We start from the raw sequence: 71789 nt of genomic DNA, 5'->3' as shown, positions 1-71789 counted from the left end.
GTTTCACTGGATGTGTCATCTGGTGAGGGATCATTTCAGTGCAGAAATGCTTTAATTTAAAGATCAAATCAGATACCACTGGGAATCCAGTGCTCAAGAGAGAGGCCATTTTCCACTCAGATCTAGTCATGTTGCATTGGGGTGAAGAAAATAACAACTATCTTGTACAAGATCAGGAGTGTCAGGAAAGCATTGGAACTTTAGATGAAAGAGACCATGTTTTATTCTCAATGACGTGCTTCTAATTGACATCACATTTCACTTTTGGATAATGTCTCTGTCTTTTTTCCTGTGTGTCAGATTTCAATACAATACATCAGATCCAGACGGCATATCCTGAAAGCTGTAGAGCTTTCAGTGGACAGAATGATCTTTCTTATCCTTGGTCACACTTCTAGAGATTTAGAAGGTTCTCAACCAGAAGAAAAGCCACAGACACTCCTTTACTAAAGAGCTGATGGGGGCTGGCAAACATCTGACAGTCAAGTAAGTAAGAGCTGCATATTTCAACTTGTAAAGAAAATTAACTTTAAAAAAAAAAGAAGTGGGAAAAGTATCTTCTAGGCAGCTTATTTTCTGTGTGCAACCCAAACCGCTGTTTGCAGGTGTAGTCAAAGAGGATGGGTCTCATGCATGGATCATGAAAGACTTCATAAATACATGTTGAGTTCCATAAAAGGCTAATTTACTGAACTAATTAGGATGATATTCTGAATCTCAACGTATCACTACCAGTTTAATAGGAATATTCCCAGAAATGACTGTGTTATCTTTACATTCCTCATTACCTAAGTTTCCTATTCCATCCACACTGTTAGAAACAAAAAATGTGCCAATGTATAGATGTTTTCTACATACAGAGAGTCAGGGAACCAAAGAGATCAAGATAAGGGGAAGTTTCCAATCTTAGCTTCACTGGTAAATTAATGAAATGTCTTGAATGCTCTGGATTTGAAAAAGATTTTCAAACAAACAAAATTTTTTAATACCTGTTAAGAACCAACCTAAATCCCACTTTCTAAAATGGGGAGGGGGGGAGGTGAACTGGCCTTCCAATATACAAGAGCAAAAGAGGAGGAGATAAGAAGACCTATTTATTCTGGGCATGGTCTTAAAGAAGGAGATCACCACACAGCCTCATGGCAAACATTCGAAAAAAAGACGACTGCTAAGAGTTTGAGAGGAATTAGTGGAGTGGCAAGTATGTCCTTCTTACTGAAGACTATAGCTAGTTACATGAGCGTATTAGTAAATTGAACCAGATGCTGAGTAAATTTTAATGGGCTTTTATAGATGTAATTCTAATTGTCATATAGTCTTTAGTATTTTAATTCTTAGGTATGTAAGGTCTTCATTCACTACATAAAAAAAATTATCTGTAATTCCCTACACAACAGCATAGTGGTCTTATGACAAGAATCAATAGTTTGATCAAGAAATTATTTTCTATCTATTCAGGAGAAATAAAAACACATAGCCAAATGCTTACATAAAATTCTGTGTCAGCATAGTAATCAAAAAAGTAAAAACACACCCATCTTTTCCAGCAATAAAAGAACTGAGCTACTGACAAATGCTACACTAACAATAAGGAAATACAAAGATGTTTTTCTAAATGAAGTGAGTCAGGTACAAAAGAGCACATGTTGTATTATTCCATTTATATGAAAGGCCCAGAAAAAAATTTTAATCTCTAGAGGTAATAAAGCAGACGAGTGCTTCATGGAGCTGAAGACCTGGAGAGGGGAATGATGGTGATGAAGCAAGCGACCTTTCTGGGGTAGGGTGGTGAAACCGCTCTGTAACACAGTCCTGCTGAGAGGCTCACAGTGTGTAAAGTTACCTAAGGCTCACAGAACTGCACTCTTAACAGAGGTGAGTGTCACGATATATATACAGGAGCTCCAAGGAGCTTTTAATACAAATGATTTACCAAGCCAAAAACAAACATAAACCACCTGTGAAATATGTAACGTATTTTACTAAAATCCAAAGACATTATCAACAACAACTGATTGGGCTTTTTTTCTTCTTCTGGAAACAAACTTAGGGCTAGACAAGAACAAATACTCCTTAACTGTCTCCCCCGCCCCAAATCTCTGGTCCTCAGATGATGGACAAGGGCTGTCCTCAGCTTTCCCCATTTTTACACAAAATCATTGGTTCTTGGGACCCACTCAGGAAAAGCAACTCAAGACGGCTCACGAACAGAAGAGCCTCACAGAGAGACGTGCCAGCAGGGTTGATTTGGGGTGAAGTAGAGATAGGCGACTATGAGAGCGCCTTTCCTGGAAGAACAGTCTCGACAGAAGCCGACTGTCTGCTCTCCTCACTCTTTCTGAGCGGGGGAATAAAAGTGGCCACATCTTCTGGCCATTAGACATGGTATCCAAGGTAAGTGTCTAAGTATTATTATTATTTTCTTTTTTGCTTCCCATCTCGAAGGTCTGAGTCCAGCCCTTTTCAATATCTGTGAAATACGATTGAATTTCCCTGTCTCCTCATCGATCCTGCATCCTTTCTCAGCAATGCCATCATACAGTCACGTGTCAAGCCCCTGCTAGGTTCTTAGTAGATGAAGACCGAGACAGCAAGGACTTCCTCTGTCCTCCCCCATCTAGGGACTGTCCCACAAGGTTTCAACAAGCAAGTCACTAACTATGGTTCCCTGCGTCGGCTGAGCCATCTGCGGCAACGCTGTATCTGCCTGGGCTCTGACACCTGCCTCAGGCCCCATCTTTCAGGCATGCAGACGTGAGCTATGTCACTCCTGGCTGCCCCAAGCTCTACAAAATGGCTTTCTTTTAAAAGGTTTGTTAAAGGAGAAAGGAAAAGGCCTTTGCAAGCAGGATGTTCAGTGTCTGCACCGCTTTTCCCAGTGGGATAAGGCAGGCCACCGTCCAGCATGCGCCAGTCAGTGGGACTGCTCAAGGCTAGCAGAAGTGGCAATCAGTTGGATCACAGAGACAGGAGTCTTCTTCTTCACATTCCTTTGTAGCACTGTCTGAGCTATAGAGTTCCTGACTCAGGGATATGCAAGAAATGAGAAGAAAACAGATAAAAGACTTCACGGCCTTCTCTGGCTTGTCTTCAGCTAGAAGGGAGGGGAGATTGAGCCCAGGAGAAATGGGGGACAGTACAAAAGCCTTCAGCTCCATTAACCGTGGTCACAGCCTCTAGGCCCAGCTGGCCTGTACAGAGATCTCAGCTGTCCTGGGAGACTGGAAACACAGATGTTCACAAACCACAACATGCCAAGAACTTTAAGGAATCAAGCTTCTTCTGCTCAGAGAAAGCCTCGGCTGGGTGACTGGGTAATTGCTGCCCTCGCAGTAGGCCGGGCCACTTCTGTCTTCCAGAGGCCCCTCTCAGCCCCCCCTTGCTCGCACCACACTTCAGGACTTCTCCTATCCTGGGTACAGTTGTTCCATTTCACCTCACAAAACCATTGCCACCTCAAGGCCACCAGCCTCTTCTCCGCACACTTCCAGAGAAAAATTCATCCCAGCAAGCACTGCCTTCATGCTTCATCATCCCGTTACTCATGGCTTCCACAGGTTCCAGCAATAGCCATGAGGCCATTCCAAGTTTCCGGAGCAATGTGTATGCTAAGCATTGGAACCCTCTGTCCAGGCCTGTATCTCTGGGTGTGTCCACGGACTCTTTTGTTTGTTTGTGGCAATACTGAGGTTTGAATTCAGAGCCTCACACTTACTCCATGCTTCCAGGCTCCTTTCTGATTTGTTATTTCTGAGGTAGGGTCTCATGCCTGAGCTGCAATCCTACTTAGAGTTCCCCAGGTGGCTGTGGACAGCAGGAATCCATCACTACACCCAGCCATTGGGTGAGAGGGAGTTCCATAAACAACTTTTCTCCCCATGCTTGTTCATAATCCCTCAATTTCTACCTCCCAAGTAGCTAGGGTTACAGCCTTGAACCACGTTGCCCGAGTGTGTGCATGATCTTACTGAAGGCTTGATTTGGAAGCACAGTCATCAGTGGGACAGTGCCGGAAAGATTCTTAGTAGGGAAGCCCCAAAGGCATGTTCGGTAATCTCTGAGGCATTACTGGCCCTCACAACTTGGGAAGGGAGGTTGGGGGTGTGGGGGGAGACTCCCTGTGTTCTTTCATGGGGGCCAGGGAAGCTGATCTCCGTCCTGCGATGCGTGGGTGTGTGTGCGCGCGCACACAGACACACACACACACCACAGAACCATCCAGCTCCAAATGCTGCCAATGGTAAGACTGAGATAGTGTAGAGAGGCCCAGTAAACATCATTTCCATCGTGGCCATCTCATTTCTAAAGCATGTCCTGCGCTCCTATGAGCCTGGTGGCAGTGCTTCCCTCCAAACAGTTAACAGAAAAGAACAAGAGCATGGGGCTGGCCACATTCTGAGCCTGTCCTGCCCATCTGCATCGCATGTCAGCAGACCATCACCCGAGTTTTCTGGCATCAGGTACAATACAGTGAGGCGAGAACAGCACTGGCTTGTTTTCCCCAGCTCCCCAAACACAGGCAAGCTGTTCCTGTGCATAGATCACCAGTGGTTCACCTCACAAGGACACAAAAGCGCAAAGTCACAAAAAGAGTCATCGTGTTCATTTTCTATTCATGATTGTAACTAATGAGCCCCAGTCCAGACGCTCCACAAGTGTACTCCAGCCGTGGCGACATTACAGATGGCTCCTCTACTCATCCCCAGGGAGGTGCCGTGAGCCTGCTCTCACCCCAGCAGATGTGAGCCACAGGGCTGACCCTGGATGGCCAGAGCAGACACAAGTTCAGGTCCCCCCCCCCCGATCTTGCAGTTGTCATTTTTGTGAGCTGTTTTTTTTTTCTTGCTTTTTGCTTTGTTTTTTGAGTTTTTATGTGTGTGAAAGTGTGTGGTATGCATGGGGGGAGGCAGTTTTTAGACATTGTTTTAAAATGGTTGTAATACTAGAGTGAATTAGAAAAGGAAAAGAGGAGAAAGAGACCAAGAGAGAAAGACATAGAGACATGGAGAGAGAGACAGACATGAACACAGAGATAGATTTTTTTAAATCATCTGTGCCACGGATGTGGAGATCATTGCTTCAGCTGTGTCCTTCACTCTTTCCGAAGTCCTTTCTGACTCAGTCCCGCGTTTCTCTGAATCAACCTGTCACTCTGTCAGTAAAATTCACCATCAAACATAAGCTTTGCCAACTGCTGCCCTTATGCCCATTGGACTTAAACCAGCTACTCTTCCCAATGTTTTATACTCTGAACTAAATTGTGTGTGAAAATTACCTTTTATTGACTTCGGTGAAAGCCTTCTACACAAACAACAGAGGGCTGATTTCAACTGACCACTGCCAAAACAACCTTCTGCCCATCTGTTGGGTGCATATATCACTAAGACTTTATTAGCCTCAGAGACAGAGAACTCATTTTACAGTCTGAGCTACAAACCTACAGACGTCCTTGGAAAACAACTCTACTAGTCTGGGTAACCTCTGTGCCTGAACTAATGCTTCAGAAAAACCAAGTTGACACTGACATTCAAAGATGAAATGTCCCTCAAATGATCCCACTATAAGGTAAATCTCTGCTTCACAGTTATCTGTGCTTCAACAGAAACATATACATGTGTCCCTCCTCACCCCCCAAAAGGAATGGAGACTTTCTAAAAGAAGAGTAAGAAGTTGTTATTTGTTGATTCTGACATGATAAGAAAAAAAAAATGTTTGCCAAAGGACACAACGTTTCAATTAGATGGGAAGAGTAAGTACAAGAGACTTACTGAACATAATTGTGGCTATAAGTAATTGAGTTCATAAAGCATTGTACACTTGACAAAGGCTAATAGAACACATTTCCAGAATTCTCCCTACCAAATAAATAAGTGATAAGGATGCAAGGTTATATGTATGTTTGATGGCTTGATTCAACATCTAGCAAAACACAGTATAAATCATAAGTACATATGTAATGTTTACTTGCCAGTTCAAAATAAATGTAGAGAATTTTTCCTCAGAAATGTGAGGAAAACACATTTTCTTAAAGAAACTGCTATGAAGTAAAGACATGACATCATGAACCACCATCAGAAGAAACCCAGAACATTCTTCGAAATGGAAAAGAAGCTTTACTGCTAGGAGCCCAGGGAGAAGTAATAACTCCCACCAGAAGAAGAGAACAACACCATGGAAGTCTAATACGGCTTTTTGCAGTTCTGCTCACAATTACGCATCAAACGGTTTACCCCTGTGGGAGAGTTCCTAAACACCTGCTGAGATGCTGTGCTCGAGAGACGATCACATGCTGGGTTATCTTCTGTTGTGGTTTATTTTTATTTTTAAAAAAACTCACAATTTAAGAGAAAAAAAAACCCTCACTTTTGTTGAATTTTATTCTTTCCAAGAAGGGCAATGTCATGGGTGAACATTTGTCCGGGGTTTTCAGCAAGCCCAGCAATCATAGAGAATGGTTTCTGGGTTCGTTTACAGCCACTGTCCTATGGGCTGGAATTCATAAAATGAAGGCAGCAGAAGGCACACCTAAATGTGATTAGTTGTTGGACTTTTCCTGTGTTACCACTCTGAGTGCTTGTCAGATGCTGCAGGACCATCAAGGCTGAGAGGGTGATCTATGGCCCATCCCCAGAGGCCCTTGCTTCTGACTAAGCAGGCCGTGGCAGCAGTCAGTAGCCTCTACGGGGTGCATCCGGGTGGCATTGCATATGGTTGGTTATCACCACCCATGGCAAGAAAGCCATTCCAGAGGCCATTGAGAGCTTGGGTTTTGCTGTTCTCACTCCAAAGTGGCTGTCTCATGCTCAGTCTTCTGCCCCCACATGAGAATAATGATGCATTGTTCTCTTGAACACTGCTTTTTTGACTATCCATTCCTACCTTCTGACTAGCATCAGTCCAAAATTCTGGACCACCACATTCTAAAATGCAGACTCCTCAGGTCTGCGTTACTGCTCCTGGCAGCTGTCAAAATAATCCCCACATATCTCACCTTTAACAGGCTTGCCTCCAAGTCAAATCGGTGCTGGGAGAAGCTGTGGCGCTGCAGTATTAGGTCATTAATTGTGAAATGAGCTCGACGGTTCTTGCTTTGGGAGACCAAAACCGTGAGGAAAAAGGAAATTGAAGAGTCAAGAATTCCAGAGTCATCTTTGAAATCTCAAACAAGATGTCAATCCAGCGATTTAATTCTCAGACTTCCTGGGAAGGATTTTATTACCTACAAGTGTGTCTATATTACATCTAGTCTCTCAACATTTGCATTCCAGCATTAAAGTATTTCACTCCTAATGGGTCCTGTGCCAAGTCCTCCTATCTATCATGCTGATCACATTTCTGAGCACTCAAATGTCAACCATTTCAAAGAAATTTGGGAGAATCTAATGCCAACTTATTTCCCTCTAGTGTCAATCAGAGTGGTCTTCATAGGGCTGGTCTATAAAATCACCTCACAATAATGTAGTAGGAAGAAATATCAGGGTCTTAACAACCAAGATTTACAATCTGGAAGCAGAAGACAATGTAAACCTGATGGCTAGGACCATCCAATAAGGGCATCAGGTGATGGCTAGGACCGTCCAATGAAGGTGCTGAGTGATGGCTAGGACTGTCCAATGAGGGCATCTGGTGATGACTAGGACTGTCCAATAATGGTATCAGGTGATGGCTAGGACTGTCCAATGAGAGCGTCAGGTGATGGCTAGGATTGTCCAATGAGGGTGTGGAGTGATGGATAGGATTGTCCAATGAGGGTGTCAGGTGATGGCTAGGACTGTCCAATGAAGGTGTTGAGTGATGGCTAGGATTGTCCAATGAGGGTGTTGAGTGATGGCTAGGACTGTCCCAGTGACGGCGTCAGGTGATGACTAGGACTGTCCATCAGGAGGAGTGCCTGTGTGTCCAGGAACCACCCTTCTACACAAATTTTAGGAATAAGTTGAAATTCAACTGCAGCCACACGAAGTCAAACACAGACCTTTTACAAAGATTCCTATCAGATAAACAGCAAACAGGTTGTCAGAAAATATCAGCCACTGAATTGATCTTATGTTTTTCCACATGACAGTTTATATGATTAACATTTGTTTATTAAAACCTGCCCTTTCCTCAAAAGGTTCCAGGAGTTTTGTGCTCTAATATAGCATTTTAAGACTAAAGCATAATTGCCCTTTACCTTTCAAACTAGAATAAAACAAATATTTCTCATAATTTGAATTAAATATGGAAATGTGTGTCTTCCTACAATGTATTTCCGCGGATGTGAAGATGTATCAATGAAAATATATCTGATTTATTTAAAAACTCAAAACATCTGAGAATTCTTCCCTAAAATACATCATCTAATACACAGACCAAAAGTAAAATAGTAAGATGGACTGTGAGAATTAACTGTGAGATAACTAAAGGTACAGAACCAGGCAGATTTACTTGGTACCATTCCAGTTTACCTCCCCACTCTCTGTCCTGATTAATTGCCCTCAGCACGGAGCTAGGGCCTGGTTGTGCTGTTTTCTTAATTCCTGTTGATGGAGTGTTGGTGGAGGGGTAGAGACCCCACTGCCTTGTGACTGGACCATTCTTCATGTGCTAATCAATCATAACTTGTCCATTTTAATTACCTCCCAAATTCCAAATGGAGATAGCACTTGCAGTTTCCAAATATTTGCATGATTAAAGATGTTTTCTTTGTCTCAATAAGGAACCTGAAATTGATGACTCAGGTAGTAAGATTTATGGGATGAAGTGGTTCTGTTTATCTCCCAGCTTTCAAAATTACTGGTCTGTGGTTCAGTAACAAACAATTTCCCCACCAGAGATATGCAGACTCTTTCCCATTAATGATGATGATGATGATAAAATATACAAATGCACAAATGTACATCACACACACACACACACACACACACACACACACACACACATAGATGTCAGAGAAAAGCCAGCCAAGAAAATGTTTACTAGCCTCCCTCTCCATGTACATAAAAATGTAGTTTATCTGAATATTAAGTATAATTACACAAACTTAATGGGCCATACGTGTGTGCACCTGTGTAACATTTTCAGGTGGTTTTTGGCATCCTAGGAGCAAAACGAGAGTAGGTCATGAATGAGTTATATTCATCAAATTATGGAGAATTCTGGCTTCCTCAAAAACCAGACAAGGCAGTTAAGAGGTGACAAGGAGAAAAGGCTGAAGCAATTAGTCACCTTGCCTAGGTGCAAACAAAACTGCAAGCCAACTCTTTCCTGAAATCTCCTTTCAGGAAAATTACCTTCTCTATCACATAAAACTCAATTGCATTTTTAATACCAAAAGCAATGCCACCAGGGTAGTAAGGTGCCAAAATAGAGGGAGTAATGTTGAATCTATTGTATTCACATATGGAAAAAATGTCAAAAGGAACACTCCTCCTTGTACAAATTATATATGCTAATTAAATAAAACCTTTCCATTTCCGCTAAGAAAAAAATACCACCATGATCTATGAATTGGTAGGCTCGGGTAAGGATGTTGAGAAGAAAAGTAATCTTCCTCGCTCTTTTCTGAGGTTTTAGTTGGCATAAATCTTGTAAAAAACAGGCCTTTCTCGGTATGTATTCCTATGTACACCTGAGAGATATCCCAGAAAAAATGCATAAAATTCAAGATTAAAATTCTAAAAGGTGGTTTAAATATCATCTACTGAAACAGAGGAAAAGGGGAGGGGTCTCCATGAGCAGATGAGCAGGAAAAGCACTTCCAACAAGGAATGGATAAGGGTTTTGTGCAGATTTAAATCAGTACCTTCTCTGTTCATAAGAGTTACTAATAATTTAAAGTGATCCTTGTGTTCTTGGTACAGAGAGAAGACACCTTACTTTCTCTTACAAAAGGGTGACGAGAGCCACTCTGTGTCTTCTGCTTTTTAAAATAGCTCAAAATAGTCATTATTCCGAAGAGCTGGGTTTTGGGAGAACGTAATTCTGGTTCTCCGAAGTCATATTTTGAGCACTGCCATAGAATAGTGATGCAGGATTTATGAGGGGATGGTTTTATGTATAGTCTTTTCTATACACTCTCCAATGGACATGAAGACGAGCACAAAGCACTTAAACCTCTCTGAGTAATTGGAACTATTTCCTGTGTTTGGGAAAATAAAAGATTCCTCCATGTGTCCCTTCCCTCATCATCAACCAGTCCTTTAGGAGTGAGGGAAGCCTCTCTGGGTAAAGTCCTTTTGAGCTAATCTCAACCCATCTGTTCAGGTAGCCCTTGAGTTGAATGCGGGACCTACAGGGATCACCATCCAATCCACTTGGTAATCCCTTACTCTAAACCAAGGGAGAAAGATGACTAGGAAATTCCTCCTTTAACATTTGTGCCTAGACTTTCACCAATCTGGCGCAGCAGGACTTTGAAGAGCAGAAGTGGAGCCAAGCTTGAGTCACATGTCATCAGTGAACTTAACACCAAAATCACAATTCATTCTTCTGTCTTGAACCAAATAGGCCAGAAATCCTTAGAATCAAACTTTCACATTAATGTGATACCATTCCCAAACTCAGTAAGGAGCTTTCCAAACTGTGCTCCCCACTCGACTCCCCCAAAGAGAAGCTTCTGCAGGAACACATTCCATGGCCAAACATACTGGAAGAGTCAGAATAGTAAGTGCTCTAATTTTAGCTGGACTTGACCATCCCAGGCCTCTTAACTGAGAGAAGCGTTTGGGAAACACTGTATGCCAGGCTCCCTTTTTGATGATTTACAGCACATATTAAGGATTGGACAGCTCTATGCTATGAAATCAGCTTGTTTATTTTAGTTCTGAGCAAACATATTTGACCTCAGTATCCTTTCCTACTTTTCGTCATAGAACATGCTTGGGGAGATAGTGTTCAAGAGACTGAGCTGGCTCACAGGATGAATTATAACACCATGGGCCAGTTCACATACTCCATCTCACTGTTCCACGAGACCCAGACAGGCAAAGGAGTGCCTACTCATTATTAATCACCAACACGGGGCATGAAAAAGAATGTAAGCACAAACACGAGATGGGAAATGAACATTTCAGAACCTATGGTAAAAGAATCACCCTTCACTTAGGCTCATGAAACACTCATTAAACCTCCTGGTAAGCCCCCCGCTGGTAATGGCATCCTTCCTTGGTAGATATTTATCATTCTTGTTAGACTTCCAGACCTGAACTTCCCTGAGTTTGGAGAATACTCAGGCTAAGAAGCAGAGAATCTTCTCCCAATCCAAGTTAAAAGTCAGGCTCTTTCTTTCTCAGCCACTGCACTGACAAATGTGTTGATCAGTGGTCTTGGCTTGGGAGCTGATGACAGTGCTGACTGCTCCTGCTTATGCAGAAACTGCATAAAGAACCTCACTAAGTATTTGTGTGGGCACTTACACCACACTGCTAGGGGTTTTATGCAACCTGAACTAGGCCAACAAGTACCACAGCATCCTGACCTCAAGAACAGGTTCAAGATGAACCAGCCCATGCTCCATTTCAGTCCATTGAGATGCCATCTAAAGATTTGTTTAATTTGGGGGAAGAATAAATTATCTTTCCAAATGGATACAAAACTTTACCTGTCTGCAGCTATCCTGTTATTAAATGGCGGAGTTAGCCACAAATAGAGAGGCCCAGCCTTAACACACATTATTAACTAAACCAGTGTGGCCAGCACCATGGCTGAACCTCCAGGTACATAAATGGCAATGTCCTCCTTTCATTTGGCTAGTTTAGTTTTAGAAACAAACAAGAGAATGTAGTACAATCCATGGAAGTGAAGTAGAATATCCAAATCGGATTGGTGAATTGCCAGCAGTGAAGCTAGGAAGACATTACCAAGCATTAAACCCAAAGGCAAGGCCAGAGTGGAGGGGGAAAAAAAACAGATCAATGAGCAAGGAGATGAGCATCTGGAGGAACTGTGTGCAGTTCTGCTGTGTACAAGCAGAACTGGGCTGGAATAATTTACAGTAAATCCATGAATAATGAGCGAGGGATAGAGTTTACCATGTAGGTGGGGTCCAGAGCACAGGGTAGCATGGGGATGATGTCCAAAGAGATGCCCTGTGTGGGCACACTTCGTCATTAATTCTGAATACAGAAGAAGATCCAAGGAAGTACGACCCCCTCCGGGAAGCCGACTGTTCCAAGCACACAGACAAGGGGGTGGGGTGGTTTTATGACTCCAGGTGAGTTTATAAATTTTCTTTGATGTGACTTTTCATATAGTTATAAAACCAAAAGGGAATTCTGGAAGGTGCTTTTGCCACTGATCCAAGAAAATAATAAAATTTGACCTTCTTAAGAAAGCAACATCTGTCTTACTATTAATCTCCCTATAACATGCATTTATTAAACAATGCCAAAATAACTTGGAGTTTTCATGAAAATATCAGATTGTCATTATTCCTTTGTCCTTTCTACCCAACAAAGAATCCTGTGCCTTCTATGAAACAAATTAAAATGAATAAGACACAGTTTGATCTCTCAAGGAGCTTATAATCCTAGTGATAGAAAAATATTCACAAATATTCAACCAGGATACAAAAATAAATAAATAAAAATATGCAGAGATAAAAGCAAGCATTCTAAGAGGCTGAAGAGAATAATTAATACTTGAAAAGGAGATGGGCTTGTCAAAGTCAATGTATTTCCTACATTTTCAGCTTTTTAGTTAGTTAACCAAATGCACATGAACCATTCATAGCATTTTACTAAGGAAGTTATATAATTGGGATTTAAATATGAATGAAGCCATGAGAAACAAGGACAGGAACCACACTGAAAGACATTCTGTACAACAACTGACTGTACTCTTTAAAATTGTCAGTATTATTAAAGATAAAGGTCAGAGTTTTAGTGCAAATTAACAAAGACTTAAAGAGACAGGGGCGATTCTGTGCAGTTTTTGATTAGATTCTAAAATCCTTCACAGACATTGAGATGCACTCTACTGTAACCTCGAAAGACAGACATTCTGTGCTGCCCCCTTAGTCAGGGTCATTGCAGCTGGTGGACTTTTCCTGGCCTCCCTCCTGTCAGATGAGATGGAATTCATGCCAGAGCTAAAAGATCCTGTTGAGCCCCGGCTCCTGCCTCCGGTGATGTGGCACAGCCAGTGCTGCAACTCCAGGAGAACGCTGCCTGGCAGTGTAATGCCAACACCGACCATCTCTGCAATGTGCTCCACTTGGCCCAGGTCAGTGCTGTGGAATCCCAGCAGACCTAACTGAAGGTCACCTTGAACACATTGCGTGGATGTGGGTCCAGCCCCCCTTGGGTCAGCCTCATCAGAGTGGCCAGCAGCCAACATACTCACGAAAACTTCGTTAAAGGTATAGAGAGTGGCAGGGGTAGCCGAGTCTATTAACCATGAATTCCTCCCATCTGCCTGTTTCTCCGAGCTACTGTTGCAAGGGTATTTGAAGAGAGATGATAAGACGATTGCCTCCATCTACCGCACAAGAAAGATCTGTTTGAAGCAGGGCCCAGGTGGCCCATGCCTGAAATCCCAACTACTTGGGAGGCCTGACAACAAGAACAGCAAAACCAACATATAAAGCTAGAAACTGTAGGAAGGAAGAAGAGCACTGGAAACGTGCTTAGAGGAACTTAGGGGAGGAACCGTTATTACATGGGTATATATGTGTGTCAAAACTCATCATACCATGTATGTAAATCTAGAGAACTTGCGAGCAGTTCTCAATTCAAAACGGGAAAGATAGACTTTACTTAAAACCCATTTTCCTGTAGACTGTTCAAGGCCTCACATCAAAACCCAGTAAATATAACGTGAGACTATGTGCTGTTTCCACAGGTGTTGAAAGAGATATGCTCTAAGACTTTACACAGCTACTGACATAGCAGTGCCAGGAAGCCAATTAATCAAGATCAGATAGGGCCTGTTCACAGAGTGGAGAAGGGAGGAAGGACACCCTGGATTATAAAGGCTGGCGGCGCCCCTGACTCAGCCGGCGGACCTGGTCAAGACAATGCGGCTGTTACTTATTCTGTTGAGTGTGGCCTTGGTGTCTGCTTACTCTTCGGTTGAGCAGTTGGAAGGGTATGTAATAAGCCCCCTGAAGAGCAAGGTTTAATAGCCCCTCCCACATGTATATTGTGCAACTTAATTTTCTATTCTTGTATCTTACTGTTTAGCAATAAAGTTTTCCGTGTCAGTGTCGAAGATGAAGACCACATCAAGTTAATTCATGACCTGGCCAAAACACATCAGGTAAGGGCAGCTCCTTATAGCCCAGACTTAACTTTGGACTCGCTTTAAAAATCTGGTTGCATGGTGAGTCCACCGAAGGAAGAATGACATGAAACATTATCTACAGCATTTCTGGTGTCAATGAATGAAAAAATCTTGGGCAGCATGTAAGGCCACATGGCTTTTTCTCTGATGGGCTCACAGTGCCATAAGCCCTCTGTAAATTCATGTTATAGATCCATGCAAACTTTAAAGAGCTGGCAGTATAACAACTGGGCAACTTGAGCTGTTCCAGAAGGTCAGACACCCTCTCATGGACAGTCACCTCCCTGCTAAGGCCAGGGAGAAAAATGATCAACGCGGATATCACTGAAAAACTGGGCTTTAGTCCAACTTCAGATTCATTTCCACATCCCATGTATCATCTGTTCCCTTTGATTTTCTTTCATTCCAAATCAAACAGCTTGAGTTTTTTATGACCTTGATTCTGGTCCCTTTAATGACGTGACTTGAAGGAGCAAAAGAAGATGCAAAAAAAAAAAAAAAGGCATGATTTCCATACTTTGCTTCAAGAAAGTGAGATGTGCAGGCTACTCCTTACAAAAAGTATTACCTACAGGGTGAGAACTGACATTTTAAATCATATATGTAATGTGTGGCAGGGTTCTGCCACCAGCTGTAAGCAGTCGCACTTAGACCAGCAAGATTTCTCCATGAGTGTATAAACTAAAATAGTCCCCTCATTCCTAAATGGCTGTCTGTCGAGCTAGCTTTCAGATTTTACCTTTGAAGGTATAGAGGAAGGGGCAAAAAGGTTGAGAGTTCAGTTTTCATAGAATCAGCCACCAATTTCTGCCTTCCACTTAAATCTAGGAATTCCTTCTAGAAAGCAGTGTACCAAGGACCCCATTTGCTCACTTGTAGACAGCCATTTGCCTTCAAAGTCCTCCTGTAGGCTTTCTTCACGAAGCTGAGCTGATGCCTTCTCTAGCAATGGACCCATGCTCAAACATTGTGTTGCCTCTGAGGTTGATCTCCTCCCGTTCTTTCCGTCATTTCTCCTAGCACTCTTTGATGGACTCTTGATCATTCTGGTCACCTCTGGATATAGCTCTGTCTTTCTGTCTATATTTCCTTCTTAAGATGTAGCTAGCAGAACTGACAGCGGGTCTCCGGGCAAGCTCTGATTAATCCATGCCACGGGGCCCTCAGTAGCCTGCATTTGTAAAGCAGACGTTTATTAATGGGGCCTGAGGTTCTTTTCAGCCTCTTGAGCCGTCATGGCACCCCTGACTTCCAGCAATGCTGTTAGGTTACTCCTCTTCCCACCCTCAAGCGGGTCGTCCTCCTTTCATGCTCACCCGATTGATTTTTTTTGTTTTCCCGAATGCAGGCTTTTTACACGTGTGCTGTTAAAAATTTATCCAGACACCCTGTTTTGAGTGTGATGAGAATTCTGCAGGAATTCGCATCCAGGGGAAAGAACTCTGCCCTAAACTTAGAATCACCTAGCAGTCTGAGAAGTGAAACTTTCACCTTTGTCACTGAAAAGCCTTAAGTTAGGGGTCTGGCTGGGAAAGAGACCTCCTCTGCGCTTCTCCTGATCAACACACATATGCCAAGAGACTCCAATAAACCAGATCCCATGTGAAGTGCTGGGTGGGTCGCTAAACCCCTCTCCTTAGGACTCACCTAAGTTAGCAGGGTGCCACTTTCTGGCTTGTAAAGATGACCATGGATGTGGGCTTCCTCAAATACATCGCTGAGATCAAGATTCAGTGTTCTGCCAGGTTAGCAGCCTCTTCCGAAGCTGGGTTAACTGGGCCTGACTTATTCTTGCTTAACCAGGCTGGCTCCCAAAGCCCACAGCTTCCCTCCCTGGGCAGCACAGCCCACCTGCTTCCACTGTGCTCTGCAGTTTCTCTGCAGAATCCATGCCAGGCCGCAGCCCTGCTTCTGGGCTCACCTGTTTTCCTATTGATGGACTCCCAGACTAACCCTTCCCACTCCCTATTGGGCCCTCCGAGCTCTGCTTCTTCCAATGCTGCTGAGAAAGTACTTCAATCGCATCTGTAGGGTTCTGTTATAAATCATCTGAACTCAGCATTCCCCAGCAGCTAAGAGCAGAGAATCTGCTATTCTGGCCTTGGGTGCCTCTAGGTCTCCACTTCCTCCTGTATAAAAAAAAATGCTAATACTATGCCTTACAAGGTTGTTGTGATTAAGACAAGAGATACGTGATATAAGTAAAGGACTCAGAATGTAAATAGGAATAGCTATATGTGTTTTTCAGTGTTACTATATGTAGATCTGGGATTTTTTTGTTTTTTGGTCAGTCATGGGGCTTGAATTCAAGATCTAGAGACTATCCCTAAGCTTTTTTTGCTCAATGCTAGTGCTCTACCACCTTGAACCATAGCTCTACTTCCTGTTCTCTAGTGGTTAATTGGAGATACGAGTCTCATAGACTTTCTTACCAGGGCTGGCTTCAAACTGTGATCCTCCTATCTCAGCCTCCTGAGTAGCTAGGATTACAGGTGTGAGCCACCAGTGCCCAGCTGGATCTGGGATTTTTTTAATACAGTTTATGTTCCATTGTTGTCACCCATTGTCCCACCTACATTTGGCCTCCAGGTTCTTTAAACAAAACATTTCTGCTTAAATATCATGTTGACAATCCTTTGCTTATCTTGATGGCAATTTCATCTTTCAGGAGGAGAAATAGGGAAAAAAAGGAATAGCAGAGAGTTAAATAGAACCACATTCCCTTCTTCAGACGCAGACAACAGGCTCTACCTCCCAGCAGAAGGGTACATGGTTTTTTCCCCCTAGATTTAAAAAGAGCTTCTTACTCCCTGCAGAAAGCTAGTGCACACCGTATATTATTGGATACAGCCTTCCTGATAAGCTGGCTGCAAGGCCATCTTTGTGTTCATCCTTGGCTGTGCGTCCTTCCTTCCAGCTTTTGAGCGTGCCCTTTTGAACACGGGTACACCGGGGAGTTTTGTGGCCCCGTTGTCCTCTGACAGACTCTCCTCATCCCTCTCCTCATTTTCTCTTCTTGTAACCCAGGCGGTACTGTTTTTCTTACTGGAGATACCCATCATAAGACACACTCCCGTCCCCGTGCACGTCTTGTGGGTTTCCAGGGTTCCGGGTGTGATTTCTCGTGATGCCTGCCTTCCCAGCCAAGCTCTTCCCTGCTGTGCGGACTTAGCCCTAGAATTTCTCCCTAAGACTTAAGAGCAGTAGAAAATCATCCCAGCCCCCCTCAGGCAACTTGGACAACAGGCACTTAGGCATTCAGAGGTTACTTTCTCCTCCTGTGTGTTGATCTGCATGCCCTTCTCTTTGCAGCATTGGCTAGCCTGAATCTGTCGCCGCCTCTGCTTTCTCTGTCTGTATCATGACATGCCGTTGCACCCCTCCCACCCTCACTCTGCACCCGTCCTTATCCTCTCAACCCCGTCTCACCAGATTACTTTCTGAGCTATCTATCCAACCCCTCCCCCATCCAGCTGCCAATGCCCGCTCCTTCCAATCCCTCCATGAGATCCACACTATACATTCTCTTCTGGAATCCTTCATAGTGACATCCTATGTTCTTCCCTTCTTGGTCCCAGCATTTTTTTAGTAGGTCATGGGGCTTGAACCCCAGCATTTTCAATGGCCTCTACCCATAGCTCCAATACCACTGGACTCTCACAGTGGTCCGGAAGTAACCAGGACATAACATAGGATACTACTGGATCCCCCATGCAGGTGTGTCTGAACTTAGTCATCAGAGCTTACATCCTTAGTGTCTGTTATACTATCTCTTAAGTCTGCCCAATGTCTCTTTTGAGTTCCCAGTGATCCTCAACATCATCACTAGTCGTATCCCCAGCCTGAGGTTAGCTCACACATCTAGAGACGTAATGGATGGAATGACACCCAGTGAGGCCCACCCCAGACTTCCTCTCTGTGCAAGGAAGAAGCGGGGAAGCACACCCCTGCAACACTCACCCCTGCAACACTCACCCCTGCAACACACACCCCTACAGCACTCACCCCTACAACACTCAGTGCATCATTAAAACCTGCACAGAACCAATCTCCAAGACACACTCGTAATTACAGAGCCACTAGAAAAAAAAAGGAAAAGCTTAATTTCTCTCCACTATTTCTTGTCTATAGTTAATTCATTATCATTCATTCCACACATCCATTACCACAAAGACTGTTATCACAAACAAGTAGGAAATCAATAAGTAGAGGAGAACAGTTACAGAATACTACAATGAACGAGTATTGTGGGAGATAATTATATGCTCTTTGTGCTTGCTGATAATCAAGGGTATGTGTGTATTTGTGAACATTTTTATTGACATCTAATTGCTTGGTCCTGACCTTGTTCACTCAAAGGTAGATCTTTTAAAGAGATTTCATGGGTAATTTGATTTTGAAAATACCTTGGTGGAGCAGAGCAATAACGTGTGCTCAGGTGGTGGTAATTCACACCCTGAATTGTGGAAGTCTGATATATGATACTTCGGGTTTTATTTAGATTGACTTCTGGAAGCCAGATTCAGCCACACAAGTCAAACCTCACAGCTCAGTTGACTTCCATGTCAAAACCGAAGACTCCGCCACCGTGGAGGACTTCCTGGGGGAGAATGAGCTGCAGTACGAGTAAGTGGAGGTTGTACAGCTGTTGCCATACTCTCCCTGTTACCCAGGCTACTGAATTACCCTGGAAAGGTTAAGAAACAAAAACAAAAATGGAACAAGACCATGTTCTGCATGCAAAGAGACTTGGGACCACACAAAGAAGAACCTGGATTCCAAATCTTAAGACTCCCATCCCTGGTGGCTTTTGCAAGTAGTTACTGCTCTAATGAAGATGGTTTTGGCTCTTGAAGCCTCAGCCCTTCAGCCAGATTCTCAATCTGTTCCTGCCTTATGAGTGATGTGTAGTGGACAGGTCAACCAATGGGCACTGTGGTCAGCCAGGCACAATTTTCCAATCTGATCAGATCTTTGTTCCAGATGATCAGCTAGACCTATTTTGAGCCAGGATGTCTCTAGAACAAAGCTAGAGGCAATCTGAATGGCTTTTCCCCAACCTATCGAGTGGAAAAGAAGGCATGGAGAGAGGAAGCCAAATAATAATAATAATAACAACAACATGGCTCCCCAAAAACCTAGAGTAGAGTTGACTACCTTGATCATCCTATATTTCTTGGCTTGTCCAGGTCCTTCAAGATCAAAGTGTTCTCCTGAGTTGGGGCAGTTGTTGGCCTAACAAACTGATATCAACTGCTTACACAGAGCAAATACTGAGAAGGATAGGCTAGGTAATGACCCCCGCTTTAGGAGAAGACAAATTTAAATAAGAGTTTGCAATAATTGGTGCTAGAAAGGCCAGAGAGCTGGAGATTGAGAGCAACAGAAGGCAACCAGGGGTGGAGGAGGGATGGGCCTACAAAATGAGGCTTCAGATGAGAACTAAAAGATGAGAAGCAGTTCACCAAGAACCAGGACAAGCCACTCTCTAGGCAGAGAACAGACCCTGTGCCCATAGACTTACAGGGAAGAGAGAATACGGTGAGCCAGAGGCATTTTGTGGAAGGAGGAAGAGGGAGGTCTGTAGGACAGAGCCGAGGCCCTCCTCCAGGAGGGGACCCCCGGAGCAGAGGAAGTCTCCAGTTCTCAATATTCAAAGGTCCACTCAGCAACTCCCACCATATGCAGAGGGCTCTATATGCTTGGAGACAATAGGACCTACATCCTTTGTGTACTAGAGATGTTCATGTCTTGAAAACAGACAAAAATAATGCCTGCATCAGGGCAGGTGTCAGGCTTCATACCTGTGAAATGGGTGCCAGCATGACTCGTGGCCTGGCACAGGGCAGCGAGCAAATGCCGAGAGGACAGACAGGCCGGTTCCTGCCCAGCTCCACAACTTACTGGCAGTGGGGCTTAGCCTTTCTGAACTTCCCCCTTCCTTACCCGTAAAACAAAGTCACACACTAGGTCACTCACAAAAAACCAGCCGTGGTGAACATGAAAAACAAACAAGATGTAAATAATTTTCAACTAGTACTGCAACCACTGCAGATGCTGCTGGGGTTACCATTGCACAAAGAGGACGTGACCCCCCCAGGGGGCCCAGCTCCCCATCCTGCCCCTGGGAAGCGCTCAAATGTGACCTGAGAACCGTCTTTCCGGAACAAAAACATAACCTCTTAGATTCCAAAATGGGATTAAGACACATGGCTGTGACATTTTGCTCCTCTCATAACCTAGCAAGTTCTGAAATCCTAGCCTTTAGGAGCCTCAGTGAAAGAAGCTCGAAATGTGTAGCCCAGCAATTCCCCACGGCACAGGCAAGACTTGAGTGTGTTTTGAGAAAATATGAAATCTTTCTGGGAAAGATTTCAGCCTAATCCATGTCCTCATTCTATTCCTGTCTCAAAATGATGACGATTTCCAGGTAGAAAACCCGTTTCTTTTTCACGTGTTTGAGACCGGGCAGGACTCGATGTCTGACACTTTTGCTCATTGGCAGGCGCTCTACCACTCGAGCCAGGCCTCCCACCCCTCACTTCCCTTTCTCAGTGGTAAACTTCCTGGGAGTTGTAGATGAATGCTGTCTCATGCAGAACACAGGGTGTTCCCTGAGGGCTAAGGTCTCGCTAATTTCCCCTTCTCTGTTCACTACAGAGCATGTTTGTAGCATGTAATTTTAAGTAATTTAAAATTTAAGTAATAATAAGACTCCAGAAATCCCAGAGGAGCACTTCAACAATGTCCAAGCTAGGGCTGCAAGCGGTCCCTGTGAGCCCCATTACTGCTTCAGAGGGCAACTAATTTGCATTTTGTCGGTGTCCTGCTGGCAGAGATCCATGGTTGTGACTGAGTACCGATGGAACCACCCCTGCCCAAGTCACACCCAAAGAGCTTTCCAGATTCTTTTGCCATTCTGATTCTTCTCTTGACCAAGACTTGATCATACAGCACTTTTGGTCACTTCCTAAATTATTGTGCCAATAAAAATGGAGGGGTGAGGACACTTTGACTTGTTAGGTTGTACTCTTAGACACAGGCAGGTGGGGATCAGAAAGTGTACATCTTCAGCTCACGGCTGAAGCTAAATGGACGCATACCTGGTGGATAGCCCTCTGTTGAATTCCCTCCTAAATTGCAAAAAAAAAAAAAAAGAAAAGAAAGAAAAAGAAAAAGAAAGAAAGAAAAGATTGCATTTGTCCTAGCTGACCCAGGGAGAGATGATCTTGCTGACTGCCTGGAGCATCTTTTTTTCCCCCCTGCATATTTCAGAGTCACATAAGAAAACATCTTTGGCCAGCAATGAAAGAAGGAATCGAATACTCCATTTCGCAGCATCTCAAAGGGGGATGAAACTGAGCCGTGTCTCCCTTTCCTTGTCAGATGTTGCACTCCTTGCTTTGTTGGGAGTCATGCTTGTCTAATTTGCTTGCAAGTTAAAAAAAAAAAAAGATAAGAAAAAGATACGCTCTAAAAGGAGCACATAAAATTATAAAACATATGTCATATCTCTGTATTTTGTAGCTACAACGCTGTCCTCATTATATTAAGAGGCATTGTTTTAATCTTCTACATAGTAGCTCATTATTTAGTAATAGTATTTTTAATAGCCCTAAAGTAGTGTTTTGTCCTAAAGCTAATAAAAATCAGATCATCATAAGGCAGGAAAGAATCATCTGAGGTCAGTTCCCTGCCTTCCGGGGTCAGTATCACATTTCAAGTTCACCCTGATGTTCTTCCACAAGTTACCACAGGATGCTTTCACTCTTGGCTGTCGTCCGAAATTTAGCTGTTTTATTATTACACTTCTTTCTCCTGGTTCTCGATGAAGCTGCTAAATATTTAACACGGTAATAAATCTCACAGGATGTCTCTTCTTCGTATCAAGCAGTAACAACACAAGCCTTGCAAAGTCATTGCTTTCACCTAAATAACTTGAACTTGAGGGCTGGGTGTAGGTGAAATGGGTAGGCTCTCTGGTGCCTCTTCCCCACAGAGCTGGCTCCTGATAGATGGGAGACGGCCATGGGGCTGGCCTTACACAGAAACACCAACTGAATGTCTGGAGGCTGTGCAGTGTCTGTGAGTAATTAACTTATGACATCTTTCCTCTGTGTACCAAGTGAGGAGCCATATGACCTACATATTTTGCATGCTGGCTGACAGTAGAAATCTTACTAAAGTCAAAGTTTATAGGGTTGAGGGTGAAGCTCCATGGTTGATATTTTTTAAGTTTTTAGTGTCCTTTCTGTTGGTGTTTTATTTGGGGCTTGTTTTGTTTTCACTGTTTCTAGCTTTTAGTTAACTATCGCTACTGAGTTTAAAAGGTAGTAAGTGGTTAAAAAAAATCCATATATCTTGGAAGATACCTATGAAAATGGCCACAATCCATGGATCTGAATCAAGGCTGTGTTTTAGACCTGAAAAGAAATTGAATAGTCTCTGTTCAATTTCCCCCACTCTACAATTATGAAATTATACCCCAGAGAGTAAAGCCAGTTTTCTAAAGCCAACTTGTAGATCTGGGCCAAACAAAGCCTTTGATCCCTTGATTCCTAAAATTCAGGATTATTCCATCTATTCCTTCTACAACTAGATTCCTAATTCCTAACAGTCATGTGTGTTGAAAATAACTAAAGCATGTGCAACCATTGTCCCAAACTACTGAAGACACAATGATGCTCTTCCAAAATGTCTACACCTTACTCCTCCAAGTGACGAGATAGGTTCAATTCCCTCACAAAGAGGAATGGAAGTAATAGAAGGCTTAAGATTCCTAACAAGCTGACATAACATAGAAGACTATCCTAGACTCTTCAGGGAGGCCAAGGAACCACACGAGCCAGAGATAGAGGAAGAAGTCAGAGCAATTAGAGGTGAGAAGGACTCGAGTCCCTTGCTGGCTTTGGAAATGGAGAAACCACAACCCTGAACACAGGAGGGCACCAGGCCCTCCCAGGTGCCTCTGAAAGCTGTGCATCTCTGATGATTTCCAGCCCAGTGAGACTTGTGCTAGACATCTAACCTCCAGAACTGTAAAACAACAAAGCCATGTTGCTTGAAGCCACTGTTGGAGGTATTTTCAGCTGCCACCAAAAATGAATGCACTAATGAGGTATTGTTGGCTCTTCAAAAAAATTATTTTCTCTTTCCGAAGAATGTATGTCCAAGATTTCTCCTTTTTATTCTTTCTGTACCACCATAATACAGTTAAGTCACTGGGGCAGACTTTGCCATTTCCCAGGAAGCAGATGCCATTTAGCACTCGTTTATTGCATTTTTCCATAGACAGACTGGAGCTCAGCCCCAGCCTCACCAAATGGAAGGATGTGGAGGGAGGCCCAGTGGGCAGCCTTGACCAAGCTCAGCACACTGCCCTGGGGGAGGCAGAGGGGGAGCAGACTTTTGATGTGCGGCTGCAGTTCTCCATGTGCCAGATAAAATCATTTCAAGGCTTGACAGTGGATAATAGAAATCGCTCAAGAACGGGCCGCTGTCTGTAATGTTCCCACAGATGTGACCGGGGACATTGATGCTCATAAGATTTTGTCCCTTCCCAGCATACTCTCTGCTCAAAGTAGCAATAGGAAATGAATGAACACACACACACACACACACACACACACACACACCCCTGAAGGCGTGTAACTTTCAACTGAGCCACACACAGGATAGCAGCAGGCAGACCTTGAATATTCTGTCATCCATTTTTACAGCACCTTGTTTCAGAACTATTGTTTGATTTCTAAGCCAGCCAAATAAGAAAGTTCTTTAAAACCAAATACTCTTCTACCTAAATCAACCTTTTGCTTGCTGATACTTCTGGGTAGCTAGTCATTTTTCTCAAAGCCTGGAGACTGGCTGAAGGTGACTCAGCTCCCTGAAATGGAGTCGGTTTCAGGGACATGGGGACTTTCATGCTAAAATAATCACAAAAATTTTGAGGAAGAAAGACTGCAGATGGGCCTAAAATACAAACTAGATGGACCCCCAAAGCCCTGACCCAGAATAATTAAGATACCCAGAAAAACCATTTCTGAGTTTAAGGTCTAAGGACATCCAAATATGTGTCGTTTGGGGGTGAGGGGCCTCCTTGGCGGCGTCCCCCACTGTGAGCCATACCAGAATCCCCCAGATTGCAGGTCTCGGGACCATGCAGAGGACAGCATGGGCAACCGTGAGACCACGCTCCAGCGTGGGCAGTGGTGGCGCTGGGTGTGCTTCCTGGGGACATGCACCTACTGTGTACCGACACCCACTGTGCTCCACGCAGGGTGCTGATCAGCAACCTGAGAAACGCAATGGAGGCTCAGCTGGACGGCCAGGGACGCGCCACGGGACACAGCTACACAAAGTACAACAGCTGGGAAACGGTATGGCATGTGAGGTGGTCAGTGTGGCTCTTGGAATGGCACCAGCAATATCCAATTGACCCCACGACCCATTTCCTTTGTTAGATTGAGGCATGGACCCAGCAAGTGGCAGCTGAGAACCCCGACCTCATCTCTCGCAGCGTCATTGGGACCACCTTTGAAGGAAGAAACATGTACCTCCTCAAGGTAATTATCTCTTACCATGACCCGGGGCTATCCGAAGCTCCAAATCAACAAATTCTCATGCATGAACATCTGCTTTGCAGATACACATATTCCAAAGGTTGTCATAACTCTTTTCCTGCCTATATCCCCCAAATAGATCCCCCTCAGCTGCTTTTATCACATGTGGATTTTTAAAAAAATCATTACTTTGATTTATTCAAAAGGAAAATGCAATAAAATTAGAGAAGTCCTATAAATTTAAGCATTCCTGTGAGCAATGTAAATCATCCGGTCTACCTCGATGAAATCTCTCTCTCCCAGCTGTCGAGGCAAATTCATTTACCAAAGAGGGTCCATAAACTTCACATCTATCCGGCATTACAAAGCAGACCAGTGATTTGTTTCTGTCAGCATCTAATGTCACTTTTGTCATGTAATTCTAATGAGGAGAATAAAGAGATGAGAACTAGGTGGGGAGAAAGGAAAATCCTTGTGAGATTAACAACAATTGTAATTACTTCTAATCATTCCTCCAGTTGTTTTGGTCATGTCACCTAAGAATGGCAGCCAAAAATAACCCTCACGTGGGTACAATTAGGCAGGGTAATCAGGCATCTTCTGAAAATACGAGCTTGTCAAGCTTAATAAAAATAATAAACAGCCCTGTAAGCTCTCTGCAGAAACACAGCAAGCGTCTAGGGGTAAGACCATACCGTGCAGGTTTATGTTTTGACTTAATCTTAGGAGGGACCATTTCCTGTTGCAGAGTCCAGCTCCCAGCAGAGTAGAGGATGCCAACCCTTGAGTGCCAGGTGTTGAACCACACCTTCCCTTTTCCTTTACTCGTGGCAGGTCGGCAAAGCTAAACCCAATAAACCAGCTATCTTCATAGACTGTGGATTCCATGCGAGAGAGTGGATTTCTCCTGCATTTTGTCAGTGGTTTGTAAGAGAGGTCAGTATGCAGAATGGATTTTTGGCAAAGGAAAGGTAGAAAGTATGTTTTTCTTTCAATTGATTTCTAATAACCTGGCTACGATAAGAGAAAATAATACAGGAAGGAATCTGTAATCTCAAGCTCTTGTTCTTAGGAATTAGTTCCAACTTCTGCCAGTGCAGCTTTTAAAACAGGAATTTCTGTTTATTTTTGAATTTCACTCACTGGAACTTCCTTTCCTTTGGTGAACAGGCAGATAGCCGTAGGGTGGTCTGGTCACTTAAAAATAAACCACGTGCTTGATCGTTATCTCTTGATAAACTTCAAAACTCAACTTTCTAAATATCCATGAGTCCAGGCTGATGTAAATAGATGACTTAATAAATAAGCAGAAGGGAAAGAAAAACTTCCTTGCAGAAGTACAGTAAGTATCCATCCAAAAGATTGAGCAAAAATGCAGTCACCTTCAGAGTGCCACAGCAATGACGATTTCAAGCACAGTCAGCATCTACGCAGGCTCCACAGGTCTCCACAGCCCAATATTCCCATGAGTTTCCCCTCCATGAACCACGTGCAGGCCGTGCGCACCTACAGAAGAGAGATCCAGATGACCTCTCTTCTCGACGAGCTGGACTTCTACGTCCTGCCAGTGGTCAACATCGATGGCTACGTCTACACCTGGACCAAGGTACGTGGGCCAGTCCTGAGAGGGGTCAGAGTTCATGCCTGCTATTCCCCACGACACCTGTCCTAACCGTGCAACCCTGCCCCAGAACCGCATGTGGAGGAAGACTCGCTCTGTCCGCCCTGGATCTTCCTGCGCCGGTGTTGACCCCAACAGAAACTTCAATGCTGGATGGTGCGGTGAGTGTCAAGCTGACCATCGAGGGAGCAGGTCCTCAAGAGGCTGAGACCCATGGGATTGCATTTTGAGGCCAGCCAAGCAGAAAAGGTCACCAGATTCAGTGACTAAAAGCAGGACAGAAGTCGTGGCTCACAGGGTAGAACCTCAGCCATGCAAGCAAGCCCAAGGGTGCACAAGGCACTAAGTTCCAGCCCTTCTACCTCCACCGACAAAACATAGAATGGTTGCAGCAATAGAGAATTTCAATATAGAATTATTTTCATGGATACTTATTGACACTTTAATGCTGTGTTGCTTTTGTTGTTTAATACCATCTAGACGTGAGTGAATTCATGTGCAGTTTTTTAATCATCTTAAAAATTGCCATCCTGACCTAGTGAGTAAATGTGTCCATCTCTTCTCATATATTCATAAAGCAGAATGGTTGCAAGAGCTCCTAAGAAAACAACTTTCACAGTATTTAACTTCCTCCTTCAGAAGCATGAAACATCAAAACCTATCCCAGGAGCAGGTCAGTAGGTAATCATTGGCCACAAATAACACCTTTATTTACTATTTATTTACTACAAGAAACTGGAGCCTCTCGAAACCCCTGTGCCGACACTTACTGTGGACCTGCCCCCGAGTCTGAAAATGAGACCAAGGCCCTGGCGGACTTCATCCGCAGCAAGCGCGCCTCCATCAAGGCTTACCTGACCATCCACTCCTACTCTCAGATGCTGCTCTACCCTTACTCCTACGACTACCTGCTGCCTGAGAACAACAAGGAGCTGGTGAGTGGACAGGGCCCTGGGTGGACGGGGCCCTGGGAACACGCCACCGTGGGAGAACGTGCTGGGTTTCTTGTACTAATCTTGAAAAAGAAAAATCTTAAGAACAATTTCTCCAAGTCCCTATAGTGATTGATTGTGTGTGTGTGTGTGTGTGTGTGTGTGTGTGTGTGTGTGTTAGTGGAAGCAAAAAATATAACAATGAACTTACAAGGAACCTGGAGTGAGCTGGAGAGACTGGCTAAGACTTGGATACTGAGAACAGCTTCCCAGGTGTGGTTTATCTGCAAGCCTTCAAAACGGCACTGGTTGTTGCTTTCCCTCTGTCTTCCTGGCAATACAAACTCAAGGGGTTGTTTCCATGCATCTGGGGTATGATCAGTGGATTCGGTCATTTTTGTCTGGTTGTGCAAGTGGAGGAGTAGCATGGCAGAACATGGCAGATATCGTTAAGACGTTGTTGTATCTGGTAGATGCAGGGCTCAGCCTGAGATCCTAACACCGCTCAGCAAATCTACCATAAACCCCAGGCTTTCTACATTTAGGATGTACTTCAAAGATACCTAAGTATCTTTGACTGAAAACACCAGCAGTTTTGTTGGATAATCAAGATACAGTCCCGTGAGTGCTTCCATCTTACAAATTTTATAACGACTCATATTAACAATTATCAACTCATAAACTTTTTTAAGAGCATGGTTGTATCCTTCACATTTTTTAACTTTATGAAACATCTGGCTGCCAGAAGTTGAGTGCAATGATCTAAAAGAGTAAGCGCAAGATTTAAATCATTTGAATTATACCAGAGAGAGAGAGAGAATTCCACCTAGACAATGACATAAACATTTGGCTCACCTAAATGCATGAACTTGAAGACCCAGAAACTTTAAAAACTGGAAATTGTCGTTTTGCACTTTCAGATTCCCTCTTTCAGAGACCAACTAAACATGTAATGCTGTAAATATGTTGTGGGAAAAGGAACAAAACAGATAAACAACCCAGTCTCCTAGAAAACTGATGGCTAATAGTTGGCTAGATTCTTTTTTTTAATTTTTCAAAAAAAACTTCCCACTTTTCCTATCTATATACCCAAAAACAACACAAGCCATCATTTGTCAGAAGCATTAAATGTTCAGTTTTCTAGTAGCGCAATCTGTGAGGGTCCCCAAGTCCTGCTGCACAAAAGTCGGGCGTGGTCCACTCTAACGTCCGTCCCAAGTACCTAACCACCATGGGACAGGAGGTTACAGCCATGTAATGAAGCAATTGCTTCATGGCCACTGGCTGCAAAGAACGATAACCAAATAATCTGGAGTACTTTTGCTGAAGCCTCCAAGTTATTGCCGGAAAGGAATCAAGCCCTGCCTTTGGAATCTGGTAAATCCATTTTGCTAACTCCTAGGGGAACTATATCCAGGAAAAATAACTAAAACCCGAAGTTGGCTTGTGGGTTTCCAGGGCCAAGTGCATGTGTCCTAACTAGAGTGGCCCGGCTTCTGGCTTCTTTGCATTGGAAGCACAGAAAGAATTTCCTAGCTACAACCTCAGGAATTCACATGGCCTTGGGGCATTTCTGGTTCTACTCCTCCTTTTCCAGCTGACTTAGCTAGACTCTGCTAGGAACAGAGTTTCTAGCTCTAGGTTAGAGAAATTAGCTGTAGCTGCTAAAATAATAATAAATACATGTTTTTTTTAATATTTTTGAGCTGCTCCAATTTCCACCAACATGCATGCATTTATGTGCAATGCTCAGGATCTTTCAGGGTTTTGCTCTGTTTGGGTTTTGGTTTCGGTTTGTTTTCTGTTTTTTTCTGCTGGTCCTAAGGCTTGAACTCAGGGCCTAGACACTGTCCCTGAGCCTCTTTGAGCTCAAGGCCAGCGCTCTACCATGGCATAATTTCTGGCTTTTTCTGAGTAATTTATTGGAAATAAGACTCTCACAGACTTTCCTGCCTGGGCTGGCTTTGAACCACAATCCTCAGATCCCAGCCTCCCGAGCAGCTAGGATGACAGGTGTGAGCAATTGGCACCCAGACACTCTGGTATTTTTAAGGTAAGGGTCTTAATTTTTGCCTGGACAGGTCTGAAACCACAGTCCTCCAGATTTTAACCTCCATGTATTAGGCACATGCCACTGCTATGGGTTCAAATGAGGTCTCATGAACACTTTCCCTGGGCTGGCCTTGAATGATGATCCTCCAGAGCTCAGCCTCCCAAGTAGCTAGGAGTACGGTGTGCACCACTGTGCTTGGCTAGGTAGTTTGTGATTACACACAGCTGCATAAATTCGAGAGAAGATGACAGCAGTGTGTGCAGAAGCTATCAAATGACAGCCCAGGAGGTGAGATTTGTCCTGAGTGAGAGACAAAGGCCATGAAGCACCAAAATGGGGTCCAGCGGCGAGAAGGTCAGTCTATTTGGAGTGTTCTGGCTAAGGAAAGGCCCGGCAAGCCTTGACCAGTCAGGTGGCCTTGGAGTGTCTTAGAGGCTCTGATGCCAGCGACATCGTCAGCAGAATTCCCAGTGCCAAGAGGACTCCCAGTTTCATTTGTGTTCCAGAAAAACAGCAGGCAGTTTTTACCACAAGTTCATCCCAAATCTTTCCTGGGTCGACCTCCACTGCCGCTGTGTCCGTGGTTCATTTGAGGCCTGCGTTAAGGTGGCATCCTGCACATCCTGCTGAGGCTGGCGCCCCACTGCGTAAAGCAACGTAGTCTGGCAAGAAGTGACGCAGCAGAGATACTTCAGACACACTGCAGTGCCTCAGCAAAGAAACACCTTTCTTTCCTGTTAAATCCTCTTCCCAGATGAACTTTCAGCCTCCCTATTCCCTCCTTGAGCTCATTTTACTTTCGACTAATTTATTTTGCTCTGTGCCCCGTCTCCCCCCAGAGGACATGTTAGATACACGTGGCTGAGCAGAGGCCAGGAGATGCTGATAAAATACTCTGCACTTACAGGCCAGCCCCCCACGTGTACACACACACACACGCACACACACACACACACACACAGACCAAAGAATACTCCAGCCAAAATGCCGAGAGTGCCGCGGTTGAGAAACTCTGCCCTGAACAAAGATAAGAACACAGTCACATTCCTGGCCCAGTCTCTCACTCACTGGACCTTACACCCGTCTCAAAAATAGAATAAGTGCCAGAGCCTGGCAGATGCACCATACAGCATTCGTGTTCAAGTGTTACTTGGGACAGACACTGCTTCTACCAAAAACAAACAAAAAAGTCTGTGGACTCCAGCCTTGAATTTTTAAGGAGCTGGAAACTGTGTCAGTGGAGCAGCCAGGGGAAGAATCTGGTCTCCAGCAGAAGAGTTTGTTCCCACACACCTCTGGGCTCTGCCGAGCACCCAGCCGTCCCAGGCCAGGCGCTGCCCTTGCTCTGCTCTTCTCACCCCCGGGGCTCCATTTTCTGAGTCATAGCGGGCTTTTCCAGTCCCAGTGCTTCCTCTGCCTGCATGCCTGCTCATAGACTTTGACTGCTTCTCCATCTGCACCAAACCTATCCAAGATAAGTCTCCCCTGGGTCCCTGGGTATAAACCACACGCAGTCACAGGACAGAGGAGGGAAGTCACAGTTACAGATCATTTTGAGGCTCCCTTGTCACGTGGTTAAACTTGGAACCTTAAGTTAGAAACTAAGTTCTGAAGAAAAAGCCTTCTCCTGTGCTAGAGCTCAGCCTCTGTGGGGGTCTTTTGTTTTGTCTATAATAATAGATGCCACAAGATTAGAAAAGGGTGGCCCCTGTCTTGAGGCTGGCTGGGTGCCAGAAGGTGGGGGCTCAGTGCACTGTCATCTTTGGGAGCTCCTTTGTCACATGTTACCTGGAAACCCAGGTCACTGGAAAAGGCCAGCCCCTGCGCGTTCATCTCACCAGGCCCCTGGAGCCCAGACCCGGGCAAACATCCTACTGCTCTCCCCTTTGTCTCTCAGGCTTTGAGCCAGCTGTGACATTTGAGACTCTCTCTGTCTTTTGCGCTAGGACCAAGGCCTCTTTTTAAGGAGATAGATGACAAAAGAGGACATGCATAAGATGCGATAGGAAATTCATATCTAAGGATTAATAAAGGCTGGCCATGTTTGGCCTTGACTGAGAGCACAGTTTCCTGTGAGGCTGGTTTATATTTAGCTCCCTCTGTTCTTCACAATGGGGAAAACCAGCCCCAGTGACAGACGTTGCTTTTGAAGTATCCGAAGGCCACAAGGAGAAGTCAGAAAGAGCGCAGGGTTTAAAGAAGGAAGAAGCTGGCTGAAGTCCGCCATTCACAGGGCCACGTGCCTTCGGCACAATTTGTCATCATCTCTGGGTTTGGGCTCTTTTATCTGTAAGATGGGGATAAAAATAACCAGCTCTTTGTAAGGCATAAGGTTTTATGTAAATGTTAGTTTTCATTTTGAACCAACTTAGCAAGAAATGGAAGACTTGTTCCTGGAGTGACAGGCATCTCTGACACAGCCGGGGATGTCTGTGGCGCTGGTACTTCTTGGATTTCCCAGCACCTCGCTTCCTTTTTGTCAAATCACACATGGGAAAGGAGCCACCTCGTTCTCTAACACCTAAGCAAGTGCTAGAACCGCCTTCCAGTCTGTGGTTCCCAGGTGGGACATCACCCCGCCCCGATGGGCGCAAACTGCCCTCCATGGCATTCCCTTCTGCTAGAAAATTCTGTGGTGATGAAATGTGGACAGATAATGCTGCGATGATAAATGAGTAACATTTCTGAAATTAAGTGAACTCTTCAAAAGAAAAGTCCCACACTGATTCCAGGATATTTTGTTAAGATGATTGGAATTTAAAATATGGTATTTTAGTTGATGAATGTCTATTCTGACTTCTTTTTCTCTTCCTCTGGCTTTAGAGAAGCTCTGAGAAAGGGCCCAGAGACTTCTTTTCTAAATAATGAAAAAAGCAAAGTGCACAGACGCCCAGGTGTGGCGGGCCATCCTGGGACCAATGAGTCCCCCGCTGACCTCCCCGGCTTCTGCTCAGGAGGGTCACAGTTCAGCCTTCACAAAGCCTGACCCTCCTCGTCCCTATCCACATCTCCAAATGGAGAGGACTCCGTCTTCTGCTGTACGACTGTGGTATGTGCCTAGGAGGCCCTGTCAGGAGGATTACAGGTTCAAGGCCAACCTGAGCAACACTGAGAACTTGTTAAAGTAAGCCTCTTCCAGCAAAGAAGTCATCTTCTGAGAACAGCACTGGATCACAGCACAGAGGACAACTGAGGCGTGAGCCCCCTCCCAGGAGAGGGGAGCCACGCCCTTAAAGAGGGCGAGGAGCAGATTCACAAAGACTGGTAATGCAATGCTGCCCCGTGACAAGCGAATCTGAAAGAACAGTGGAATCTCTCCCCCCCCACCCCAGCAAAGAGGGGCCCTGGCAGGAGGGAGGGAACCCAGAGTCTTACAGTTCAAGAACACCTAGCTCAGAAGGAAAGCAGCCCATGTGTGGCTAGGGAGGGAAGTGGACTAGGCCACAGCCACAATTCTTTCTGCCCAAAGAAGGAGCAAAAGAGCTGTGGAAGATGGGCCGGCTGGCGAGGTGGCCCTTGGAGGATGAGGTTGATACAATGACCAGGCTAAGCAGGGCACAGACTCAGTATGCACCATGAAAGGAGAAAAGTCACAGCCTTCTGACCCAAATCCTTAGATATTACACCAGACACAGAACAGCTACCCCAGAAAACAATGCTTGTAAAGGGCTAGAAGCACTGGTGACCCTCATGTGCCCAGATTGTGGTTCAAGGAAGGCAAACTGACACATGTGTGCACCGCCTTCAGAGCAGTCATGACTGATGGATTGATTGATTGTCTCAAAAAGATAATAGATCACAAGTAGGCCTGTGGTCTGGAAGTTGAGAGATTACATAATACCAACAAATATGTTCAGGAACGGGCATGTGAGTCAACAGATGCCAACAGCGACTATCAAATCTATCCAACTGTTCTTTGTAACATCTCAAGATTGCAAACTTCCACATGTGGAACTTTACACATTTGGAATTAATCCTGCAGAACTGTATTTCTAAATTCATAGCCAGCTGCCAGTAGCTCATACCCCTAGCTACTCAAGAGGCTGACACTGGGAAGATCACAGTTCAAAGCTAGCCCACACAGAAATGTCTGTGAGATACCACCTCCAATTAATTAGGAAAATGCTTGGACTGGAGGCATGACTCAAGTGGTAGAGTACCAGTGTGAACAAGTGTGTGAACTCAGAGTTCAATCCTCAATGCTAACAACAACAATAATAATAATAATTCACAACTTAATGGGGAAAAAAGAAAGAAAAGAAAAGCATGCAGAAGGCTTCTCTGGAAGAGGAGAAAGTACATCTTATCCACTTGGAACCCAAGAGAAGGAACTCTAAACCTTTCAAGTTATGGGTCCAAAACTCTAAGAAGAAAAGATAGTTCCAGGAAACCAATTATGTCACATCAGTGGACCAGAACAGAAATTCATGGCTTAAAATTTTATGGCTATGTAATGTTCTGATTTGTCAAGGAAGTGCTAACAGTATGGGAGCTGAAATCTTTGATATCTTAAGGGTATGCTCCCGTGCCTTCAACTTTACAAGACTGGGTTTGAAGTTGGAATGGGGAGCTAGGAAAGTTCCTCCTTTGTAAAAATTAAACGGTTCTCATTCATCAGTTTCCTTGCACTTTCCCAGGCATATGAACAAGAAGCAATTATGGTGCCAACGTCCAAAATATAGCAGGTCCCACAACCAGAATGAGTCACAACTGATTCTCCCATAGTGAACAAGCAGAAGGCAGCCCAGCCAGGCGGGGCTTCCCAAGTGTGGCGTGTCTAGGCAGGGTGTGGAGGGGCCAGGAGCCCATGTCCTCCAGCAGACAGTCTCATGCAGGCCTGGAACCCAGTGTTTGCTTGTGGACGCTGGGGCCAGGCACCAGGCCCGCGCAGCAAGAGCCGGTCCACGTCCCTCTGGCTCTGTTCTGTGTCTTCACTTCACTTCCTGATGGTTCTTTTGCAGAACACCCTGGCCAAGGCTGCAGTGAAGGAACTCGCCTCCCTGCATGGCACCAAGTACACCTATGGTCCAGGAGCCACCACGATCTGTGAGTCTTACCTCCAGCCAGGAAACCATGGGCCTCATGAGCTAAACACTCAGAGCAGGAAGCTTTGCCTCCCACTGGTTTTTACGAGTCACGTAATCATTTTCCTAGTCAAGAAATGCCCTGTTCAGATCTGTTTTGTGGGGTGACACTGGACTTGTTCTTAAAAAAAAAATCAAATGTGGCACCCTCTGGTTTTCAGACTAGAGAGTTATCCTCTACTCACACAAGGAAATGGGTTGTAATTATAAAGACAAAGATGGCATGTCTTCAAATCTCTGGACGATGGTTGTTGTTGTTTTCCACTCCCTCTCCTACTCTCTGCTTATTTCAGATCCTGCTGCCGGCGGCTCTGACGACTGGGCTTACGATGAAGGGATCAAATATTCCTTCACCTTTGAACTCCGGGACACAGGTAGATACGGCTTTGCGCTTCCTGAGTCCCAGATCCGACCGACCTGTGAGGAGACCATGCTTGCTGTCAAGCACATCGCCAACTACGTCCTCCATAACCTGTACTAGCCAGGCACCCGGCCGTACGGCGCTCTGTCCACTGCTTATCTATCCTGAACTCTGATTTTAATGGGGCTGAATGAAGGTTTTATACATCTTAAGCATTCTTTTTTAAGCTTCTAGGTCTATTAAACTACTTAGATCTTTTTTAACTGATCATAATAAAAGTGAGTCACTGTACCTGTCAAGTATGGCATAGTGTCTGCTTCTTAGAGTGGGAAAAGCTGTGAATAAATAGGCAAAGGGTGTGCAAGAGATGAGGTGGTCATGAAAGGGATATCCGGGGAGATGAAGTGGCCGGCCGTTGGTTGGACAACACCTCAGAGTATACCAGATATGAGCACAGCCTCATGATCAAAACATGGAAAGGAGAATGAAGGGATGCCTTGGTTTGGCTCCTACGTCAGCTCATTCAGTGGGCTGTCTGCTATATGCCAAGAATTTTATTCAGCGATTCAAGATAATGGTAATAATAATAAAGAATTGTAACACTTCTGCCCTCGTAGACCGTTAGAGAAGACAGACATGAAGTAAATAACCAGTAGTTAATAACTAGGTACTCACTTGACACTAGGCAGGCAGGTATGAGGTAGACTGCAGAGAGAACAAATGTGGCATGAGAAGAGGAAAGAAGGCCCCTTGGGAAGCTTCAGGAAGAAATGGGTCTCCAGGAGCAGGACCCAGTGGGCACCCCCTTCAGGCCCGGGGCTCTTCAGAGGGTGGAGTGGAACATGAGGAGGTGAGGGGAGATGGGTAAGCCTGGGTGAGGTAAGGCCCATAACCGGTGGAGCGTGGAGGGCATGTCCAGGGCCTGGCACAATAATGCTGCCGCACTGAGGATGTTGTCTGTGGAGTAGTCAGACGGGTGCTCGTGTGCTGGGACATGGACGGCAGACTGGAAGTGACCAACTGGGCCAGTGAAAGAGGCGGAAGCCACTCCGTCATGGGCACACCACACGTGACATGATATTCTCCAGGGTTAGAACGACAGAAGCCAATGGAGGAAAGTACTTTGCCACATTCAGTTGTTAGAACAAGCATTAGAGTTATCATTAGGGAGCTTGTCTTTGCTTTAAAATCATAGAATAAAATATGAAATCACTATTTCCTATATGGAATGAGGGAAAAATGGGCTCATCAGACATAATGTGTTAAAATGTCTATAATGATGTCCTAATCAGAAAAAGAACCATTTGAATCACAATTTATTTGGAAGTTGTCCAAGCCAAAGAATGACGAATTTTATTAACAGCCCACTAGATGGCGGCAGTGTAGCTATGCCAGTATACTGAGCATTCATCAAAATAATTCAGTAATTCATAATCTACATAGGCAAATCAAGGCCTGTAAGTGTAAAACTTAGTGTCCCATTAAGTTTTCAGCATTATATTGATGGTAACTTAGAGCATCAAGTTTACTTTGCTGAGTTGTCACCGCCATCTTTCAGTTATATCCATGGCCCAAACTCAGCAGGAGTCACCGTAGACTCTGTGTCCATGTACTTGAGGACACAAGGCCTTGGGGATGCCTGCCTTTTCCCTATACACAGGTTCAGTACATGAAGGTTTTTCTAAGGAATGCAGAAATCCTTCTTTGATGAGGAGGAATGGTGTTTCTGTTGTCAATACACACCTCCCCCCCCCCAACACGTCTCTCTAACCAGCACTAAGAAGGCTAAGTGGAACTGGGAGGGATCACCATTTCAATGACAGCTAGAGCTACATAGCAAGTTCTGGCCTGCATAATGAGAAGAGAAACAGATAGACAGACAGACAGAGATAGATACACAGCCAATTAAATATGGAACCATGACTCTAGGATGTTTCATATCTAGCCATGTCTGTATTTGCCAAAGTGAAGAGATAGTTTTCAAAGGCAAATTCTAAATTATCTGATTTGAAATGTATGCTTTACCTATGATCCTGGGTAATCATGTAACTCTCCAAATAATTTACCACAAGTTGAGTTGTATTAAAGACTAAAGAATGTCCCCGGATGCTTTGTCACATAGTAAACAAATAGCTTTGATTAAATCAGCTTTCAAAAGCTGTCACTTGGCACCTAGCAAATCCACACTCTAGAGACAATGTCTAACAAGTAAATACTACAGCACCAAGGTTTTCTTGTTCTCAACAAGTCCTCTGGGTGTTTTAGGTAAGGGTGACCTCAAATGACAGGGAGACGAGAAAGCAAGTGGAAACGCAGGTTCTTCTGCAATGCACGCTTCTTTAGAAAAGGTATAGAGTCACAAGTCTACATAGCTAACATACCAATGCCTTCTATTGTTACCTACATTTCATATATCTAAACTATCTGATACAAAAATGTTTTTAATTTGATGATTACAATCAAGTTTCAAACACCTGCTTTACGTTATTAAGGACTATGCACAACGTTCTGGGGCCAGAGACCCAAATCCATCTGAGGTTAGCAGAGAAAATATAAAGCCTATGGATGGGTCCTTTAATACAAGCTTGGTGGTAGCGTCACATTTCAGAACAAACAAATGGATTCCGATCTGAGCTCTGTGAACGTACTAAGCCCACCACCTCAGATGTGTCATTTGCTAAAACATTGCTTTCCATTGTTTTTCTGTCAAATGAGCATTTCTGATGGTAAGATGAGATAAGCGGCAGAGACCGTTAAAGTTGGGGTTCTTCCTCCCCATGCTCCCAGCCAAGAAAACCCTGGGTGAGAGGAAGTGAGCAATTCCTCAAGATAAAGGCAGAGGCACAAAACCCGGGAGGGTCTCAGTCAAGCACACAACCGCCATGAGGCTCATCCTGCAAGTGGTTCTGATCACAGCTACCCTGGCAAGAGCTCCTGTTCGCTTCGACAGGTAGATGTCACCCCAGGTGCCCGCATGTGGTGGGAAGAGGATTGTGGGAGGTCTCCTCACCATTTACAGAGCTTGTCTTTCATCTTCCTGAAGGCACAAGGTATTTCGCGTGAAGCCCCAGGATGAGACCCAAGCAGAAGTCATAACGCATTTGGCCAAGACCAATGAGGTAACGCACTTACTTACAGGAATAGTTTATCTTTCCTTTGTTTTCTGAAAGTTCCTGCTTCTTTCTTCATGATGCCTAAGCGTAAGTGGAAATGGCAGACTTACCTGGATAATCCAGCCAATGCACAGTCTTCCACCTGAGTTGGTTTGTATGGAAATCCTTCTTGTTTTCCCTCCCAAAAGCTTTGCAGACAGTGACTTCTTCTTGGTAAAATTATAAATTATGGGATTGTTCTTGACACCATTAAAAACCAGGGACTCCTTTTCCTTCCTGTGGAACTTCTCTCTGTCCTCCCAGCTTCTAGGCCAATTGACTCTAATGATATAATTGCTGTGAAGGGATGAACTGATGGTGTCAAAGCACTGGGTGATACCGAGTGTGACCCCGTCCGAGAACAGGTACACTTTGAAAGGAAACTCCTTTCAACCCAACAGGCCTACAGAGCCATTGGACGCTGACCCTGCTGTACCCGTGCAAGGCTCACATTGTGCCAGCCACGGCCCACGCACCATTCCAAAGTCTCCAACAGCCTGGCAATGCCATTGTCACAGTCTAACCCACTTAGAGCAAACCAACACCAAGAACTGAGGTTCGAAGAGGGTAAACTGAATGACCCAACAGATTACATACATCAGATTTGAATCTCAGAACTAAATCTGGGCTTCATTCCTATCTCCACACGAAATCAATCAGTAGTTCTTGGTATCCACATCTATCCATCTCTCCATTCCACAGCCTTCATCAGTGTCCCTCTTCCCTTTGCTGAGATGGCTGCAATGGCTCCTTAACTGAAGTTCAGAGTCCTCATCCTGTCTCCCACATCTGTAGTCAGTGCCCTCTTTGTCTCTGTCTCTGTCTCTCTTCCTCTCTCAAACCTGGCACTGTTTCTCTCCTTTTAGTCAAGGAGCCATAGGCTTAGGTTCAAACCCCAGTTGTACACTAGCTCCCCAGCCTTAGGCCAGTGACAGAGCAACACAGGTCTCAGTGGCTGGTAAACAGATATCCTCTAAGGTTTTGGGGAAGACAGAGAAAACTTTGAATATCACTCAGAAGCTGGTGTGACATAGTTACTACCACACAAGCATTTTCCATGTTTTCTGTTGATGTTGGTGTGAACTAAACCTTTTTTTTCCTGAACCTCCTTGGCTCCTTTGCTCTCTTTCTTCCCCTTTGAAACAACACAAAGATCAGAACTTTCCCTACCTTGCCGCCGTTTCACATGAAGAATGTGTTTCTCTTCTTTATCTAGTTAAGTCTTGGCGATTCTTTACAGTGTGGCTTGGTCCGTGTTTCCTGCAGGAACTGGCCTGGTTTCCTCCTAGGACACAAACATTGGTTAACAGGTTGGAAAGGACCACAGATGCCTGTAACTCCCACACCAAACATCTCCCTTTTACAAGGTGCTTACTCAACTCCTCATCTCTGTGCTTAATAACTGCACAGCAAAGTTTTCTGGACTCTATGTGCTTATTCCACATTACCTTGCTAAGAGAAGAAACTACTATTTTGATTTGCCTTTAAATCACACTGTATCTCTCTTGTATCCAACTCCACACTGTAACTTTCCCATCAAAGAAAGAGACATATTGGTTGGTGTACAGCAGCTCTCTATGTCTCATAATGGGTTTCAGAGAGCCACGGTGGGACCGCCTCAGGATCACAGTCTTGAGGTGAGAGGGGGATACTCCCATCTCTTAGGTGGGAAACTGGCCCTTCGTTTGGTTACACAATGGGCTCTGATTTTGAAGAGCCCCAAGAAATGGAGTGCTCAGAAAGTCGTTTTACCTGGATGCTGGCTTTCTAGCCTCATCCGCCACATTTAAAAATTTTCAGCTGTGTGGAGAGAGAGAGAGAGAGAGAGAGAGACATCAGTCAGTATTTACTAAGTTCCTGCGTGTCATTGAACTTTTACACATTTCACAGTCTTCCAAATGCTCTCCAGGGAGTCCTGTGAGCCCTATTTTCCAAGACAGAGAACTGTAACGTATCCAGAGACATATGGCTTTTTTTTTTTAATTCAGGGCTGATAGGAGTGAGGGACTGTGCTTTCTTATTGTATACAAACTTAGGAAGTCCCGACTTTATGAGACATCTGGTTTTGGGGCATGATTATGGCCGAGAAGATACATATTTAGTATAAATGCCCAAACAAAGTCAGAAACTACAGTTAATTAGGAAATAATTCTATTCAACTCCACAATGGCAGAAGCAAAGAAATTATCCAAAAGAGCTGTCCAGACATTTTTGCACTGCTCCATACAATGTCCTAAGACAGTGCTCAGTATAAATGACTTCCTAATATTCAACAGTACTTTAAGTATATTTTCAAGAAAAAAATCTTAATTTATATAAAAAAAGAAGGGTCCGGGGCTGGGAAGGTGGCTCAGTGGTAGAGTGCTTGCCTTGCATGCCTGAGGCCCTAGGTTCTATTCCTCAGCACCACGTAAGCAAAAAGAAAAAAGCCGGAAGTGGCTCTGTGGCTCAATTGGTAGAACGCTAGCCTTGAGCTGAAGAGCTGAGGGACAGCGCCCAGGCCCAGAGTTCAGGCCCCACGACCGGACCCAAAAAAAAAAAAAAAGAAGAAGAAGGGTCTATCTTAGATTAAACCAAACCCCACATTTCTTTCAAAATGTATAACTCACACTCATTTCTTAATAATTATGTGTTGGGTGAGCAAACAAACCAACAACAATGACCAACAGCAACCTCATCTCCACAGCTTGATTTCTGGTACCCAGACACCATCCACCACGTGGCTGCGAACATGACAGTGGACTTCCGAGTCAGCGAGAAGGAGTCGCCCTCCATCCAGGCTGCCTTGGACCAGAGTAAGATGCACTATGAGTAAGTCCTTCACAAATACTCGTGTGTGTGGATACTCGCGAGTTTTGGGGAACCTTCATCCATCAAGGGAAACATTCACTGGAGGTGTTTGTTAGACTGACTAAAAGCTTCCTCTGTACAATGGACTGTTCACTCCAAGGAGACCCAGCCCAGGGACTTCCCTCTTACATGGGTTCTAAGCTGCAAGGATGACATGAGCTCTGCGTACCATCTCTGAGCCAGCTCTGAGGCATAGCGCCACGGAGGCAGGCAGGGAGCCCCTCATCCCAGCCATGGGGAGCCACCCCAGAGTTCTTCTGAAGCCCAGTCTCTACATTCGCCTGATATATGAACAGTCTGTGCTCATCTCTAGATAAGCAGAGCTGTGACAATGGAAAAATACATAGCAAATGAATAGTCCTTTATAAGAGAAATTTTACCCAAAGAAATTTCTTTTAAAACAGTAGAGGGGGGTCTTGAACTGAAGAAGAGAGAATTTCAAATAAAGGTTTATAAATGAGGAAATTAGAATGTATCAAACAACAATGGTTCCCTGGGCCCTTCTGTCACAGAGGAGAAAGGAGACTATCGAGGAGTGTCTCAAATCAGTGCACAACTCAGAAGACAAAATGTGGTTTCTATGTTCAGACAGGCCATGGTTTGATGTGGGGAGGGCCCCAGGTTTAGGTTCCAGGCCTTGTCATCTTCTGATGCCCTCAACAATCAAAACTCCACTCAGCACTCACTTCTGTTTGAACTTGTTGTTTCATGACTTCACCCCCCTCGGTGTTTTAGTGCAAAAGACCTTCTTCTGTCTGAGATAAAGGAAGAGTGCTCATGTTAGCAAAGTGGCTGCATGGAATGAGGGTGCCGTGGTTCACAGAGATTCTATTGTATTTATGATTCTAATACAGCATCACAAATACACATAAACCCTACCAAAAGCAAGGGAAGTAAGCCGAACATGTGTGCTCTGGTTTTAAAAGTATCAGGTCATTGTTTCTGTGCTCTCCTTCCAAGAAGTTAACAGTCACGTGGAAGTTTATAAATTGGGAAAGCCTAACTAACTCAAAATTAAGTGAGACCAGCTTTTCTGCGTTTGTAAATTGCACTATTAAAATCAGAAATAGACACTCCATAGATGGACATCCCAAGACCATAGAAATTCATAGTACATTCTAGGCTACCTGCTCACACTGAGCTCAGATGACATATTGATTCTTTCATCTGAAAGAAAACAAACAAACAAATACCTGGCCCAAGTCACCAGTGTTGCTGTGTCTCAAGTCACTTTGTAGCCAGGTTTCTGACTCTGGGCCTTACTTGTAAAACCCTGGGCAATATTAACAGAGATCTAACATGGCCTCCCCAGAATCGACCAACTGAGCATCCCGCCACCTAAAAGGAAAGCTGTGCGCTGCTCTAATTGTGTATAATTTGCCTTTAACAGCAGGGTTGGTAGCCCTTATAATATACACAGGAAGCTGGGTACCTTCCATGAGCAGAGGCATGGAAGGAAATCACTGGAAGACACCCAGGCAGGTAGCTGGCATCTTTCATCAGATAACACTTTGGTCTTTGTTCATTGTGGCCTCTCCTGTCATAACACAATTCTGCGCCAATCAGACGTCTAAAGCCAAGTCCTCACAGACCGTGTTCCTCATTTTGTCTGAGGCTGAGATCGTCTCTGCCACCTCCATCAAGAAGCAAGGCGTTCAGCCTCCTACAAAAATTAGTTTTATCTAATTAAGACATGATTTCCTGAAATTGGCCCAAATTAGCTACAGTTGTGGGAGAGCCACATAATTAGTTGCCTTCCTCAAAAAATATAAATATGTAAAGTGATCTGCACAGACAAGAACTATTTAAAATCTTGTCTCCAAATACTAATTATATGGATAATTTTATTTGCATATTAATTCCATGACTTACTTGGCATCAGATAGTAACAGAAGAGGATTCTAAGAACAGAAACATCTGGTTGGACCCAGGCACCCGGCTGAATAAGACTGTGTCAAGGGGCTGTTTGACACACGATGTACTTAGACGACCCCCTCCCCACCGTGCGTATGAGCCACCAATTAGCTTAAAGCCTCTGTGTATGATATTATTTTTAATTCTTGAAAAAATTAAAATACTAAGCCAGATTTGATTTTGAAGTAGCAAGCTTCCTGCCTCTTTGTGTACACTTCTACCAAAAAACAAAGCCAAATCTAAGAAACATAATATGTGTACACTAGCAAACCCAAATGGGCAGAGGAACAAAAGTCGAATGGAAAGCAGACTCGATTCACTGGCCTGAGCCCCTGGGGGCGGGCACTATGTTTAGGGAGATTTAGCAATGCAAACCTTGAGGGCTTTTTGCAACATTCAGAGAGTCAGTCTTTGCCATTGTCTTCTCTTTGATCAACAATTAAAATGAGAAAATAAAAAGCCACTCATAAAAAGTGGAAACCAGAGCTCTTTCTAGAGTGGGTAGCAACCACCCAAAATGGGATTCTGAGTCCTCTCGGATCCTTTAAAAATTAGATTCAGTGCAGTGTTCCCCATCCACTCGGTCTGCAGCAGCGCCTGCAGCAAGCTGGCCCTGCCAGTCCCTGTACTGTGCTTTGCCGGCTCTGCTGATGGGAGCCAAGATTCATGCCGGGCAATGCCCACCCCCCACCCCCACCCCGTGCTAGCTAAAATAATTAGGAGTATTTCACGTTTATATAGTGCATCAGAACAGGAGTCAGTTCACCCATCGGCGAGAAGAGACTGAGAGGAAGAGCTCACGACCATAAGAAAATGAAGCAAGCAAGCAGGGAGGTCAGCGCTGAATCTGGTTGAAAACATGTATTAATTTTGCTGAGGCGGTTCTCAGCTTTGAGGCTCACCTTCCCTTCCCTGGAGGCCTCGCATTTCTATTGGCTTCAGCCCCGTTGTACTCTGGGTGGTGGGTCAGTGAGAAAATCAAAGATCAAAAGATCATATCAAGTACTGCAGAATATCTGAACAACGCAGGTCCCTGCTTCCTCTTTAGATAAGTAACTACACCATCAGAAGGCTGGAGGGGGTATTAAGGAAGGCACAGCTCCATTCTGCATTCAGGAAAGAAGCACAAGTGCATTTCATTGCCACAAGCAGGTGCCCCTTGATTTACGTAAAATCAGTGGGAAATGAGATAAACTCAAGTATCAAAATGCCCAATGCATCCAACTTCAATCTTTCCTTTCAGATATTTACACTGAAATATTTCCCACACAAATCACAGTTCTCTGTGCTGGAAAAAAATAGCTACTGAATACAATTTCCCTTTGGATGAAGAAGGATCACTATAAATAAGTAGGAATTTCCTTTGCTATAAGACAATTCTTAAGGTTTATAAAGGCTACCAAAGTTTGTCAGGCTGTGGGGCCCAGTCTCAGGGACCACGTCTCCCTGTGTTGGTGACATCCTTCCGTCCAGGCAGTCTTACCCTCCCTTCCTCTGTCATGTGCCACCATCTGTCAGAGACAGCCCTGAGCTGGCTTTCAGCAAGTCCTATTCCCAACATCCAATGCATTCCTTCTAGGTTCAACATTATTTTCACAGCTATATATAGAAGAAGTGAGGGTGTTCTGAATATATCCTCTGAGAGATCATATAGTTAACACACCAAGGAGTCTCATAAAAGACTTCAATGTAGCCTTATCTTCATGGACAACAATAAGTAGATATTGCTGTTGAGTTACCTTCATACATAATGATGGAAGACAGATTTCCCCATCAAAAGTGTGGGGAGGTGGGTAGAAATCTTAACAGAGAATGTAAAGTAGATGGTTGAGAGTGTACTGGTCTGGACTTCAGGGTTGAAGCCAGGCCTAGAGACACAAGGACAGCCAAACATTGGGTGACCAGCACCCTGTCCTTGAAATGAGGCAGTACTGAGGTGGAGTACTGACTCCAACGTTATCTTCACCGTGAGCAATCCTGCCTGTCTTCCCCCTCCAAGTCACACCAGCCATGCTCTAGCTCCTTGGTTATCCACAGGGTATGTGTTTGCTCAATAGTAAGATGGAGAGTTCACATGGACTGAGCCAACATACTCATGGTGTTACACCATATGTAGTAAGTGCTTTGGGCTAGTTAGTAAAGCCATTATCATCATTATTCTTACTTGCTTTTCTTCCAGCCCTCAAGTGTGAAATAACAAGGGATGGACAGTGTATCTGTGCATAAAATTATCTACCATTGCCTGTGCTGTATGTGAATGTGTGTATGCACACTTTGAAGGAGGACAGGGAATATTAAAATAGCATAGAAAGAGCCAGGTGTGAGGTTTAAAACTGTTTTAGTAGCCATTAAAAAAGTAAAAAAGCTATAGGGAAGATTAATGGTAATACTACATTTTACTTAACTGAATATGTGAAACATTGTACACAATTTTTATATTAATTCTTCAAAGCCCAGTGGTATGTGTATATGTATAGCAATGTCTATTTTTGGATGAGTCTGTTTTTCACGGCTAAACTCTGGCCCAGCTCTAGATAAATGGGGAGATCAGAAGGCAGACATGTGACATGTCGGAAGGAGATGGCTAAACAAGAATGATGAGGGAAAAGAGTAAGCTTGATTAAAGACAGAGAAGAAGGAAGAGAAATTTATCTGTAAATGAAAGATAGCTGTGGTTTTCTTTCTTGTGACAAAAAAAAAAATGTATGCTTATCATTTCCTGTCAAACAGAGTCCTGATCCATGATCTACAAGAAGAGATTGAGAAACAGTTTGATGTTAAAGAAGATAGCCCAGGAAGGCACAGTTATGCAAAATATAATAACTGGGACAAGGTACAGGATAAAACTCCAATTCCTCAAAAAAGTGACTGTCATCATTTGTCAGCCCGCTGTTTTCCTTTCTTTCTTCTAACTCCTCAAATTTCGATTTTGCTTTTAAAAGATTGTAGCTTGGACTGAAAAAATGGTGAAAAAACGACCTGAAATGGTCTCTCGGATTAAAATCGGATCTACTATTGAAGATAATCCACTCTACGTTCTGAAGGCAAGGAAAGAAACTCCAAGAACCACTCCTTACTGCTATTATTTTTTTAAGAATGAATTTAAGAATTGTGACATGGCAAAGCTAAGTTTGAGAAAGGGAGATGCAGATGATCGGGACTCTAGACAGCAATCCAGGAATAGAGAAAGGACAAGAAGCCCTGTCAGAGACGGTGCAGTGGGCCAAGCCAGACAGACTTTCCTCATTCCACAGCCTAAGGACAGCACATGACACTCATTACAATTCAGTAGAACAGATAATGAGGGTCAGGAAGAAACGTTTAAATATCATGCACTCACGCCACCCCCAAAACACTCCCATGAGCCATCTGAACACAACACTGACAGGAATTCCTTCTGTACCACAGAGAATGCGTGACCGGTAGACGCTGCTGGGTTACTCCACGTGTAAAGACAGCAAGCACTCCCAGGAGTGTCCCCTGAATGAGCCTAAACACTTATTGTCTTTGATCACCACCCCAAAACCAATGCACACTCTTATAGAAGAGCACCCTGCAGTTAGCTGGCTGTGTGTGTAAGCACAGCACAAACTCTCCCTGTTTAGGAAACCAGAAAAAAAAAAAAAAACCAAAGGGAACAGAGTAACTATAATCCATCTTTCCAAACACAGGAAGCTAGCAATGGAACAGAAATGCAAGGTGTGGTGCTTTTAAAAACTAAAGGAAGCTCTGACCCTGGGAACACTTTTCGGAAGAATATAAGGTAGCAGATCACGATTTGGGTCTATACACCATTTGTGTAAATACGGTTAGAGAGGAGAAAGAAGTGTTTGCAGGTTATGGAAGAGTTCTTGCACAACGAGGGGTCGATGCATGAACTCATGTATCTATTGTAAATGTATTTTTAAATAGATTGGGAAAGAACATAAAGGAAGAAAAGCCATTTTTATGGACTGTGGCATTCACGCTCGAGAATGGGTTTCCCCTGCATTCTGCCAGTGGTTTGTCTATCAGGTGAGTGAACTAGAACTCAGAAGTCTGATCCTACTGTCCAGCCTCTAGAACTTTCCAGCTGAGCAGAGCCACTTAACCACGGGAGCTCCTGAGTGCTGCTAAGGACCAGCAAGCTTTGAGCGGGCTTGCCACTGTGGTTATTATCAAGCTGACACCTCCCTTCAAACTTCCCCAACTCCAGCTGAGATTTTAGGAAAGTAAAGAAGATGAAAAAGCAAGATATGAAATCACCCTTTGTTACCTAATCTGCAATGTTGGTTTTTCTTTTTTCTTTCTTTCTTTCTTTTTCTTTCTTTCTTTCTTTCTTTCTTTCTTTCTCTCTTTCTTTCTGTCTCTCTCTCTTTTTCTTTCTTTCTTTCTTTCTTTTTTTTGCCAATCGTGGGGCTTAAACTCAGGACCTGGGCAACTGTCCCTGATTCTTTTGCTCAAGGCTAGAACTCTACCACTTGAGCCACAGTGTCACTTCCAGCTTTTTCAGTTATGTGGGACTGAGGAATCAAACCCAGGGCTTCATGTACACTAGGCAAGCACTCTATCACTAAGCCACATTCCCGCTTGATATTTCTTTAATGAGCTCAAAACACAGACCTTTTGTTTCTGTGTACAGACAGACTTTAATGGCCAGGCAGAAACTTGGAATTTTTGTATTTGAATGTCCTTTCCAAGTGAAAATAACACATTCTTTTTTTCCATCTTGTATTTCTCTCAATCTATACTGTACTCTGCTGCTTTCTTTTGCTCTTGCTGCTAACTGTTGTACATGACATTTTGGAATAAGCGTTGGGCCAGAGATGCGGTAGCCAGCAAAGAATCTGCCACAGGACTGACTTATAACGGTAGTTGCTCCAGCAACTACAATCCGAGATCTCTGCCCTTCAACCCATAAAGGAAATCACAGCACAAGACTGCCCAGAATCTCTTGTGGCTGGGCATAATGACACAAGCCTTTAATCTCAGGACCTCTTAAGAGGAGGGAGGTGAGTCGTGAGTTTGAAGCCAGCCTGGGATACATGGCAAGATTCCATCTCCAAAAAATTAAAAGCACATGTCTCTTGGCTCTGATAGAGATGTACCAGGGGCTGATGAGGCTTTTGGTAGTCACAGAATGCTCAAACAATTAACTTTATTTCAGAAAAATACTGATTGGTCCAATCTCTAAATTCCTGAGATTTTTATCTTTGTTTTTAGCTAATTTTACTGGTCGTGCTGGGCATTGAATTCAGGACATTTATAAGTACTCTTCTGCTGAGCTATACTTCCAGACAAGAATTTTTATTAATACAAAAATTCCTTAGGGGAAAATATATATATTCCTTGGAATATATATATTCTGGTTTCAGTAAATGGTTAGGAGTATGGCTCATGCTTCAGTGAGTAAGAGGCCTTGGGTTTAAACAAGAAGAGAGAAGGGAGGGAAAGGAGAAGGGAGAGAGGGGGGAAAGAGGAGCGAAAGGGAGGAGAGGGGGGAAGGGAAAGAGAAAGGAAAAGGAAGGGAAGAAAAAAAAGGGAAAGTTATTCTTTGATCTTATTTATAAATATTTATAGGCCCTCTCCAACATTTCCCGATTCCTGTACATATCGACAACTTACACTCATGTAAAGAAGTGAGAGAAAGAACTCTTCTGAAGTAAATTGTACTGTGAATTCTATACTTGGCCTCCCTCCTTCCTGTGAAACATGTATTGCATGCTACATTTGGAACACTTGGAGTCTGGATGACTAAAGCAGCTACTTGACGACTTCACTTTAATTCATGTCACCTCTGATTAAGAGGAACTTTTCCTATCGTATGTAGTTGCACCAATTGCGTCTTGCACACGTTTCTTGTATTCCGTATTTGTGGTCTATCTTTGTGTGGTTCAGGGGAACCTTCAACCTTGGGCAAATAACTCTTATCAAAACCATAGCTTCTCCTGTGGTAGCTAAATTTTATATTGTTAGCTGCATTTCTTCTTACTCCTGCAGGCAACAAAAAGTTATGGCAAAAACAAAATTATGACCAAACTCTTGGACCAAATGAACTTCTATGTCCTACCAGTGTTCAACGTAGATGGATATATTTGGTCATGGACACAGGTACGGCTCTGTTCTCTCTCATTTAAATTAAAATGACATATTACTTACTAGCTTTAATTATAATGTACTGTGTTTAAGATTTGGATAACTAGTTAATTCCAATTCTAAAAACTAGATGTTTTGGGTTTCTATTTAAGACTCAGTCAACTAAGTTTTCTGGTTTCAGTAAATGACATTGAAATAACATGACACTTTTGCTTCTGAAGATAGCAACATACACAATTAATGAATCCATAATTGTAAAGGAAATATATGATTCTATGCTGTGACAAATCATATTCTAGCTAAAAATAAGTTGCTTGAAAACTTTTATCAATTCATTGTCTTAAAAGGAAAGTCATCTTATTTCACCCATTTAGAACAGTATAGAGATATAATTGTATCAAAAAAGAGACGAGCTATCTGGTTTGTGTTGTATTGCTCTACTGTTGCTAAAATAAAATAAAGCCATTAATATTGAACTGTCAGACAGATACTGCCACATCAAACTATACCTTCAACCATCCCATTGTGACCAACTATACCAGTAGAAAGTAATATAATACAGTTACCACTTAGGTTACTGATCGCTTTCCAGTACTAGATGCTAATCAAGATTTTAAGACATTCACTGAGTTAGATGGCTAAAAATCATGCTTCTGAGAATATAACCAATTGCAAGAAAACACTGTGTGCTTTCTAGTCAGTGGGCTCTCGGGCTAGATAGATTTCTGCAGGGAGTCTGAGACAAAGGAGGCCGCCTGTCAGCATCTCCCTGCCCCTGCCCCTCAACTCCACAGAACCGCATGTGGAGGAAAAATCGCTCCAAGCACCACAACTCCACCTGCATTGGCACCGACCTCAACCGGAACTTCGATGCCTCCTGGGGTGGTGAGTCTTAGACAAAACATTGAGCATTAGGATGCTGATAAATTTCACGGATCCACCCACATTCCTGTAAACCGTAGGCACTCCCAGAGTGAGGGCCAATTGTTTTACCTAATATGCTGGGCAGGAATAACCACTACCCCAGGGGGGGTCAGGAGTACTTCTCTTTGGGAGGAGTGGGGAGAAGATGCTATTTATCTAGCTCTCTCTGGACACACATCTAGCTTGCTAAGGGAAGGGAGGGGAAGGCCCCATGAGTATTAAAAATTTTTTTCAGATAATCTGAAGAGAGACCAAAGCTTCCTGCTCCTCCTGTGCAGATAAAATTGATAAATAGCAGTGGTCAAAATCAGCACACAAGTAGTTCTTCAGAAACTTATTACAAAGAACCACTGGGGATGGAGGCGGGGGCAGGATAAGAAAGTGGAAAATAAGCCAGGCACCCAGTGGTTCACACCTGTAATCTTAGCTACTCAGGAGGCTTAGATCTGAGGATCATGGTTCAAAGCCAGCCCAGGCAGGAAAGTGTGTGAGACTCTTATCTTCAGTAAATGACTCAGAAAAAGCCAGAAGTGGAGCTGTGACTCATGTGGTGGAGTGCTAGCCTTGAGCACAAAGAGACTCAGAGACAGCACCCAGGCCCTGAGTTCAAGCCAAGGAAGGGAGGGAGGGAAGGAAGGAGGGAAGAGGAAAATAAAAACACAATGACAATCAAGGCATGCTACATCAGATGCTGCACACAGCAACCTTGCTGGTATAGGGAGATCTGAGGCCATGTGCTTCAGAGGGATGTCCTGGTAGACTAAATTCATCACAACCTGACGTGTGTGTGTGTGTGTGTGTGCGCGCATGTGTGTGTGCATGCATACGTGCTCATGCATGTGTGTGTGCACACATGCATGTACAATCTTCAGACACACAGAGCTACGAAAGTAGCAGCCTGGGAACATGTCCCCCCTCACCCACCCACACCCACCCCCGCACCTCATTTCACTATTTGGAGAACACACATCAGAAGGGCTGGGCTTTACAGAAACAACATTGGGTGATCATCTCATCCACACACATCTCCGTAGCTTCCCAGAGCAGTCACAACCCGTGTAAGGAAACCTACCCCGGCACTGCACCAGAGTCGGAGAAAGAGACGGCGGCAGTGGCAGACTTCATCCGGAGCCACCTGGAGTCCATCAAGGCCTACCTCACCTTCCACTCCTACTCCCAGATGCTCCTGTTCCCCTACGGCTACACGTCCAAACTGCCGCCCAACTACCAGGAGCTGGTGAGGAGGGGCAGTGGGGCTCAGCTCTTGTCTGTTCTTCATGAGCTTGACTTATGCGGAAGAAATGTCACATTGTTTGTTGCCAGAAAAAGAACTAATGAGGTTTGCCTAGATAATAAGATCTTTCTGAGAAAGAAAAAAAAATTAAAAACCAAGAGGATGGAAATGCCTAGGTCATTAGATTTCTACTACCACCCAGCCTTAGTATTTCCTGTAGGCCAAACTACACAACCACCCCTAGCCAGAGCCTAAGAACACTGCCAACCGTCACTAGTCCTGTCTCAGGCCCAGACTAAGAGATTCACTGTACCTTTATCCTCCTGATCAAATTGAAAATGACATTAATTCACTTACTGTCTAAAAAGAAAAAAACATAATGAGCAACTAAAAATAAGCTCTCTTCCAAAACTCTGGCCTCTTGTACGTTCCTTTTCTTTCTGTGAAAGCTGACTTGATCGTGACAGCTTTACAGAGAGGACTCTCCACCTGGATTCCAATGAATCAGAGGGATGCACGGGGTAAATGGAAGGATCAATATCTTGAGTTACTGAGGAAGAAAGAAAATAGTGGATAAAGTTCAGCATCCTAAATCCATTGGAGGTTAATCCAGAAAAGGCTGTGGTAAAAATACTGTCTCCAGAAGAAAAAAAAAAGGAGGTCCCAATTTTTGCTCTTATTTCAGTCAGTTGCGTTCAGCACAGCATGCGACTGCACTCAGAGCTGAGCTTTAAAGCAGCCCTTGTGTGTGCACACAAGTGCACAGAGTTAGTTATACGTAAGCTGAGAAGGGGAATGTGGGCGTTTGATTAATTTGTGTAGACAGGAGAATGCGATTTCAGCCCACTCTCAGGGAAGTGATATGATGGCATAGGAGAAACATCTCTTGAGTAAAGTGAAGGATCTTACCCAGCAACTGAATCATGTGGAAAACGTGGCTTCTTAGTAATAGCCAGTACCTACAGACACAGAAATATGCACACTCACTCCAATACCGCATTCACCCTGTTTACCTAGGACCACAGGAGCAGCCGTGATGTAACAGAGCCACTTTAAAGATAACGCCACACCTCCCTGCCTTTCACATTACCAAGTCCTGTAGCACAGGTGCCACCTATTAGAGAGGAAGGAAAGAGGGACACAGGAGAAAATGGGGATCTGGATGTGAGAGAGACAAATATCACCTGAAAGGAACGAGAGATACACAGATGGAGGTGGGAGAGAGAGGAGAGAGGACACGGAAATTGAAATAGGGTATTACCACATGCACTGATCATGCATTTGGAAGTCTTTATGACAGTCATATTTCCTACCAAAAATGTCTCTCGCTGAACCATTTATCTTACTTTGATTCTCAAATACCAAACAACCTGTACAATTGATTTTTAATCCCTAGTAAATCATTTGTGATATTTACAATCCACTTTCATCTTTTTCTTTTTTTCTTTCTCCCCAGGACAAAGTCGCAAAGATTGGTGCCGAGGCTCTGTCCTCTCGCTATGAAGCCCACTACATTTACGGCCCCATTGCATCCACCATTTGTAAGTCTCTCCCATCATCTACTGAAGCCTTGCCCTAATCCATTTTTGTTACTATTGAGAAAAATTATTATGAGCATTAGAGATCTGGGATCATTTGTTTAAAATTCAGTTTACACAGGAGATTGTGAATGTGTGAACGTAGGCAGTAGGTTATATCTGAGTTTGGGGGGGATAAGAGCTTTCTAGACAATTTATAGTAAGCCTTTACAAGGTGAAGATAAATTAGTCAATCAAAACAAACTCAGGTTTAATTTGGGCACCTTCCTGTCCCTTCTCTCTATCACCAACCATACATAACCCTGACAGGAACTAACAAGAATTACTTGAGGGCAAAGTCCACAATACCTAACCATTTTCCTTCAACTTGGATTCCTTTTTGTATGGGGCTCTTTCTTCCATGCAAGCAGAATCTTTTCCCTAGTGTCTTGTAGTGAAGATGTGTGTGTTGAGTCACACAGGACAAGGAAGATGGATCCTTTTCTCACCGACCAGTATGTTCCGCTGAAATCACCATCAGCCCAAGGAAGGCAGTAGGGGCTCAGGTTCTGCTGCTCTGGGTTTATCACCCCAGCAATGATTCTTACTTCTCACGCCTTCAGACATTCACTGCTGCTGTGTGTCTTTGAACTATGGCTGAGGTTTCTTGACTGTGGCTGTCCTGTGTTGTAAAGCATCCGTACCTCATTTCTTTTTTTCTCTACCACAGGCTTCTTTGGTTACCAACACACTGGTGCTCAGGTTGAAATTTCAACCGTTTTTATCCAGTTCTATGAATCTTCCATCCAGCACTCCTTCAGCCCAGTGTGCTGACTCTCTAGAACACAGGCTCTTGTGTTACAATACCTCCCAGCTGTCTTCTAGTCTTCCTAACCCAGATGAATCATTCTACCACAGTAACATTTACCTCTCAGATCTGAAACGTTAATGTCAGCAAACCTGCCTGCCACTTGTCCCACAGCATATATTATTTCACATAGGAAAAGGATGCTCTTTTATTACATAAGGCAAAATATATGCATGTGCATTTTTAGTACAAATGCACATATATGTGTCTAATATATATATATATATATATACATATATATATATATGTCTAGGCTGTATGTTTATACTTTTCATCTTTTTACCGGTTATTTACATCTTTAGTAGAATTTCATAATTCTACTAAAATTTGTCCTTAAAATAACTTTCTTGACCACTTAACTATAGAACGTTTGGTACTGGCAATGTGAACACTGAGAGACTTATGCAAAGAGAAAGACAGTGACTCTGCACAGCTCCTGTGGAGTGTTTCCTTGGTGATTTCCAGAAACCAGTGTCTCCTTATGAGCTGCTTGCATGTGTATTCAGCCCAAATGTACGTTTCTGAATGCAGCATGATTTTAAAATGTGTGGTGAGTCACAAATCTATAACTGTTTTGCAGATGGTACCAAGCAGACTACACTTAACTCTCATAATTATTTTTAAATTGCTAAGTTTATACTGGGAATTTCCATTGCAAGAAAAGTGTTAGCATTCATCTCTAAGTAAATATTTACTGCTTATGTTTTTCAGACCCAACATCAGGTTCCTCTCTAGACTGGGCTTATGAGCTGGGCATCAAATACACATTTGCCTTTGAGCTTCGTGATAGAGGAAAGTTTGGTTTTCTTCTTCCGGAATCCCGGATAAAACCAACCTGCAAAGAGACCATGCTTGCTGTCAAATTTATTGCCAAGTACATCCTCAGAAATGCATCCTAAGGAATTCCTCTCAGCAGGGACCACGCCGCTTACCCTTGGCTAGGGCTCTCACCTGAAAGTTGACATTAGGCTGTTCTTAGGTGGAGCCTCATCTCACCTGATGTCAGTCCTAGGTCCTTTCTTGCTTACCAAGAGCTGCGCTGTTTCTCTTTGCTCTTATATATGCCCAGTGGCACCTGAACAAAGCCCCTTCAACCAAACCGTTTCTACCTGCCTTTGCTCTAGGTGGAGTTGGTGCCCAGCAGAAAGCACTGCTTTGAGCATCCTGAGGCAGTGCGCAGGAAAGTCATGTAAACCTCATTTTCTGCAGAAGTGGGTGGTTTTTGTCTGTTTACCATGCAGCTTCATCTTTTCATGCGCTAGCATAATAAAAATATAAATGAGTAAAATGTACTCAAATACTTCACAAAAGTAGCTTTCTTTCACTGAACAATATTCTCTGCATTTCGCTATTATCATTTTAATAATCAAGCTGAATGCTTCTGCTTCAACTAATAATAGGAAATAATGTCTTGAATTTTTCAAAAACTTGGTTTGCCTAAGTTTTTTTTTTTTCTGGTAGATGTCTTTAGAGTAGCAAAAAAGGAAAGAAGGGAGGAAGGGAAGGGGAGAGGGAGGAGAGAGAGGAAGAAAGAAAGGAAGGAGGGAGGAAGGGAGGGAAGGAAAGGAAGGAAGGAAGGAAGGAAGGAAGGAAGGAAGGAAGGAAGGAAGGAAAGAAGGGAGGAAAGGAGGGAGGGAGGGAGGGAAGGGGGGAGAAAGGGAAGGAGGGAGAGGAGGAGGGAGGAAAGGAATGAAGATCACTCTTAGTTGAGCCATGGTTGGTGACACTGCTTTTCCTCACCACATCTAATTCCACCACTGCCCCTGGGCAGGAACGGATGACAGAGCAGCTCCGGTTACCCCTGGGCAGATGCCCTTCAGAGGACACTGTGCATTATGTACCATTACAGGACCGGAAGCTGGGAGTCTGAGTGGGACTCCTTGTGCTGCCACCATCATATCCAGCCAGCCGCTGTCATGCTCAGGCACCCTGCCTCCCCCCCCACCCCGGGTTGTTGTTAGACCTTAAGGCAATAGATGCTTCACCAAGGTGATCCAAGCATGTCCATTTTGTTTATATTTGGGACAAAAGACCCTCGTCTCAAAGGGAGCTGGCTCACGAGATGCTTCCTGCGCGTGAATCTCTGCTCTGGCTGGGGTCCTCCGCCCAGAGGCACCTCCCTCCAGGGGAGGCAGTGAAGTGCAGATGCCGGCAACACTGGGCACATGGTTCCCAACAAACGGTGACAATCTGGGGGTTCCAAACACAACCAAACACAAAACCGAACATAATCCTCCGTCATCTCCTCACATTGATCTCAATCCTGGAGACTCGGTTTTTATCGTTATTTGCCTTTCCTTGTTGGTTTGTGCTCATTGCTACTGATTTCTTCCTTGCTTTTTAATAATATTCAGAAAAAATATTTAATATTAATTTCCTATCTACTAGGTAGATAGAAAATATGGAACGGCTCCAATATACTAAACCAGGAAAAGTAAAAAAAAAATCTGAAATTTTACAAAATGAGTGAAGCCAGACAATTTGTGATGGTGCATGGCCAGACAATATTACAATGTCACAAAATTGACTAACATGAGAAAGGTACTAGTGTTGCCACTTAAGGAAGAAGGAAGACACAGGCAGGACATGGGGGCTGATAAGGGTCCCCTTTCTGTGCATTCAATGGTGGCACGTAGAAAATTATGGGTAGAGCTCAAATTAGGGGAAAACAACTACAAGAGCCCTTCTGAACTGGAAGGTTTTATTGTGCAAAATCACATTAAAAGCCACATTTTCTAAATAGTGAGACTAATGCAAATACAAAGCAATATTTCAAAGGTTATGCCTTTACACGGCCTCATCCTTTTTAACACAATTGTATCGCATGATTAAAAGACCCAGCCATTTTTCCATAATGAGTCATAATAGCATCTTGAAAATTTCTCCAGTGTATAGCTTACTGTCAGAATTTTCTCGGGCAAAGCTTTTGGGAGATTCCTTTGCATTTCTCTGTCACAAAATCCATTAAAGCAGGACAGGTACAACGTCGATCTGAGGGTTATAATTTTGTCATAAAAATCTGCTCTCACACGAACTTAGCATAAAAGGTCTCCGTCCAGAAAACAGGAATTGAAATGTAGAACTGATTGTGCTCACTTATCTTCAATTACATGCCTTAAGTTCACTGGCGTCAAGAAGGTTAAGTAAGCCAGAAAAATGTAAAACAATTTTTAAAATAGGAGAGGGGAATTTGACACTTAAGGTTTCAAATGCATTATTATTATTATTGCCACGGTACCACTGAAGTGTGGTTTAAAAGACTACTCCAGAAACAAAGAAAAATCCATACTACCACTTCCTATATCAAGTAATTTGCAAGAACTGTGGCTTCTGTTCCTATTGAAAGCCCCCCAAAATTCTTTTAGTCTGGTTTATAAATCTTAAACTCAAAAGATACTTAAATTTTAATGGGGGAAACAGGCAGATGAGGAGGGTTAAGTTTTGAGAACAGCAATCATAATAGCAATAATAAGCGTGGGAAAAGTAACGTTTACATGTCTGCCTCCCGTCACCAGTTGGGCAGAGGCTAGTATTATTCACATATTATAGCTTATAAAATATAGCTTTCATGCCTTGCATTCACGTTGCAAATTGAAAACTACATTTTCCCACTTCCAAAACCAAATCCACCCTTCTCTAGGAGCAAATCGGAAGATTACCTAATTGCCAAGTTATCCGTGGGAGCCCCAGTGCCCAAGCCCTGGTAAGGTACATCATCGCAGGCACCCCGACACATCCGGAGGGCCGCATGGGGTGCTCACCCCCACTGCTCACTGCAGCCACCAGGGAAGCTGGTCAAAGCCCCCGAGGGTCCTGTTCAAAAGGCCTGGAGGAGCCCAGCATTCTCCACTGTAACAGGTTCTCAAGGAACTCCTTGGGGAACTCCAGTTTGAGAACCATTGAGCCAGAGTAACTCCAGAACTTCCTCCCATCTTATTTCTGTCACTTTTTAAAATGTATTTCCAATCTTGGAAAAATAGTTCATTCGTGGGTTTTATGTCCAATTTGAAAAACCAGGTAACAGGTGGAACAGAAATAACCACTCCATTTCATGGCCAGCCTTGTGTAAGAATGGTTACCAACAAATTAAAAACGAGGTATTTGAGCCTAGGCATGTTTTTAATAGTTTAGAACTACATAGAAACATGAAGTGCAAAGGGAAAAGAATCCCTAATCCGAAACATTACCTAGCTGATTCTACACATTTTAAGACACTCAATGTTAATTCTTATGACTCTATAGTCTATGCAGTAATTGTTGAATTTTAAGATGCTTTAACATTTTATCTTAAAGGTCACATTCAAATCCATTTGGGGAATGTGACCTGTGTGACGTTGGCCGAGACCTTGGTCCACCCCTGAGAACCCTCTGCTTTAGGCACTGTGGTGAGCACTCCTTTGGCTGTGCTAACAGTAAAACGGGGCCGCATCTGTGCAGAATACCTGTGTCTTTGGAGGTCATGGTATTAGTTTCTGGGAGAATAAGAGGAGTAATGCAGTCGTGTGACCGCCATGTGACTGTGGCCTTCACAGAGACAGGCCTCAGGACACATGTGCCAGTTACTCAGGCAGAAGACTGGAAAGAAAAACAAGAAGCAAAGGTACTGAATCTTATTTCCCAGCCCCTCCCTAAAGCCTCCCTCAGAAAACTACCAGAATATTCTGCCTCTAAGTCTCATGCGGACCTGTCAGTTCCATTTTCCTGACCTCCCTTTCCTCAGACACTGGGCCAGTCTGGCCTCGTGATTCTATCACATCTGACATGTTTACATGTTTATTTTCTAATCAAATAACCTTATGGAAGGTAAAGGTTTCTCATTCCTTTCATCTTGTCCTAAACCAAACATATTTCAGACACAATTTGTGTGTGTGTGTTGTGTAGGCATGTGTGTGTGCATGTGCATGCATGTCAGATTGCCTTGCACATGCTGAGTCTGAGCTCTATCACTGACAGAAAAGTAAATGTTAAAGATTACAGAATACGGAGGCAATATTTAAATGCATAAGAGATGTCATGGAGCGCACAGAGACTTGGAGGTCACCAAAGTCAGGGTTAAGACAGGTGTCAGCACTTACAAGCATGGACCGCAGCCTGTCTGTGAATCTCAGGTGGCAGGGCCCCTGCTTGGAGGCTGTTGTGAAGACTAACAAATGGTTGCGTACAGCACGGCCCCTTGTGCAGAAGTGGGGGTACACTCAAGGCCTGTGCCCCAGGACAACTAAGTCAGAATGAAATTTTTTTCAAGCAAAAATGGCAGGTGTTAGGAAAACCCTTTCTCCTTTCCAATTTTCCACCAAATAAAACATATGGCAACATGTGTTAAGAGCTATCACTTTTCCTTTTAGATATGAGACATTTTGAATGGATTCTACCAAATCTTTTTAAAATACACCCTGAGACCTAAGTGCCATTTTATCTCTCTCCTTTGGACAGATGCCAAAACTGAGGCAAATGGCCTCCTCTGGGCCACATGGTTTACAAACATGGTGAAAGGAGAATTCAAACCAAGCAGTGGAACTGTAACATGCGCATGCCCACTCAGTACCCATTCCAACAGCCCAGTATCACCCCACAGAACCAGTGCCAGAAAGCTAGGCACATCATCTGACACCCTGACTTTGGGAAAAACTCCAGAATCTCCAGCTAAGGAGAAGATTAGAAAATGCATTCCATGCTCCTAATTTGAGAGGTCACACATCTAAAGCTCAGAACCTCTAAAACGCTACATAGAGACAAAAGAAGTGCTTGCATGTTCTAAAAAGAAAAAGGAAAAATCTAGCCAGCCCTTGGACCAAGAAGTAGACTTAAATACATTAACTAAGTAAATTAGAATAAAATTACCCCAAGCAGTGCTTTCTTAAAGCTCAGGGTTAAGTTAAGGGGGACTGCTTCCCCTCTCCCTTCAAAAATACCTGCTGAGAACACAACCAAAATTTCTTCCTAATTCAAACACATCTGGAAGCTGGTAGAGACAAGAGCCTACAACACATGAAGGACACTGAGAGAAAAGGCTTTTGGCTGCTCCACTTTTTGTTCTGTTCAAGTTTGTGGCTTTCACATAAACTGGAAATATGAGAGGGATTCATAATTAGTAAACTTGCTCATAGCAAGCCTGGATTTAGAGTTTTGAATATAAATATAAATTAACAAGTATTTACTGTTCTTTTCAGAAAACAAAAACAAAAAAACAGTCTATCAAGCACTTACCCAGAGCTGGAAGCAGAGCAATAAAACCCTGTTCCAGGCTGAAACCAAACACACCAAGTCAGAAGTGATGAAGTCATTATCATTGCTAGATTAAAAACACTCCGTCTCAGTAACAACTCAGACCCAGTTCGGGGTAACAGCTTCGGTCTATCAGAGTAAATATTTTATGTGCCAAAATATGTTGGTACGCAGTCTGTACCAAATTATGTGTTTAATTAGCTGCTTTTCATCAGATGCCTTTACACCCCAGCCATCTCTTCTCCCTGACATATTTTTTTCAGTGGTAATGAATAAAAGAATCACAGGAAACAACTGCATTTAGGAAGAAAGACTAATTCCACCTTCAAAACTCCTCAGCTTACACCCTCATGCCTACTCCCTGGTAATGTGGTGATGAACAGCACACTTTTTCATTCAACTGAAGTTGGAGTTTTCAGACTCCCCTGACGTGGGGAATGGGCCTTGTGGGAGTTGAGTCGGGGCAGGGGGTTGGGGGGGAGAAAGGGAGGGGTGTTGAAGGTGAGGAGCAGGCAGGCAGGTGGGTGGAAGTGGGCAGTGAGTCATATCAGGACATCTTGAACCGCTGATCAAAGCTTTGACACACCACAACTAGCCATCATCCAGAGTGAAAAATCCCAGACTCAAATGACCTGAGAATCACCCATGGATCGCAGCTAATGGCAGCACTAAGATCTGAACCCTGATCTGAGACCCAAAGCACAAGGCCTTCCCCAGTGCTCCTGAAATCACTTTCTACGTGTGCACTATTCTCTGCAGCCACATCCCCGTCTGCTCTGCTCTCGGTGCGACATGGCTAAGAGAGAAACAGAGGCAGGAAAAAGTACCAGGACCTGGAGAAGAGAGAAAACAAAGCCTGGTGACTCCTTCACATGGCTGCAGGACCATCACACCTAGAAGAGAATAAGGTCTTCTCCTAATTTCCAGCGTTCAATATTTCAAGTGTTTCTCATTAGGGTCTGACCCAGAACTCTGTTGACCAAAGATGGTGGGAAATGCTCTCCCTCGGCCCTCTCCCAAAGATGTCATATGGCCGTAATGTCTGGTCTAGTGGAGGAAGGTCAGTATCTCTCACATATTCAGGGGTGGGGGTGACCGAGAGTCCCATGAGGAACCTGCAGAAATGAAGGTCGGTGATACTGCCTAAGGTTGCTGTCCTCCGCTCCTCACTACTGACCCAGCCCAGCCCTTCCCAGGATGCTCTGCAGACGATGTGCCGTCCACCCATCTTACAGAGTCTGACCAGTGACTTGTGGGTCCGTGGATTGCTAGCAGGCGTTTTAAGCCCTGCCTGGCTGCTCCCCTGTGGTCTCAGATAAGAAGTGCAGGCCTCAGGCAGTGCCCAGTAGAAACCAGCCACTAGCCTGAAGCCACAGCCACTGAGCCTACAGTCTGGCTGACGCACAAACCACCCATGCACCACAAGGTTATTCCTGTAAACCCACAAGAATTCAAGATTGCTTAGTAAGCAACCAAAGTGAATACAAGGATTAAATGTTCAATACCTAAAACACTGCTTGCTACAGGTTGTTAGCTCTAATGATCTCAAGAAGCTTGTAAACTGTAATCCATGCTGGGCTATAAAAGTGTAACACAGACCAGGTGTGGGTGGCTCACACCTGTAATCCTAGCTACTCAGGAGGCTGAGATCTGAGGATCGCAGGCCCAAGCCAGCCTGGGTAGGAAAATCCATGAGACTCTTATTTCCAATTAACCAAAGAAAAAGCCAGAAGTGGAGCTGTGACTCAAGTGATAGAGAACTGGCCTTGAGCAAAAAAGCTCAGGGACAGTACCCAGGCCCTGAGTTCAAGCCCCAGAACTGGAAAAAAAAAAAAAAGTGTCACATTCACAGGCTTTCTTTAAAGTTAGCACCAGGTGTTACCAGCCTTCTATAGTTTAAAAAAATCTTTGCTCTTTTCTAAATCAAATTAAATCTAGTTCAAACATCAGATATTAGGGCTGACAAGTCTAATAGCTACCCTTCCTCCAGCCCCTTCTCTTTCTCAAATAACACAAAACCCTGAAAGACAGTTCCAGACAACAAGGCCCAGAATTTCAGACAATGGACAAAAGTTAACTAACTTCAAAAAATATTTTGTTATCTTTGCTGGACCCCTAAGACCTCCAAATGTATGACTAACACATGCTTTTGGTAATATTGTTAAAATCTAAAGAAGTAAATGTCACCCATTGTCTTAATTTATATTTATATTCCTAATTACTTAAATTAGAATTAGAATTAAGAGGACTTTACAGGGCTATTTGGAAGTAATGGTGACTTAAAAAAAAATGAAATGGTCTATCACCATTTTAATTTAATGTATCCTTAAAAAATGTAATCAGAGCAGTGAACACAGCAGCAGAGGATTTGTCTTAAGTGACACAGCAAGCCTGCGCAGATGCAATTATGTATACATCAGAATAAGTGTATAGAAAAACAGTCAAAGAGTAGCATCACTCTTGGAAGGGCAATATGGCAATACTTAGCAAGAGCCATAAAGTACCTATGTGCATGGTCCTTGTAATCTCGTTCTTAGGAACAAATCGAGACCCAAAAATTGTAAAACATATTGATCAATATGCTATCTATGTGGCTCTAGTGACAAGTAAGAACAATCTAAGCATTCTTATAATAACACAGGTTTGGGTGTATCCTTTTTTTTCTAATAGTACCTAATATATTTAAAACACAAAAGAACCATAAAAAAATAGAAAAATAAGGAACAAACCAAGAGATGAATACTCAATATAATGGAAGGTAGAAAAGAACTGATAGTGTAAAACTGTCATTGTGCCAAGTGTGGTGGTACACACCTGTATTTCCAGCCACTGGGGAGGCCAAGGCCAGTGGATCACAAGTTTGCCACCAGCCCCAGCAAAGTTTGAGAGACTTTGCCTTCAAAAAAAAGTGATTGCACATGGATGAAAATCAGTAACACAACACAGTTCAGATACTAGAGAGAAAGAGAGAGGAAAAAACATTTCAAAAGAGCCAAGGCCTGACTTCACAGCTGTGGGGGAAGAAAATGGCACAGCACACACCAGCAAAACCCAGAAACACCCCACTCTGTACCCGCAGGATGAAACCACAGTGTACGTCCACAGCCGTGGAAACAGAGCTGCCCGGGGCAGGCCACTAGCTACCAGCAGGGCACCACGGACGTGAGAAAGACACCCCACTCCCAAGGACACTTTTAGCTTGTAAAAGTAAAAATAAAACTGAAGTACAAAAGAAGAAATGCAGAGGCAATTTGTATGGAGACAGACAGACAGAAAGACAGACAGCAGCTTCTAATTCTGGGAAGACAAAGTCAGGGTGCTGTCCTCTAGTTTCTCTCTGCCGGAACCACTAGCATCCCTGGATAGAATGTGGGAAACCTGTGTGGGAAAACTGTCAAGAAGGATGGAGAGACTAACGCCAGCTGGACAGGGATGTCAGATCTGAGCTAGAGACCCTGGAATTCTGGAGTTTCGGGCGTTTATTTCTACAGCAGCGTCTAGTCCAGCCTGACAAATATTGGCAATGACAAAGACTCCTCCCCTCCCCGCCAAGGAAACAATGGAAATTCACCAAAGTGGAGAAAGCACTGGTCATGAACAGCTGGTCTATGCTCAAAGCCCATGGTCCTGGGCGGAGAAATACAGTCGGGAGCCATGACAGTGCTGGCACTACGCCACCGCAGACCCGATGGCTGAAAAGAAGGCAGCAAGATGCTCTCCCCTCCCACCTTCTGCCCTGGCTGGGCAGAGCGGGGCCACTGCCAACCACCAGAGCAGCAGGGCTCTCTGCTTCTGCAGGCACCTCCCCAGTGCCCGGCCCTCCCTCCCCTCCTGATACACCAGGCCCACAGGCTTCTGTAAGTACAAAGAACACGTCGTTGCAACCTATCCAAATCCTAACCCTTCCTGATTGTCCTGCTCTGAGAGTGGAACCTATTGCTTCTATCCATATTTTAGTGCATACATGTTCATCCAGAAGTGATACACCATGGTATGAGGCATCCAAAAAGGTGTCTCTAAATATGAGCCTATTTATCAGGGTTCTCCCCGGAAACAGAGCGTAGGGTACATCTGTAGAGCTCAGATGGTGGATATGAGCACCTTTATTACAGTCACCGGACCTTCTGACCATGGAGGCCAAGGACCCCACACACACACACACACACACACACACACACAAGGTAAATAGATAAATAGATGAATGAATGGCAGGAATGGAAAGTAGGTCCCATCCAGGATGAGGATTTCCAGTGGGAGGGAAGAAGGTGAAGGAAGGTGAATATGCTAAGGTACTTTATGTACTTTTATGAAACAGGACAATAAAGCTCACTGAGATTGGTTTGGGAAGAGCAGAAGGTTGTAACAGAGGAGTGACCCAGACAGATGGCTGGCTGGATAGATAGATAGATAGATGGATAGATAGATCAAAGTGAAATCCTCTTGTACAACTAATTGGTGCTACTCAAAACATGTAAATGGAAAAAGGAACAAAACATCAAGTGAAAAACTCAGTTGCAGAGTATCTGTTATGTGGCAGATTTTTAAAAGATGACTGTGTAAAAGAAAACTTTGTATATATCAAGAAGTACTTTTGGGGGCTGGGAAGGTGGCTCAGTGGTAGAGCGCTTGCCTTGCATGCATGAGGCCCTGGGTTCATGAGGTCCTCAGCACCACATAAGCAAAAAGAAAAAAGCCAGAAGTGGCGCTGTGGCTCAAGTGGTAGAGCGCTAGCCTTGAGCTGAAGAGCTGAGGAACAGCGCCCAGGCCCAGAGTTCAGGCCCCACGACTGGACCCCCCCCCAAAAAAAAGAAGTACTTTTTGTATATATCAAAAAGTTTGTGCTTCCGATTGTCTGACACAGTGCCTTCTCCAAGAGAAAATAAGAATCAAACACAATCCTTGCTGGGTTCGGACAGAATGTGCATCCTCAACCGGACAGGCTTGGGTGAGGCCCACCCCCTGGGTTGATTCGACTGACGACCCCGATGCCAGGTGTGTCTGTGCATGTTTATCTGGAGAGGCTTGCACTGGAGACCCAGTAAGCAGTGACCCTCTCCAGTAGACAAGGGAGAACTCCTCTCTGCCTGAGCTTGCACAGCCACCTTTACCCTGCTCCTGGACCAGTGCCCTGTTTTCAATCGTTCTGTTTTCTGATTGCTCAATGGAGTTAAAGGCATTTAAAAAATTTTTTTTGTTTCTAAAACTGATTATCTCTCAGTGACCAGCCTGTTCCTGATAAACACAAGATGCAGTCTAAGGTTAGACACGGCTCCACACTCCCCAAGACAAGAAGGAACAAGGCTTGGGTGGCCCTTCAGCCTGATCCTGAACCCTGTGTCCTCTCAAAGGCCTGTGCCTTCATCCTAGAATGAAGTTTCCCTCTATACTAGTGTCTTTAAAATCCACAACGTAAAGGATGCTAAAGCTAATGTATACCAAAAAGAATGGAAGCGAACGGTTTCAGGTAGCAAATGAATGATTGGGCTTATCGGGAGAGAATAGACACTCCTTCCTGATGGTCCGCTGGATTGGAACTAGTAAAGGAGACTGGTTGTTGTTTTTTTAATCCCAAAGACCAGCAACCAAGGAACAAGTCATAATTTTTCAAATTGTCAATCTGGTGGATTTTGTTAAACAATGTATTTTTGGCAGAACTGAGGTTTGAACTCAAGTACTTCTCATTTACAAAATACTCTCCAGCACTAGTCAGATATAGGTGACAAGGTGCTATCTGTTGGCAGAGTTGGGGTCAACTGGGTTGATATTTCAAAGTAACTATCATTTGACAGCACTCACAAAACTTAGGAAACGTAGTAAAATATTCTTGGAAACATAAAAATAAGGGGGCAAACTGATTCCATAGCACAAGTACAGAAGATGAGTGTTCTGCAAATGCAAATTGCCTTTTAAACATCCTGGCTTCAATACAAAAAGAAGAAATTCAATATGTCTCAGCCTTCTGATATTCTAGTAAGGCCTTGTCTCCTGTGTTTAGTGGATGAGACCTGACTTTCCACCACTTCTAACCTTGCTAAGAGGTGAGAAAGGTCATCTAGACCAATGCTTTTTTTTAATATTGTTTTTCAGATTGAATTCTTTCCATATTTGAATCTCAAGAGGGGAAATGGAGACTGTAAAAAATATCATAAAACCTCCTCATGTCTATTGAATATGGAATCTTGTTTCACCCTTGTATTTCAAGAACTGAACCACGATTTAACACAAGCTAAAATAATCAGCCTTTCCATAATCACACACATACCAAAAAAACCACCCTCAATGGAACTCTAAATTGTTTTATTAGTGTTTGGCAATTATACCCTGGGCTGTTCTTCTGCTGGTATAGGCAGCATGTATTGTAGGCAGCATGTATTTCTTCTTAAAAAGGAAATAGTTTGGGGAAAACTATAGGCCACGTATCTGCATGTTGTACAATTAACTTGGGTATGCTCTGTTAGTTCTATAAGCTCAGTGTGTCCTGGTCAAGTGTTGGGAGACATTGGTAGGGAACTGGACAATGTCCGTGTGCCCAGTGCTTCTTTCAAGTGTCTCAAAGGGTGGGAAGGCAAATGTCACCCCCCTCTCCCCACCCATACCATGGGGGTTGTCACAGGACCCCGCCCACCCACAGTTGACTGGTCAAGCCCAGGGCTTTCTGCCCTCCATGCCCTTTGCTCCCTACGATATCCCGGCTCCCTACCAAGGTACAGACGTTCACCTCTCTACTTTGTAACCGCCCCTTGACATTTTCAAAGCTCAAGGACAGGACCTTGGCAGGGGAGTGGGTGTGGGCCCCTGGTCCACAGTGGGCATCTCACCAGAACTCCCACCCCCGGCCCCTTCCAGACTGGCTCTCCACATGCGGGTCCCCCTGTGGTGGTGATTTCACAGTTTATTTACTCAGCACACCCAAGAATAAAACTAATCACATGTGGGGAGGAGAAGAGCGCACGTGCTAATGTGCACAGAATTAATGGACTCCTCCGTCCTGCTTTCTCAGAATCCTCCCCAGGGGTTTCCTGGGTGATTTCTATTGCTTAAATGGATGGACGTGTGAGAAATCAGTAGATGTCACCGGCCGAACCATTGCCCAGTCTCCTCTCCACTTAATGCCTTCCCCAATTATACAAATTCCAAACCCCACGGTTCAACACTGAGCCAAAAGCATGCTACAGGTCCATGCTGGGGAAGATCTTAACCTTAGAATGCCTCATACCAAACAGAACCCACCCCACTCCTTGCTGAAGGCTTCACCAGTGCCTTGTGGCTTCTTATATCCTGGCCAGGCTCAGCCTTCTCCTGCTCCTCCTCCAAACATCCAGGTTTCTACCTAAGCTGGCACTACCACACCTCCCTGCCTTCCTTCCTGCATGCCTTCCTTCCCTCCAGTAAGGAATCCCTGCCACATGTAGGGAAGAAATGTATCCCTTTCATATATATGCCTGTCACATATATGGAATTAATGTGTCCCCTTCACACACATGGAATTAGCATGCCTCTTTCTTACATGTAGAATTAACATGTTCCTTTCACAATGTAGAAATAGCATGCCCCCTTCATATGGGTAGAATTAACATGTCCATTTCATGTGTGTGGACTTCACATGTCCCTTTCAGAGCTACTCAGCATCCTCCACTAGTATCATACTGTACTTTAGTTTTGGGATGTATATCCTTCAAAAGAGAACAAAGTGAAAATGTTATTTTTTCCTCTTAACTAAATCCCATCCCCATCCTCAGGGGTAACTCCTAAAATCAAACAGACACAGAGAGACACAGAGAGAGACACAGACAGACTGTGACAGAGACCGGGAGATCCAGAAACCATCCAGTGGGCTTTAATCTTATCTTTTCGACCTCTGCAGTCAAGTGGGCTCTGAAGAACCCTCTTCTCCTATAGGCAGACCCGATCACTTCATTGGAAGTTTCAATTCAGTGTATGTTCATTTGACCTGGAAGACCTGGAAGTCCTACCATCTCCAATTTAAATCTCACCTCCTCCATGTTCCCCAGTGGAGATCTGTGACTGCTGGCAGGACCTGGGACTGGGCTGAGGAAATAGTAGGGGGTCCCTGGTCCCCGGCACGTCCACCACGCGGGGGGGTAGGGGACCACAACCAGGGCCCACCACGGCGCTTGAGTTACCAGGCTGTAGTTCAAATAACCAGTCTGGGCATATGGAAAATAAATTAAAACTAAAGCCACAGAATACAGCCATACCTAACATGAGTGCAGGCCACGGTGCACACCAGCCTCTTCCTCTCTGTGTGAGTGCAGGCCACGGTGCACACCAGCACACACTGTTCTCAGGATGCATCCAGCAAGGTCATCCTGGACCCAGCACTTCCGACTTCCAGACTGCCCTGACTCTTGATCCTCAGGCAGAATCCTGCCCATGGACAGACAGGGCTTGGCTTTTGCTCCAGTGGTTAGAATAGGCTTTTACTGACTTACTGGCATTCAACTTTTACTTGGCATCTAATTTTCCAGCCTCTTTCAGATGCTGAAAGTTTCTGGGAAAATTAGCTTGGGTGCCAGGGCTGGAGGAGCTGGGGTGGAGGAGCAGCGCCCCCTGGTGGGCATGCTAGGGACGGACGGAGGGCCACAAGGCCTCACAGGTGGAGGGAGTTAAGGTTAGAGAGGCTCCACCTGGGGCCTTAATCTGGGGCGGGGAACAGCGTGGTTTGACAGGGTCATAATGCCTACATTAAAACTCAGGCACGGGGGCCATGAGGTGTAACAGAAGCCACGCCCATCGCCCCAAGTTGTGCAGAAGAGGAATCTGAGACCACCTCCCAAACTAGGAAGGGCTGCATAAACCCCAGCCATCACTCTCAGGGCCCTATCTCTTCTTTCAAAGGGGACTCCCTGTATTTTGGAGAAAGAGTGAACTACTATCATCAGATCCCCAAGCTTTCTGATCAGATGGGTCAGCTCAACTGCTGTCTTGGAAATTCAAAGCCGCACCCTCATCTTGTAACGACCCCGAAGAGTTAACACCAAAGAGGTGCTCTGATCTAAACATGAACTCAGCATCAGGTGTTTGGCAGTGTTGGTCCTCCCGGAGGTTGGGGCAAGCAGGTGCAGGCAGGGAAGAGAGAGGCAGGGAGGGAACTGCGGGGGAAGGGGGGGGGGGATGCGGCTGTGCATCCACAGACCTGGATGCCTAGGAACAAAGCTGGTCCCCACAGAGGTCGCCGAGGGGGAAAAGGAACTCAATCTGGCTCACCAAACCAAAGGTCAATTCATGCGATTTCTCTCCAGAAGAGGAGCCCACAGCTGCAAATGGCTGCCCTTGATGTTTACGTAACCATGGCAACAAACAGTTCAGCCGGCCCCCTCCTGCTAGGATGGCTTCACTGGACCAGCAGTGACACCTAGTGGAAAAGCTCCGCTAAACTTATTAAAAAAAAAAAAAAAGACAACACAAAACTCATACTTCCACAGTATACCCAGGGAGTCATGAAAACCCAATTTCTTTGAAATGTGCACTCCGATCTGTGACTTGGGTCTCAGCAGGGCATCAGAAGAGGACCGCACACGGGGGACAAGTCTGACTCAACCAGCAAACGCAGGCTGTCGTGCAGAAAGCTTAAGCGCAGTGGAGCATGGAGAAAGCTTCCCCAGGCTCCTGGGGCTTGGAGAGAATTTTCCAGCGTAGGCAGAGAACAGGTAGGACGCTGCAGGGGAGCTGGGGACGGGGCCTGGCGACTGTGGTCCTCTGGATGGGACGCTTGTGGGAGAAGATGGCGGCCAGAGCTGCCGGGAACCCTGGGGAACTATGGGAAGCCTGAGAGCAGATGCCCCAGGGCAGTTGGGAGGCTTTGTGGGGCTCAGACCACTCCTGGCCTAAGTCCAGACCCCACATACCCATCACACAGTGCAGGCACACCTGCAAGCCACCCTAAACTGGAGCATAGAATGTAACACATAGAGAAAGAGAGCAAAGATAGAACTTAACACATAGTGGGACCACACAGTGGCCCCATTGCGCTGCTCTGGGACGGACTAGAATGTCACCTGCTGGGGCCACACAGACAGGCCCTGTCCCTTTCTGCATCCATCAAGAGGTCACTCAGCTTTCTGAATGTCCTCCGGGTCCTTTCGCCTTCTCCCTAAGAACAACCGTTTGCTGCTATAAAAGAGGAGGAAGATGGCACCAGTCACACAGCGAAGTCATCCAGGCTCCCTGGGGCTTTCTGCCCTCCACACCTTCTTTGTCCCGGCTCTCTGGCTTCAGGCCTCCACACACAAAAGCTCTAAGCTCTAAACTGCCTTCTCATGGGAGTCCTGAGACCCCAGCCCAGGGTTCCCTCCCGACGGCCACCCTTCCAGCCACCTCACAATGAGGCTGCCCCAGCAAGCATCAGTGGCCACCAGACCACCCCCCACCGCGGGGCTCTGACCCCCTAGAAACTCGGCTTTGTGTCTCCCCTGTGGGTCCACAAGACCCACATGGCTGGTTTGTTCCAAAACTTCTGCTGAGCCAATGCCTGTCTCCTGAGTCAAGGCAAATGAAAATGTGTTTGGGTCTGGGGAGGAGTGTGCTCACTTGTGTGCATTCTAATGTTTACACTGAGTACACGTGCCAAGGACAGGGATGGACATTCACTCCTAACCCCCAAGTTCATAGTGCAGGGACTCAAACTCAAATGCCTGCAGAAGCCACCCACAAAATAAGCAAGGCATTACCTCGGCCTGCACTGAGGGAGACTGAGACAGCGAGGGAGACTGAGACAGCGAGGGAGACACAGGCCTGGCATTACTTCCTCTTATAGGGACACTAGTTTTGTCAGATTAAGGCCCCAGGTGGAGCCTCTCTAACCTTAACTCCCTCCACCTGTGAGGCCTTGTGGCCCTCCGTCGGTCCCTAGCATGCCCACCAGGGGGCGCTGCTCCTCCACCCCAGCTCCTCCAGCCCTGGCACCCAAGCTAATTTTCCCAGAAACTTTCAGCATCTGAAAGAGGCTGGAAAATTAGATGCCTAAGTAAAAATAGAATGCCAGTAAGTCAGTAAAAGCCTATTCTAACCACTGGAGCAAAAGCCAAGCCCTGTCTGTCCATGGGCAGGATTCTGCCTGAGGACCAAGAGTCAGGGCAGTCTGGAAGTTGGAAGTGCTGGGTCCAGGATGACCTTGCTGGATGCATCCTGAGAACAGTGTGTGCTGGTGTGTACCATGGCATGCACTCACACAGAGAGGAAGAGGCTGGTGTGCACCGTGGCCTGCACTCACACAGAGAGGAAGAGGCTGGTGTGCACCGTGGCCTGCACTCACACAGAGAGGAAGAGGCTGGTGTGCACCGTGGCCTGCACACCAAGAGGAAACGGCTGGGATGGGCGACTCCTGACTCCCATGAATAAAGACAGCTCCTCCCCTCCCCTCACTAATGGGGGCTGCAGTGGTCTCTCCATCCGTGGAATCTCCCCCCTGCCAGCCACCCACACCTGAGCGGACCCTGGATCCTCCCAGAGTGTCCAGTGCACAATTAACGAAGAAGAGAGAAACTGGAGTCAATTCAGAGAAAAACCACAAAAGTGATTCAAGGTGTGCAAAATAAAGATCAGTGGGGCTGAAAGCAGCCAAGGGGTTTCACCGGGGGGCTTTGCAGGGCTATAAAAGACTTAGGCCAAGGGCAGTAACAAGCCTTCCTCCTACTGAGACCAGAACAAACAGAAAACAGACTCCAAATGAGCCTACAATTTGGATGTTCAGTAACTTTTGTATTTGAACAGATCTTTCCAGTAGAAAAGGTTCCTTCTCCACTCATTATCTCCCTCCAGAAAAGACTGTGAACAGGGAAAGAAAAAGCCATTTGCTGCTATGAAGTTGAGGCGTGATGTGGTGCATCTCCCACGAGCTCGGTGGCAAGTTCAAGGTCAGAGGCCACAAATGGCCACAACCCCCACACACACACACACACACACTCACTGCACACTTTCCAATTACATGCTGCATTTCTCCAGCAAACAAGGAGAGGTGAACCCTGAGCAAACAGAGACAGGTGTAAACAAACACACCGTTCCTAAGAACTCAGTCATAGTTGTCCCCCGCAGAACTGAGCTGAGCATCTGTCGCTCGGGCTTCTGAGATGACCTACATTTTCTTACTTTTCCAACTTGAAGACAGCTTTTGTCTGAACTCTCTCCAAACTGGGCTT

At 44.5% G+C, this 71789-nt stretch overlaps 2 protein-coding genes across 2 annotated transcripts; both read left to right on the top strand.

Annotated features, from left to right (window-relative positions):
* The first annotated feature begins 13964 nt into the window (after nt 1–13964).
* Nucleotides 13965–35167, top strand: Cpb1 (carboxypeptidase B1 (tissue)). The gene is made up of 11 exons (XM_013029939.1): nt 13965–14067; nt 14163–14238; nt 18764–18888; nt 24539–24638; nt 24723–24824; nt 25656–25757; nt 26317–26427; nt 26513–26603; nt 27175–27377; nt 34389–34473; nt 34805–35167. The coding sequence occupies exons 1-11, from the start codon at nt 13997–13999 to the stop codon at nt 34990–34992; spliced, it is 1254 nt and encodes a 417-aa protein (XP_012885393.1). The 5' UTR covers nt 13965–13996; the 3' UTR covers nt 34993–35167.
* Nucleotides 35168–37741: 2574 nt separating this feature from the next.
* Nucleotides 37742–54679, top strand: Cpa3 (carboxypeptidase A3 (mast cell)). The gene is made up of 11 exons (XM_013029899.1): nt 37742–37822; nt 37916–37991; nt 40711–40835; nt 45519–45621; nt 45731–45832; nt 46701–46802; nt 48768–48878; nt 49658–49748; nt 50822–51024; nt 52478–52562; nt 54118–54679. Exons 1-11 carry the CDS (start codon nt 37755–37757, stop codon nt 54303–54305), a joined length of 1254 nt encoding a protein of 417 aa, XP_012885353.1. The 5' UTR covers nt 37742–37754; the 3' UTR covers nt 54306–54679.
* The last annotated feature ends 17110 nt before the right edge of the window (nt 54680–71789 follow it).

Source organism: Dipodomys ordii, unplaced genomic scaffold (assembly GCF_000151885.1).
Source record: "Dipodomys ordii isolate 6190 unplaced genomic scaffold, Dord_2.0 Scaffold124, whole genome shotgun sequence".
NCBI lineage: Eukaryota > Metazoa > Chordata > Mammalia > Rodentia > Heteromyidae > Dipodomys > Dipodomys ordii.
Note: the sequence above shows the minus strand (reverse complement) of the source record. Positions and strands in the feature narration are given on the sequence as shown.

Excerpts from the sequence above, each read along its gene's own strand:
- Cpb1 (XM_013029939.1), top strand. The coding sequence starts at position 13,997 with ATGCGGCTGTTACTTATTCTGTTGAGTGTGGCCTTGGTGTCTGCTTAC. Across the intron at positions 26,428-26,512 it reads ACGTCTACACCTGGACCAAG|AACCGCATGTGGAGGAAGAC; the intron begins GTACGTGGGCCA and ends ACCCTGCCCCAG. Across the intron at positions 34,474-34,804 it reads TCCAGGAGCCACCACGATCT|ATCCTGCTGCCGGCGGCTCT; the intron begins GTGAGTCTTACC and ends TGCTTATTTCAG.
- Cpa3 (XM_013029899.1), top strand. The coding sequence starts at position 37,755 with ATGAGGCTCATCCTGCAAGTGGTTCTGATCACAGCTACCCTGGCAAGA. Across the intron at positions 49,749-50,821 it reads CTTCGATGCCTCCTGGGGTG|CTTCCCAGAGCAGTCACAAC; the intron begins GTGAGTCTTAGA and ends ACATCTCCGTAG. Across the intron at positions 52,563-54,117 it reads CCCCATTGCATCCACCATTT|ACCCAACATCAGGTTCCTCT; the intron begins GTAAGTCTCTCC and ends TATGTTTTTCAG.